General features: G+C 39.8%; 2 pseudogenes; both read right to left on the reverse strand.

The window, feature by feature from the left end:
* Positions 1 to 24,504: 24,504 nt before the first annotated feature.
* Positions 24,505 to 37,348, reverse strand: LOC137959411 (2-oxoisovalerate dehydrogenase subunit alpha 2, mitochondrial-like; annotated as a pseudogene).
* Positions 37,349 to 46,068: 8,720 nt separating this feature from the next.
* LOC137959412 (probable histone-arginine methyltransferase CARM1) lies at positions 46,069 to 48,003 on the reverse strand (annotated as a pseudogene).
* Positions 48,004 to 72,089: the final 24,086 nt, after the last annotated feature.

Raw genomic sequence — 72,089 nt, forward strand, 5'->3', positions numbered from 1 at the left:
GTTCTTTTTGTTTTATGTGTTGAGAAATGTAGATCAGAGGTATTTTAATAATCTGGCTTCAAGGGTATATTGATAAACTACTCTTCTACCGTGTAAGATCTCTTAGTATTAGTTTGTCTTTCTGCATACAGAATAAGTGAATTTAGGGGTAATGTTGTCCATATACATCACTTACGTCATTGTTAAAAGGGGACAAAGGGGGTTGAGCATGACGCTAATCTCTCTCTTTCTGTGGCAAGTCTGTCTCCTCATTCTTCTCTCTTCTCAAAACTCTTGATCAGCGAATTCTATGTTATGAATATATGTGACGTGGGCTGCTTTTGAGGGCCTGAAGATGAAACCAGTGTTTCCATTTTGTATCATGAGGTATTGGGTGCACAAGTGGAAAAGATGTCTGGATGGGCTGAAAAATATTGTGTCTTATTTAAATCTCCTTAATTTGCCATGTTTTAGATCTGTTTTGGCCAACTTGATATGTGGAAGTTAAACCTAGAAGTCTGGTTGATTCCAATGATAAGTTCTTTAAAACTGGAAAAATAATCCCCTGGGTGGTTCAGTAGCCTTTATTCTATTCCCTTATGTTTCTGTAATTTTCTGCCGGTTTGACTTGAATATACTACTCAAGAAGTACTACGGACAATTGAGAATGCTTTTTGCCAAGGTAAATATTTGGATTTCTCAAAAGGTAACTATTTGGATCTGGATAAAGGGATCATTGTCACCAACAAAAAACTGATGCCAGCCCTCTTGAATGCTGTACAAGAAGCATTTAAAGAATCGGAATCCAGTTCATTGTTGTAATTCATTTACGGCAGCTTGTTCCTGAATGTTATTTATGGAAATAAGCTCTGTTAGACTCTCCTTGTGCAAGCCTGGAGCATGGCCCAGCGCATATCTGTCCTAACCTTTTGGATGGTTGTAGTTGGTATCTGTTTTAGAGCAAAACGTTGAGCCATAATAGTGGCACTTTTTGCCTCATTCATCCTGCATGGTAAATGCTCTCTCTCTCTCTCTCTTCCCACTGGTGGATAGCTTTATGTGTCTGTAGTTTTATGTGGGAGGCTATTGATAATTGTTTCTTTAATTTTTTTTCTTTTTCAAACTAAGGCTTTGTTATGGACTCCATAGTATCCCGAGTTATCAACAGACGTAGGAATTAAATTATTTGTAATTCAATTCATTAGGGGTTGATTGTTGTGGTTTATTGTTGTGGACTCAATAGCACACCGAGTCACACAACGAAGGAGGCAACACCAACTCACTCAATAGGATTTATTTATTATATTACTTTGAGTAGGATTTATTTCTTATATTGTTTTAAGTAGGAGTTATTTCTAATTACTTTTATATGTAGGGGCATTATGGGGAATTATTGTAACCCTAACCCTAAAACTCCATGACGTGATCTATTTAAGGGAAATGAATGAATGAAATAGGGAAGCTTTGAGATTTTAGAATAACCTAGTGTAAACAGGCTGAGATCACCTATTGATCCCGAGTTTAGGGTTTACTCCAAAAATCCAACCTATCCTTTACCCTCCATTGCTATCCATCTTCATCCCTAGTTGGAAGAGGAGCTTCCTGCCCCTTTTCCGAGCCCAGAGAGAGGGTCTTCCCTCCTCTTCAACGTCAACAACAAGTAGGGGTTCAATCCCTCTTGACTAGCAGCAAAAAGGAAGAGTTGCTGGTTCTTCCATGTGAAGGACTAGAGAAACTCCTCTTGTTGGGGAAGCATCACGGAAACAGAGCAAGAACAGCCATCAATGTGAGCCAAGGCTGCCCCCCTAAGCTAGGCCTTCAATCCTAGCACGAGCTGCACCAAATCAGGGTTGAAACCCTGGTTTACGTGAGCAAGAATAGGTATTCTTCCAGTATCTTTCCACTTGAATTAATTTCATTCTAGCTATAACTTTAGCACTAGAGTGAGTCCATAAAAAGGGAGACTGATCACTGGTGGAAGATTAGCCAAAGAAGGGATCTTCAACCCTCCTTACCGAGTCCAACAACTTAGTACCAGTGCTGGATTCACAAATCCCATGCCGTGTTACTCGATCCATGACCCGGGACAATAAAAACTTGGTATCAGAGCAGGGTAACATGGGGGATAATATCAACAATGAAGAAATCCAAATCAGGATACAAAAGATAGAAGATAGCCTTGAAACAGCACAACCAGTGTTGGGGAAGGTTTGTGGTTTGGAAGAAGAGATGAGCCGAGTCATTAGCATGCTAACGAAGTTGAGGGCAGAGAGACATCAGAGTCCAGAGGTGAGAGAGGTTACTCAACCATATCACAGAAGAGGGGAGCAGTGGCTTGGGCACACTGCTGTCCAAGGACCCCAGCATGGAGGCACAGTTCCAAGGTACACCAAGTTAGAGTTTCCCTCTTTTAATGGTTCAGTTGATCCCTTAATTTGGTTGCATAGATGTGAAAATTTGCTTTTGAACCAAGGGACTACTAAATGGGATAAGGTGCAACTAGCCTCTTTCCATATGACAGATGAAGCCATGTTATGGGTTACTCAAGTAGAGAAAGAGACACTAGGGATGACCTACGAATAGTTAGATTTGGCCTTCCCGCCAACAGAAACCCCTTGGGAGAGTTATTCCTATTGCGACAAACTGGTTTAGTGGAACAATATAAAAAACTATTCCAGGAAAAGTTGGCTCGTGCTGCTGAGAGGGTATTGGTTGACTAGCAGGTCTCCCTACTCACAACGGGTCTCAATGAGTATTTACGGCTAGAGGTAGAACTCATTATGCCTACGGATTTAGCTCATGCAATGAATATGGCCCGAGCAATGGAACAACGACAACAGTTGCAGTAACGTAAGCCGGGTTGGTCGGGTGAGAGGAACACTTCCTCCATGTGGCAAGGGCGCCGCTATACTTCATCTCAAGGAGCATCTCCAGCAGCCCCATCTAGACACACTCCGACTACGACTCAGGTAGCCGATCCCCGCCCTGGTAATCCCCTACCGAGCTTGATAAAAAAATTAACGAGTGCGGAGATGGCAGAAAGGCGGTCCAAAAATTTATGTTATAACTGCGATGAACAGTATCAGGTAGGACACCAATGTAAACAATTTTTTTGGCTCGAGCTGGAGGATTCAGACGATCCTGAGGAGCCAGAGGATATTATCGAGGAGGAACCACTGGAGATATCCTTGCATGCTATTACTGGGCAGAAATCGCCTAATACAATGCAAGTCCGAGCTCATGTCATCGACTGAGAACTGGTGGGACTAGTCGACTCGGGGAGTACACACGATTTTTTGAGTTTGACAGCCGCACAACATCTCCAGCTCCAAATACACACTCATCCGACTGCTACCGTCTCAGTGGCCAATGGCGAGAAGGTCCCTAGCTATGGGATTAGTAAGGCGGTAACTTTTTCCATTGCCTCTACTTCGTTTAATGCTGAATTTTTTGTTATTCCCCTGACGAGATTTGATATGGTATTAGGCATTAAATGGTTACAAATGTTGGGGCCCATTCTGTGGGACTTTTCGGCTTTAACCATGAGCTTTGATTTGGCCGAGAGTCGGGTGCTCTTACAGGGCTGTTAGGTGGACAGGGCCCACTGCATGCACACTTTGCAGACACAGGAACAGCCTGACAGTACTAGTGACGGTCTGGTTGAGAAGTTATCTGACCTCTTCCAGGAGCCTTCAGGTCTACCTCCCCTGAGGCACTGTGACCACATAATTTGTCCGACACCAGGATCTGAGGTAGTGGTCGCGTGACCGTACCGTTACCCACACCTTAGAGCGTGTAAAATTTAGGATCTCATGAAAGGAACTTTAGATCAACAAGAAAGAAGAAGAAGAAGAAGAGAGAAGGAGAAGAGAAGAAGAAGAACGTGGAAGAAGAGAGTTTGGATTAAGGGAGAAGAGGGTTGCGTCAAAAAGAAAAATGAGGGTTGGACGAATTTGTGGAAAGAGAGGAGAGTGCTTCAATGCCCTACCTCTTAGCCAATGCCTTTATTTATAGTTTTACAATACCCTTAGGGCTACAATTTGATCAAACAAAAGACATAAAAGGAACACATATTTACACTTCTATTCCAACTTTATGGAAAGTACCATATTTTACACATATGCCACTCCTTTGACGTGTGGGCTTCTTGTCTTGAGCTCGTGGGCTTGAGCCCATCTTCCAACACTCCCCCTCAAGCTGGGGGAGAAAAGACATCATAAATACCCAGCTTGCCACATATAAACGATAGGATTTTAGATGTAACGGGTTTAGTGAGAATATCAGGTACTTGCTCTTGAGATGACACATGTTTGAGAGAGATTATTCTTGCTTGAAACTTCTCCTGTATAAAATGGCAATCCACCTCAATATGTTTAGTTCTTTCATGAAAAACTGGATTTGAAGTGATATGAATGGCTGCTTGATTATCACAATGCAGATTCATGGACCCCTTTTTATAAAAACCTAGTTCGGTAAGAAGGGTCCTAATCTATAAAAGTTCACTAACGGTATGGGCCATAGCTCTGTATTCTGCTTCGGCACTAGATCTTGCAACCACATTTTGCTTCTTACTTTTCTATGTAACCAAGTTTCCCCCAACCAGAGTACAATATCATGATGTAGATTTTCTATCATCAGGAGATCCAGCCCAATCTGCATCTGAGAAGCTTTCTATGTTGAAGTGCCCATGTTTTTTATACAACAATCCTCTTCCTGGAGCTTCTTTTAGATAACGTAATATTCTCTCTAAAGCCTGCCAATGGGTAATTTATGGTTTGTGCATGAATTGACTCACCACACTTACAGCATATGATATGTCTGGCCTAGTTACCGTGAGATAAATCAGTTTTCCCACGAGTCTTTGATATTTGCCAATATCAATATCTTCTTCATTTGTGGCACATAATTTTACATTTGTATCCATAGGTGTGTCAACTGGTCTACAACCCTTCATTCCTGTTTCTTCAAGGAGATCCAAGACAAATTTCCTTTGAGACAATATTATCCCATGTTTGGATTGAAGAACTTCTATACCCAAAAAATATTTAAGCATACCAAAGTCTTTAGTCTTGAATTCCTGACATATCATCTGTTTCACCTCTTGTATGCTCAAAGCATCATCACCGGTTAAGATAATATCATCCACGTATACGGCCAATAATATTTTCCCTTTGACCGTATCTTTATAATATACGGAATGATCAACTGAGCACCGATGAAAACCAAACCATAGGAGTGTTTGACTAAATTTATCAAACCAAGCCCGAGGGGACTGCTTAAGCCCATATAAAGACTTTTTTAATCGGCATACTGACTCCCCCTCAACCACATAACTAGGTGGTTGAACCATATAAATTTCCTCATTGATATCACCATTTAAAAAAACATTTTTAACATCCAATTGATAGCCGGGCCATGAGGAGTTAGCAGCAATAGATAAGATGATGCGTACCAAATTCAATTTTGCAACAGGAGAGAAGGTCTCCTCATAATCTATCCCATAGCACTGCGTATAGCCCTTAGCAACCAGTTGAGCTTTAAGATGAGCAACCGATCCATCCGGATTATGTTTCACAGAAAAAACCCATTGACAACCAACCGGTATTTTACCTTTCGGGAGTGATGTTAAGTACCAAGTTTGGTTTTCAAATAAGGTGTGCATTTCTTCATCCATAGCCGCCTTCCATCTTGGATGTCTCAGGGCCTCCTGATATGACTACGGAACGGAACTAGAAGAAAGGGACGTAAGAAACTGAAAACACTCAGAAGACAAGCGATGGTGAGACATAAAATTTGAGATATGATGCAAATTAGTACAGGAGCAACGTTCTTTTCTTAAAGCAATAGGCCGAGTATCAAATTCAGGCCCATACATAGGAGGAGAAGGACTTACCTCGGGTGGATCCGACAACTCCACAGGTGAAGGTACGGTCGGTGCATCAGGGGATGGATCCACTTCAAGATTGAACGGCACAAGCGGACAAGGAGTAGTAGAAAGACAAGTCCATCCTGGAGGAGCATCATGGGAGGAGTAGAAGGGAGTGTCCTCAAAGAAAGTCACATCCCTAGAGATAAACATCCTCCGAAGGGTAGGATTGTAACAGACATAACCTTTCTGGGTGCGAGAGTATCCCAAAAAAATACACTTCATAGACCGAGGATCAAGTTTATTTTTATGTGGAGATGTAACATGAACAAAACACGTACATCCAAACACTTTCAATTGTTGAAGTTAAAAAAAACGAAACTACAAAGGGTAAATGGTTGTTGGCATTTCATCAAACATATAATGGGCATCCAACAACATAACACAAACCCATGAGCAACCTAAAGTAGGAGAAGATACAGCAATATGTGCTGAAATTCTACCTCAAATGAGATGGATCCAAATTACATAAAGGTAATTGAATTTCACCCATCAATCTTAATAAGATGCAAACAGCAAATGGTCTTGATCACTCTTGTAATTGATTTACAAGGAGTCAAGATTATAACATCAATATAGTCATAGAAATAAATATTTACAACATATAAAGATTTATCTTGACTTGATGTGACTCCAAATTCAAGAAGTAAAGAAAACAGTAAAAAGGAGTGTAAATAAGAAAATAAAACAAAAAAAAACGTAAATAAGAAGATGATGAACTTATCTCTTTATGACTGAACTCCTTTTACAACTTCTTGAACAAATTTCATAATAACTCCATGAAGAGATCCTAAACTCCTTGTTCTGATACCATGTAGAATTTAGGATCTCATGAAAGGAACTTTAGATCAACAAGAAAGAAGAAGAAGAAGAAGAGAGAAGGAGAAGAGGGTTTGGATTAAGGGAGAAGAGGGTTGTGTCAAAAAGAAAAATGAGGGCTGGACGAATTTGTGGAAAGAGAGGAGAGTGCTTCAATGCCCTACCTCTTAGCCAATGCCTTTATTTATAGTTTTACAATACCCTTAGGGCTACAACTTGATAAAACAAAAGACATAAAAGGAACACATATTTACACTTCTATGCCATCTTTATGGAAAGTACCATATTTTACACATATGCCACTCCTTTGACCTATGGGCTTCTTGTCGTGAGCTTGTGGGCTTGAGCCCATCTTCCAACAAAGTGTCAGTGCCAAGAGATGTTGAAACAGGGTCTTATTCGTCCCAATCGCTCCCCATTCTCTTTACCCGTCTTACTTGTGAAGAAACATGATGGGACATGGAGGTTCTGTGTGGATTATCGGGAGTTGAACGTGCAGACAGTAAAAGACAAGTTTTCGATTCTGGTAGTGGATGTGCTCTTGGATGAGTTACTTGGGTCGTGGTTATTCGCTAAACTCGACCTCCGTTAGGGATACCATCAGGTCCGGATGCACCCCTTTGATATCAAGAAGACGACGTTCCACACGCACCATGGCCACTTTGAGTTCGTCGTCATGCCGTTCGGGTTATCCAATGCACCCTCCACTTTTCAAGCTCTGATGAACGAGGTATTTAGCCCCTATCTTGGAAAATTTGTTCTTGTATTTTTCGATGATATTTTGATATATAGCAAGTCGGTTGAGGATCACTTGGCACACTTGAGGATTGTTTTCGACTTGTTACGAGCACATCAGCTCTATTTGAAACATTCCAAGTGTTCTTTTGCGGCTTCACATGTGGGGTATCTGGGACACATTATCTCACATGAGGGGGTTACGGTGGATCTCGAGAAGATCCGAGCTATTCACAAGTGGCCGCAGCGACAGTCGTGTTTTGCATTACGGGGTTTTTTGGGTCTTGCGGGCTACTACCACAAATTTATTCAGAACTATGGGCCAGTGGCAGCACCATTGACCAGTTTACTCAAGAAAAAATCCTTTATTTGGAATGAGGAGGCCACCAAGTCGTTTGTGGCACTCAAAGCTGCCCTCGCATCCGCGCTAGTATTACAACTTCTCAACTTTGACGAATTGTTCATGGTAGAGTGCGATGCTTCGGGAGTGGGCATTGGGGCCGTTTTACAGCAGCTGGGCCATCCTATTGCGTATTTTAGCAGACAGTTGGCAGTCCGTCATCACAAGCTGGCAGCCTATGAGCGCTTATTGATTGGGTTGGCCAAGGTGGTCCAACATTGGAGGCCTTATCTCTGGGGCCGAGCTTTTCTCATACGCACGGATCACTACAACATTAAATTCCTACTAGAACAGCGTTTGACGACGTCGCCACAGCAGCACTGGATCAGTAAGTTGTTGGGGTTTGACTTCTCGGTGGAATATTGCACGGGGAAATTAAATAAGGCGGCATACACCTTGTCACGATGTTTAGAGGATCAACAAACGGTCTATTCGATCAGCCAGCCGAGATTTCTCATTCTGGACTTGGTGAGAGACGCACATGCCACAGACCCTGCACTGCAAAAACTACATCAGAAGATTTTGGAAGGGACAATGAATTCAAAGTGGTCCATCTAGGATTCACTTATTTATTACAAGCAACGGCTTTTCCTTCCACCTGAGTTCGAGTTGATTCCAGCTATTCTCTCGGCCTACCATGACAGTACACACGAGGGGATATAGAAGACCTTGCACAAAATTCAAGCTGATTTTTACTGGTAAGCCATGAAACCCTCTATTGAGACTTATGTGGGCGACTGTCAGGTCTTCCAGTACAACAAAGCCGAGCACTTGAGTCCAGCTGGTCTTCTCCAGCCTCTAGCCCTTCCTACGCAGGTTTGGGCCGACATTTCGATGGATTTGTGGAAGGTCTACCCCTGTCCTCTGGAAAATTCGTACTTTTCGTGGTAGTTGATAGATTCTCCAAGTACCGACATTTTATACTACTGGCTCATCCTTATACAGAAACACAGCTTGCTCAGACTTTCCTGGAGCAGATAGTCCGCTTACATGGCATTCCAGAATCTGTTGTAAGCGACAGCGATGCAGTTTTCACGAACACCTTTTGGCGTGAACTTTTTCGCTTGATCGGGACTAAATTGAAGTTCTCCTCCGCCTATCATCCACAGACAAATGGGCAGACAGAGGTGGTGAACCGCACCATCAAGATGTATCTACGGTGCTTGGTGGGTGATCGTCCACGACAATGGGTTCAATGGCTTCCGTGGGCCGAATATTGTTACAACACTTCGTTCCACTCTGCCTTGCAATCCACCTCGCCTTCTCTCGTACAACCCAAGGTCCACCCGCATGGACGCGATTGATCAGGCACTCAGGGACCGGGATCTGCTGCTACAAAATATCACAGAACGGCTACGACACGCCGAATCTCGGATGAAGGGTGTCTACGACAAAGGCCACCGTGAGGTCTCTTTTGAGGTTGGGAGTATGTGGTGGCTACAGCTCCAGCCCTACCGTCAGTAGTCTATTGCGGGACCTCCACATCATAAGCTCTCTCCCCAATTTTTTGAGCCATTTCCCATTCTTCGAAGTGTGGGACCAGTCGCCTATCAACTCAAATTATCGGACACGGCCAAAATTCATGATGTGTTTCATGTCTCTCTTTTGAAGCCACATTCTGGGGCGCAACCTACATCCGCTCCATTCCTACCACCGGTTGTGGCGAGGTTATTCTCAACCCAGCTACGGTGTTACATGCGCGGCTGACCAATGACCATTGGGAGATTCTCGTTCAGTGGATGGACACTGACCCCGACACTGCCACATGGGAACGTGTCGACATCTTCAAACAGGTCTACCCAACTTTTGAGCTTGAGGACAAGCTCTTTCTCCATGGGGAGGCAAATGTTGTGGACTCAATAGCACACCGAGTCACACAACGAAGGAGGCAACAACAACTCACTCAATAGGATTTATTTCTTATATTACTTTGAGTAGAATTTATTTCTTATATTATTTTAAGTAAGAGTTATTTCTAATTACTTTTATATGTAGGGGCATTATGGGGAATTATTGTAACCCTAACCCTAAAACTCCATGACGTGATCTATTTAATGGAAAGGAATGAATGAAATAGGGAAGCTTTGAGATTTTAGAATAACCTAGTGTAAACAGGCTAAGATCACTTCTTGATCCCGAGTTTAGGGTTTACTCCAAAAATCCAACCTATCCTTCACCCTCCATTACCATCCATCTTCATCCAACTTCATCCACCATCATCCCTAGTTGGAAGAGGAGCTTTCTGCCCCTTTTCTGAGCCCAAAGAGAGGGTCTTCTCTCCTCCTCAGCGTCAACAACAAGTAGGGGTTCAATCCCTCTTGACGAGCAGCAAAAAGGAAGAGTTGCTGGTTCTTCCACATGAAGGACTAGAGAAACTCCTCTTGTTGGGGAAGCATCATGGAAACAAAGCAAGAACAGCCATCAACGTGAGCCAAGGCTGCCCCCCTACCCTAGGCCTTCAAGCCTAGCACGAGTTGCACCAAATCAGGGTTGAAACCCTAGTTTATGTGAGCAAGAATAGGTATTCTTCCAGTATCTCTCCACCTGAATTAATTCCATCTAGCTATAACTTTAGCACTAGAGTGAGTCCATAAAAAGGGAGACTAATCACTGGTGGAAGATTTACCAAAGAAGGGATCTTCAACCCTCCTTACCGAGTCCAACAACTCAGTACCAGTGCTGGATTCACAAATCCCACGCCATGTTACTCGATCCATGACCCGGGACCGTATCATTTATTTGTAATTTGTTGAACTTATGGCCTTTGGCATGTTTTTCCTTATTCCCTATATATGGACGTGAGATGAATGAAGGAATGGAAGCATTGAGTAAAGTAATTTTAGCTAGGTCAGATTCTCCTTCAGAGGTCTAGGTCGAATTCTCCCTCAGAGGTCCAGGCGAGCTTCCTTCAAAGCTCAATCCATTCCATTCCGATTCGACTATTACACGTTCAGAGAACAGGGGTTCTCTTCCAGCATCAACAGTCAATCTGGAGGGAAGAGAGGGAAGAAGGGTGACAAGATCCATGGCCTGGGATGATCCCAACATCTTGGTATCAGACAGGTCCACCCTTGGGGATTCCTCTTCCCCGGAGGATTTGCGTCAGCTTATTGATGCAAATTGTCAAAGATCAAATGCAGGTATTGATGATCTTTGCACTTCAATGGAGACCATCTATACGACACTCGAGCTCATTCTCAGGCGACTTGATGAAGGTGGGGTCGGGGACCATTGCCGCCAGCAGCCTATTCTTCGTCGGCCGAGCACCACCAGCCACCACCACCTCCTTCACCACCGTTGCGCCACCCCCATCCACCTATGGCACCTCACGCCCAGGGACCAAATTCGGTTCCCAGGTATGTGAAACTGGACTTTCCAACACTTGATGGGTCTAAGGACCCCTTGATATGGTTACACAAATGTGACCAGTTCTTTTACAATCAAAAAACACCGGCAGATGATCAGGTCCAATTGGCAGCATACCATATGCTCAATGAAGCGCTCCTATGTTCCACCAATTCCGAAATGAACATTTGGTTCAGGATTGGGAGACATTTAGACAATCTTACATGATGAGGTTTGGTCCTCTAGCAAGTAGCAATGCGTTGGGCGAATTGATCAATTTTAAACAGACAAGCCCACTTGATGTGTACCAAAAGTCCTTCCAGAAACGTTTGACTAGAGTTAGTAATTTTGTCAAGCCCTCTGTTGGAAGATGGGCTCAAGCCCACGAGCTCAAGACAAGAAGCCCACATTTCAAAGGAGTGGCATATGTGTAAAATATGGTACTTTCCATAAAGATGGCATAGAAGTGTAAATATGTGTTCCTTTTATGTCTTTTGTTTTATCAAGTTGTAGCCCTAAGGGTATTGTAAAACTATAAATAAAGGCATTGGCTAAGAGGTAGGGCATTGAAGCACTCTCCTCTCTTTCCACAAATTCGTCCAGCCCTCATTTTTCTTTTTGATGCAACCCTCTTCTCCCTTAATCCAAACTCTCTTCTTCCATGTTCTTCTTCTTCTCTTCTCCTTCTCTCTTCTTCTTCTTCTTCTTTCTTGTTGATCTAAAGTTCCTTTCATGAGATCCTAAATTCTACATGGTATCAGAGCAAGGAGTTTAGGATCTCTTCATGGAGTTATTATGAAATCTGTTGAAGAAGTTGTAAAAGGAGTTCAGTCATAAAGAGATAAGTTCATTATCTTCTTATTTACATTTTTTTTGTTTCCTTTTCTTATTTACATACTCCTTTTTACTATTTTTCTTTACTACTTGAATTTTGAGTCACATCAAGTCAAGATAAATCTTTATATGTTGTAAAGATTTATTTCTATGACTAAATTGATGTTATAATCTTGACTCCTTGTAAATCAATTACAAGAGTGATCAAGATCATTTGCTGTTTGAATCTTATTAAGATTGATGGGTGAAATTCAATTACCTTTATGTAATTTGGATCCATCTCATTTGAGGTAGAATTCTAGCACATGTTGTTGTATCTTTTGGTACTTTAGGTTGCTCATGGGTTTATGTTGTGTTGTTGGATGCCCATTACATATTTGATGAAATGCCAACAACCATTTACCCTTTGTAGTTCCGTTTTTTTTAACTTCAACAATTGAATTTTTTTCTTATGTTGAAGTCTCCCATGAGCTGAAGATAAATCTCTTCCAAGTGTCTTGGTTTGTCATTAAATCTTCTCTCAATTTTTGTCTATTGCTCGTTTGTGTTGGAGTTTGGATTAAGGCCTAATCGGTTGCATCTACTTTCTTCTCTTTGTTCTTATGACTAGAAGAGAAGTTGAGTGATGGCTGGATGTTATTATCACTTTCTAAAGGCACAAATTTGTTGATAATTTGGGGGTTGCCCTTGTGAAAGAAATTAGTTCTTGTTCTCTTTTGTTGGTGATTGATTTGGTCTATGGGTTCTTCAAATTACATAGAGTAATTGTTCTTTGAAGAAGGCCTTTTCCCTTGACCTCCATATTTTACTTGCCTCATCATGGAGATTGGATACAATAGTAATAAGAGTGATATACTCCGTATTACTACAATTCCACTTAGAGGTCTCTCCAATTACATGAGCTGGTCACAATCAGTTCGGAGGGTTCTTATTACTCGTGATCTCTTGAGCCACGTTGTTAACTTTCCTCCTCCGATTGATGATGAAGATGCGTCCTACCACAAGTGGGTTAAGGATGATAACATGGTGATAAGTTGGCTCATTAATAACATGGAAGAGCAGGTGACCAACAATGTGGTCCACTTGGAAACCGCCAAGAACATATGGGACACTTGTGCCAAGCTTTACTCAAGCACTACTTCATTACAAAAAATATATGATGTCTTACAAAACATGCTGCATACGAAACATGGAGATAATATTCATGAATTTTTGGCACGATTTCGCGGTCTTCTTCAAGAATGGAAACTAGATAAGCCATATTCTACCGATATTGCCGTTCAAGAACGACAAAGAGAAGCTTTGGCAGCAGCCATTTTCTTATCGAATATTAAACCATACCTTGAGGTGGCCAAAAATCAACTTCTAAGTTCTTCTGCTCTTCCTTCCTTCGATGATATTAGTGCTACATTACTTAGGATACCAGATCCATCCCCTCCTTCTCCTATTGATGCTCCATCGATGATGTTCTCTGGCAATCGGGGAACATCTTTCTCATCCCGAGGACGAGGCAGAAATATGAGAGGGGGTCGAACTATGAGAGGGGTTGAAAATAGAGGTGGTAGAATGGGTCAGAATACTTTTCGTACTGAGCCTCAACTTTGCACTTATTGTGGCCGTCAGAACCACCTTGTGGCATCATGCTAGAAACTTCATGGCAAGCCTGATTGGGCCACAGCTAACCCAGTCTCAATTAACGTTGAGAAAAATGAAGATAAGGCTGAATCATCATGCAGAAATGTGACTCTTACGGCTGAGGACTATGCTACATTTTAGAAAATGAAGTCCTTCGTGGAATCATCTATTCCCTTATCATCTACTGCTGCCACAACTATTGCCTCTGGTATGCTTTCTTCCTCTTCTTCCTCTTCCTCTTGGATCATTGACTCCGGGGCCTTCAAACATCTATCAGGTAACAAACACTTGTTGCAGTCCTTATCTCCTTGTTATCCTCATAAATTTGTTACTATTGCTGATGGTACCCAAACCAAGGTCCTTGGCAAAGGTTCCTCCTCTCTTACTTCATCTATTCCCCTTCAAGATGTTTTGTTTGTTCCTCAATTTCCTTTAAATTTGCTCTCGGTTAGCCAATTGACCAAACAATTAAATTGCTCTATCACCTTCTCACCATCTTCTTGTGTCTTTCAGGATCTCACTACGAAGCGGGTGATTGGTGGCGGCCATGAAAAGGGGGGTTTGTACTACTTCACTCTTTTACCATTAGCTGCATTATCGTCCACTACATCTAAGGCCCAACTTTAGCACAACCGACTTGGTCATCCATCTACCCCTTCACTTTGTTCTTTGGTTCCATCTTTAAAAGGACTTTCTAATATCAATTGTGAGGTTTGTCAATTAAGTAAACATGTCAGGAGTACATATTCTCCTCGTCTTACAACTACAAGTACTGCTCCATTTGAGCTAATACATTCTGATGTATGGGGCCCTTTATGAGTCTCAAATATTTCCCACGTTAAATATTTTGTCATTTTTGTTGATGATTTTACTCGAGTGACCTCGTTATTTCTATTTAAAGAGCGTTCCAAAATTCTTCCTTTGTTTAAAAATTTTCATGCTATGGTCTTGACACAATTTGGGAAGAAAATTTAAACCCTTAGATCTGATAATGCTAAGGAATACATGTCTCATGACTTCAAATCATTTTGTGAGAGTAATGGGCTTATTCATCAAACATCATGTGCCTATACTCCTCAACAAAATGGTGTTGCTGAAAGGAAGAATCGTCATCTTCTTGAAGTTGCTTGGGGCCTCCTCTACTCCATGAAGGTACCCTATTTCTATTGGCCTCATGCTATACTTACAACATGCTTTCTCATTAATAGGTTGCCTTCATCAGTCCTTCATCATAAAACTCCTTACTCTGTGTTAATTAATGGTGAAGATCCTTTTTCTCTTCCTTTGAAAGTGTTTGGATGTACGTGTTTTGTTCATGTTACATCTCCACATAAAAATAAACTTGACCCTCAGTCTATGAAGTGCATTTTTTTGGGATACTCTCGCACCCAGAAAGGTTATGTCTGTTATAATCCTACCCTTCGGAGGATGTATATCTCTAGGGATGTGACTTTTTTTTAGGACACTCCCTTCTATTCCTCCCATGATACTCCTCCAGGATGGACTTGTCCTTCTACTACTCCTTGTCCGCTTGTGCCGTTCAATCTTGAAGTGGATCCATCCCCTGATGCACTGACCGTACCTTCACCTGTGGAGTTGTCAGATCCACCTGAGGTAAGTCCTTCTCCTCCTATGTATGGGCCTGAATTTGATACTCGGCCTATTGCTTTAAGAAAAGAACGTTGCTCTTGTGCCACTTCGCATCCTATCTCAAATTTTATGTCTCACCATCCCTTGTCTTCCGAGTGTTTTCAGTTTCTTGTGTCCCTTTCTTCTTCTTCCGTTCCACAGTCGTATCAGGAGGCCCTGAGACATCCAGGATGGAAGGCGGCTATTGATGAAGAAATGCACGCCTTATATGAAAACCAAACCTGGTACTTAACATCACTCCTTAAAGGTAAAAGACCGGTTGGTTGTCGATGGATTTTTTCGGTGAAACATAATCTGGATGGATCGGTTGCTCGTCTTAAAGCTCGACTGGTTGCAAAGGGCTAAACATATTGAGGTGGATTGTCATTTTATACGGGAGAAGTTTCAAGCAGGAATAATCTCTCTCAAACATCTCAAGAGCAAGTAGCTGATATTCTCACTAAACCCGTTACATCTAAAATCCTATCGTTTATATGTGGCAAGCTGGGTATTTATGATGTATTTTCTCCTCCAGCTTGAGGGGGAGTGTTGGAAGATGGGCTCAAGCCCACGAGCTCCAGACAAGAAGCCCACACTTCAAAGGAGTGGCATATGTGTAAAATATGGTACTTTCCATAAAGATGGCATAGAAGTGTAAATATGTGTTCCTTTTATGTCTTTTGTTTTATCAAGTTTTAGCCCTAAGGGTATTGTAAAACTATAAATAAAGGCATTGGCTAAGAGGTAGGGCATTGAAGCACTCTCCTCTCTTTCCACAAATTCGTCCAGCCCTCATTTTTCTTTTTGACACAACCCTCTTCTCCCTTAATCCAAACTCTCTTCTTCCACGTTCTTCTTCTTCTCTTCTCCTTCTCTCTTCTTCTTCTTCTTCTTTCTTGTTGATCTAAAGTTCCTTTCATGAGATCCTAAATTCTACACCCTCCTAGTATGTTCAAATCTTTACTGCTAGATTAATTGAGGCCCTACGTCTGGAGGTTGAATTACATGGCCCAAGAGATTTGGACCACACTATGAATCTGGCCAGGACAATTGATACTAAACAGAGTGTTCTAAAGGACTCACTGATCAGAAAACCAGCTTGGCCAAGCAGGATAAATACCTCTGTGCCATCACCCTATTCAGGGCCTCCACGTACAGGTCCTACTTGCAGAGAGTTCTTCCTCCACGCCACCAACCCCTTACATAAAAAAATTTAATAGACAGGAGATGGAACAGAGGAGGGCCAAGGGCCTTTGTTTTAATTGTGAGGACCAATATGTCCATGGTCACATATGCAAAAAATTGTTCAGTGTAATTCTCTGTGCGGATTCTGAGGACATCTTACCCGAGGAAGACATTGTCGAGACAGAACAGGAGGGCCCAGCTATTTCAGTCCATGCCATGACTGGCCCGCGCAGTTCCAACACAATGCAAGTTCTGGCACAGTTGCACCTCTACAATTACTCGCCTTAGTTGACTCGGGCAGCACGCATAACTTCATCAGTCAGCCAGTAGCAGAACAACTTGGGTTAGTAATCCAGCAGAACACATGCCTCTCAGTCTCAGTGGCCAATGGGGCCAAAATCGCCAGTGTGGGTATCTCTATAGCCACCCCCTTTTCTATTGAGGGCCACTCCTTTATTGCCTTTTTTTTGGTGATTCCTCTTGCAGGATTTGATTTGGTATTTAGAGTTAAATGGCTCCAACTATTGGGGCCTATTTTATGAGATTTTTAGGACCTAACCATGACTTTCACAGAGGCCCAACGTCAGATAACCTTGCATGGCACACATGCTACTGTGCCCTGCACACTTCAGGCAGTTCAGGTCTAGAGCACCGAGTTCTGTAAGTTATCTCAATTACTTACAGGCTTTGAAGATTTATTTCAGGCACCTTCTACTCTTCTGCCTATTTGCCACTGTGATCACCGCATCAGATTACACATAGGGACTGAACTTGTGGTCGTTAGGCCTTACCGATATCACCACTTATACAAGGATGAAATTGAGAGCCAGTGCCAAACTATGCTTGTCCAGGGAATTATTCAGCCCAGCAGGTCTCCTTTCTCATCCCTGGTGTTACTGGTCAAAAAGCATGACAAATCGTGGAAGTTTTGTGTGGACTACAGGCAGCTCAATGCTCACACAATTAAAGACAAATTTCCCATTCCAGTGGTGGATGAGTTGTTAGATGAGTTACATGGTGCCACTATATTTACCAAGCTGGACTTGAAGTCAGGTTATTATCAAATTCAAGTTCATCCTTCAGATGTGGAGAAGACCGCATTTCACACGCACCATGGCCATTTCGAGTTCCTCGTCATGCCCTTTGGTCTCTCCAATGCGCCATCCACATTCCAGGCCTTCATGAATGAGGTATTTAGCTCTCTCTTGCGGAAATATGTTCTTATTTTTATTGATGATACTGGGACGAGCACCTTTAGCACCTTCAACATGTATTTACTGTTCTCCGCTCCCATTATTTGGTTTTAAACAAGTTTAAATGTTCTATGGGTACTTCTGAGGTGGCATACTTGGGCCACGTTATTTCACCAGTTGGGGTGAAGGTTGACCAATGCAAGATTCAGGCCGTCACTGACTGGCCTCCTCCCACCTCCATCACAGCGTTAAGGGGAGTTTTGGGCCTCGCTGGGTATTATAGAAAATATATCCGCAGCTATGGCCAGATTGTAGCGCCGCTCCACAACCTTCCCAAGAAAAATGCTTTCACCTAGTCCGAGACACCGGATCATTCCTTTCAGCAGTTGAAGGAAGCATTATCTTCAGTGCCGGTTTTGCAGCTCCCAGATTTTGATGAGTTATTTGTAGTGGAATGTGATGCTTTGGGCAGAAGTATAGGTGCAGTGTTACAACAACAAGGCCACCCGATTGCTTATTTCAGCCAACAGCTTTGCCAACACCATCACAAACTAGCAGCTTATGAAAGGGAATTAATTGGTTTAGCTAAAGCAATCCAGCATTGGCGGCCTTATCTCTGGGGGCACCCATTTATTATTCGAACCGATCATTGCAGCCTGAAGTATCTTCTTGAGTAGTGTCTCACCCAACACTGGTTGAGTAAGCTAATGGGGTTTGACTTTACTGTTGAATATAAACCTGGCAGTTTGAATCTGGGGGCCGATGCCTTGTCTCACCGGACGTCCCTGAGCCACACTTACATGCAATCAGTCAGCCCAGAGTTCTTTTGCTAGATTCTATAAGGGAGGACACACGGCAGCATCCGAAACTCATTGCCTTATATCATGATATTCAGCAGGGGACATCAGATATCCATTGGACGATCCAGGATCGTCTTATCTTGTTCAGGAACAGGATTTTTCTGCACCACACCTTGCCACTTCTTCCCAGTTTCTTAGCCTCTTTCCATGATAGTACACATGATGGCAGACAAAAAACATATTTCTGCCTCAGTAGAGATTTTTATTGGAAGGGTATGAAAAGCAGTGTAACAGATTATGTGGCAGCTTGTCAGACTTGTCAACGGAACAAAGCCGAATCATTAAGTTCAGCAGGGTTACTCCAACCACTTCAGCTACCATCACAGGTATGGTAAGATATTTCCATGGACTTCATTGATGGCCTTCCCCCCTCTTCCGTTAAATCCGTTATATTTGTTGTGGTTGACCGTTTCTCCAAGTATGGCCATTTCCTCCCTTTGGCACATCCCTACACTGCTGCTCACGTGGCTCAGATCTTCATGGATAACATTGTCCGGTTACATGGGATGCCTGCGTCCATTACCAGTGACAGGGACGACATATTTACCAATACGTTCTGGAAAGAACTATTCAACCTACAAGGCACGAAATTGGCGTTCTCTTCTGCCTACCATCCGCAGACTAATGGTCAGACCGAGGTAGTTAACAAGACGATTGGGATGTATCTCCGTTGTTTTGTGGGGGACTCACCTAAAAGGTGGGTAAGTGGCTTGCATGGGCAGAGTTATGTTATAATACATCATACCACAACGCCCTCGGCATTACTCTGTTCAAGGTAGTGTGGCAGAGATCCGCCTCGGCTTTTGTCATATGAACTAGGTACATCCAAGGTAGCCACCTTGGACCAGGCTTTAGCAGAAAGGGACGCCATGCTCTGTGAGGTGCGCACTCATCTCCAAGAGGCCCAACATGCTATGAAACTATCTTATGATAAGAAGCACCGGGAAGTGTTCTTCTCTCCTGGGGATTATGCTAGCTATGTCTCCAACATTATAGGCAGATTTCACTAACTGCATCTAAACGTCACAAACTCTCCCCGAAATATTATGGTCCCTTTCAGGTGTTGGACCGCATTGGTACAATCGCCTACCGCTTGCAGCTTCCACTAGAAGCCAAGATCCACAATGGATTTCACGTCTCCCAATTGAAAGCCTTCCAAGGAGACTCCCCATTGCTACACACACCTCTGCCACCGCTACATGAAGGTCGGGCCCTTTCTACTCCAACGCAGGTGTTGCGGGCTCATGTTATGTTAAAGATACATAAGATTGATCATCTAGGTTTGAACCTAGGCCAATCGAATATGGCTACCAATTGACTTTAATAATGTCATTTAAAAAAAAAATTCAAATTATGTGAAGAAGTTTCCCTTATTTTGTGTATGAAAGGGGATGAAGCTTTGCCCCTGCTTCTATTGGCAAGAGTCTTTGCATTCTCTATGATGGGAGGGTGGGGGATCCTGCCCCCATCCTCGTGAATTGGGTTAGTAGGGGCTGTCATTAGAGGTGTTGATTTTCCTTACTAACTCAAATTTTCAGTATGCTTTAATAAAAATGAGACAATCTTTTACATGATTAGATACTTGGGTAATTTTAGGAGATTCTCTGTTTACTATTTATTAAATGAAACAAAAACAAGTAAGCATTATTCCATATTGGTTTATGTTATTACTCTGTTATCTATAATGGTATGCACACGTGAGATATTATGCCACTCTAGTGATATTATTTTAAGAATTTTGTAACATTTTTTTAGTAATTCTAGGCTTTTGTTTATATGATTATATATATATATATATATATATATATATATATATATATATATATATATATATTTGTAATTTTAAAGTTATTCAAGTAGTTTTTCTTTTTATTCTATTTATTTACTTGATTACCCATTTTATTAATAAATAAGGAAATAGATGATAAACAAAATAAGATATAAGTAATTAGGTTAAACATTAAGTGGAAAAAGCCACAAATAATTTTGAATGATATAAGAAACAAGTACTTCACACACCACACCATCATGTGGGTTTAAACCCACATTTTGTGCTTGACATGAAAAAAATAGTTTCGGTAGCTTAGACCCACTAATGGATTTTCACAACAATAAACTAGATTCTCTATCCTGGACCTACAAAGGGAATTTCAACAACAAATTAAACAATTAAACTTAAACCCACACTTGGAATTCAGTAGGTAACTAAGCTTATGACCTAAACCTCACAAGGTTTATCACCAAACTAACAAGGCTCTCCAGGCTACACCCATGCAGTGCTTATCAATAATCAATTAGGCAAATCAATTCAAGTCCAAAAAGGGTTTATCAATGGCTAACTAGATTAAGTCTAGACTCAAATTTGGAATTTCCATCTATTCAATCGTCAGAGTGGTTCCGTCCACTCTTGTAGGCGGTAGCTTTCCACACCTAACAGATTGGTCTTTTGGGTGTATTGGCTAGCCGCTGTCATGGTATCAGAGCTGGGCACGCCACGTCCCGCGTTTGAATCCCGTGAGAGGCGGTCAAGAATGGGCGGGGTGAGTGTCAGAGTGGTTCTATCCACTCTTGTAGGCGGTAGCTTTTTGCACCTAACAGATCGGTCTCTTGGGTTGTATTGGCTAGCCGCTGTCATGGTATCAGAGCGGGCTCCCACGTCGCACGTTCGAATCCCGGAGGGGGTGACCTAGCGGAAGGGGTGACCTAGAGGAGGGGGCGACCTCAGTGTGGAGTAGGCCGTCGCTAGAGTGGGCCGCCGTGGACGTCAGCTCGCGAAGGTGGGGTGTGATGTTATGGTCCTGGGTTAATACCTATGCTTTCTGTTCCTAACAGGCCTGTCTTTTGGCAACATTGATCAAGTCCGATGAACATGGGAATAAAAGTATGTTATAGACCAAATAGTAAGCCGAGTCAGAACACTGTGACTAAGTCAGTTAAGTAGTCATTTAGTTTATTTTCATGTTAAATGCCATAAAAAATGTACAATTGTAATTCTCTAAACTTTGTGGTCGTTAGCCCCAAGGGATGTCTTTAGAATTTAAAAAGAGCCTTTGATGAATTAAAAATTAGTTCAGGTCGGATTCTCCTTCTGTGATGTCCAAGGTCGGATTCTCCCTTCTAGCTCAGGTCCAGGGTCACCCTTCACCGTTTTCACCTCCTTTGCTATGTATCCCTACGGGTTCCAGCGTGTCAGATCCGGGATTACGAGAGCTCTCAGATCCGGAAGAACTCCTTCCCATCTCATTCAACGTATTTCAATCCGGAACTGAGAGATGAGTGTCGGGTGGATCGATCGGGCCATATCAACGTGGTATCAGAGCTGACCACTGGCGACGTTTCTTCTGCTCTCGAGGAGGCTGTTCGTCAATTTGCTCTTCGAATTGATGCACAAATTGATCGGATTTTTGATAAAATTTTTAGTGCCGCAGCGACGGAATCAGGGAACTCAGCAAAGCGCGACATCAGAGAGCCCTCTGTCTCTCATGTGACGGCAAAATCCGACATTGGGGACTCAACGGGTACGAAATCGGTAGGATACCCCCCAGACCCCTCGTCGGCACAAACGGAAGGGGATTTACCGTGAAACCCCTTCGCCCTGGACGCCCTGGAAGTCGCCTGAAATCGTGGCGTTCGCTGTCTCGGAAACACTTTCTGCGCGTCCGAATTCCGACGGCGAGGCGAACAGAGTCGTGGTGGCTGTTCGTATTCCGAACAGAGTCGCCGTGGCCATTCGTATTCCGCACGGAGTCGCCGTGGCCGTTCGTATTCCGAACAGAGCTCGCCGTGGCTGTTTGTATTCCGAACAGAGTCGCCGTGGCCGTTCGTCTTCCGCGCAGCACCTGTTCGTTGTTCCGCATCCGGGTTCAAAATTTCGGACACTCCTTCCGGCGATTATTCCGCCAATGAGGTGTTTCCGCGAGTCCCCTATATCAGACAATCCCCCATCGTCGAAGCCCAAACGGGCTGCTCTTCGCCACCGCACACGGAGGAGGCTCCGTCGGCGCCGTCAGAAACAACTCCGGCGGAATTTGACTCCTGGACACCTCCTCCCACTCGCAATCCCCCTCTCGGCCGAACAAAGGGAACCTAATTTCCAAATTGGTTGGGGTAAGTTTCAACAATCTCTTTGTTCCATTCAATCTTGCGGTCAGATGCCCAAATTCGTGCTGCTGTGTGATGAAGTTTCTGCAATGCAAGAGATTTTTTTTTTTGGGGATTACGGGAAGGAAAATACAAATTGAACGGAGGCTGTTTTATTTTTCTGTTGCCGCTGGATTGCGGTGGTGGGTACCTGAAGTTGCAAAGCAGTGATGTGGATCCAAAGACTTTGGCGAATGACATTAGTAATAATGGCTTCAAAGCAATCTGGGTGTTGGACCCAGGAATAAAACTCGAGGAAGGATGTTGAATGAGATGGGAAGGAGTTCTTCCGGATCTGAGAGCCCTCATAATCCCGGATCTGACTCAGAGGCTTATATGCAGGGTGTTGGAACCCGTAGGGATACATGGCGAAGGAGGTGAAGACGGTGACGATAACTGAGCTTGCGGAGGGAAGTTCGCCCTGGACCTCGGCTAGAGGATAATCCTACTTTGGACCCTGAGAGAGAATCCGACCTGAACTAATTGTTAATTCATCAAAGGGTCCCTTTACATTCTAAACACGTCCCTTAAATAGGGCTAATGACATCAAAGTTTAGAGAATTACAATTATGCCCTTTCTATAGCATTTAACATAAAAATAAACTAAATGGCTACTTAATTGACTCAATCAAGGTAATTCACTCAGCCACAGTGTCCCAGCTTGACTTGACTCACTATTTGGTCCATAACAAAGTAAGGGTTGTTATCCCAAAAAAATAATAATAATGTCAGAGTGGTTTCATCCATTTTTGTAAGCAATAACTTTCCGCACCTAACAGATCGGTCTCTTGGGTTGTATTGGTTAGTTGCTGTCATGGTATCAGAGCTGGGTATGTCACGTCCCGCGTTCGAATCCCGTGAGAGGCGGTCAATAATGGGAGGGGTGGGTGTCAGAATTGTTTCGTCCACTCTTGTAAGCGATAACTTTCTGCACCTAACAAATCGGTCTTTTGGATGTATTGGCTAGCCATTGTCATGGTATCAGAGTTGCGCACGCCACGTCCCACGTTCGAATCCCATGAGAGACGGTCAAGAATGGTTGGGGCAGAGTGGTTCCGTTTACTCTTGTAGGCGGTAACTTTCCGCACCTAGTAGATCGGTCTCTTGGGTTGTATTAGCTAACCGCTATCATCAACAACATCAATTGGTCTTGTCTTATGATTGTGCCTCACATCATATTTGTCCATGTTTCCTTTCAGCTTGGCATGTAAATTTCTAAGTATTCAATATGTTGTTGTTGTCAGAGGTACTTTGGTAGATATTGGGCTGCTCTTATCCTGTTGTTTTCTCTTTCTACTTCATCAATTTCTCTATCATGACGTCATCCAACTAGTCATCTACGCACTTGCTTTGAGAATAGTAAGGGTTGGCCAAGATGAGGCTCTGGGTTGGAAATTTAAGAGGGTTCGGTCAGGGAGTGCATGTGTGGATTGTCAAAGTGGAGACATAGGGTTGTGGAGAAGGTGTTGGGTATTAGGGAAAAGAAGTAGGGTGATAGGTTTATTTGGGCTGAGAATAACTAGTGTAAGGTGAAGGCAATAGTTGTGCGTGGAGGGGGAGTGATGATTGATGAGTGGTTGGCAGCATAGTTTGAAGATGGGCAATAGGTGGATGTAAAGGGGAGTTTTACACATTTATGAATAGAGGGCAACATTTCTTAAAACCATATACACATTTGGCAAAGGCAATTTCAACCTCATCGTTGTCATGATTATTTTTACACTTATGAATTGAATATACAGTTGACATCTTTAGTAACCTTGCTCTTTTGTGAAAGATGATTAAGCTAGGGCAGTCCAAGATCTAGCAAGGGCCAAGGGTAATCTAAAAGGGTATGTCAGGCGGATACTCCTTTTGATGTTTCCTTATAGTCTCCCTGAGTGATTTCTCTTGTTCACGAAGATTAGAGGGAAGTTCATCATAGACATCAGTAAACAAGTTTGCTAATGGAGGCTTCTTTGCTTTCTCCGCAACCTGAATTGCATTTAACAACTGCAGCAGGAGAAAATTAGCACCAGAAGAAATAGAGGGTGAGGTAAAAGAGGGGGAGAGAGGTGGTAGAAACACAGAAACCTGCTTCCTAACATCACTACGTAGCTTTGCTTCTGCCACATCACTCCATCAACCATCAATCCATTTCCTAAATCCTGTGATGGGATTTCAATTCATTCTCCAGTGTTCAATTTCATCTGCAGGGCGATATTTGGTAGAGTCTTCTGACGTAGAGTGATGACCAGCTCGGTATGTGAGAGCCTTATAATGCAACCCAGACAAAGAAATTATGAATAACATATGCTATCCCCAGTGGTGACACAAATGTCCAACAAGAAGTCTGATATTTGAACATTAGGGGGGGTTAGTCAACAAAATGAAAATTTGATCTTCATCTTCATCTTATGCATCTACATGATCTTCATCTTCGAAATGGGTGTTAGTGTGGACAACTTCATCTTCGAAATCTTTAAAATAGGGTATTAGTATGGACAACTTTATCTCCATCTTCATCTTAGAAATTTAAAATCATTGATTTTATTAATTATAAAAATGAGCTAATTAAACCAAGTGTTTGAGTTAACAATATTTTAATTACCACTATTAAATCACTAATACAATAGATTAAATAAAAAAATTATGATTAATGAATAAAAAATATTATATTAATAACATAAGATAGATTTGCATTGTATTAATTAATAATATATTTTGACAAAATTAAAAGTAATTAATTAATCAAATGCATACTTTAATTATATTTTATTTACCAGAGATATAATATGAAGTTTAATATAGTAATAAAATTAAAAAAATAATAAATAAATACATATACAACTTTGAAAATAACCTAAAAAAAATTATTCAAATAATGAGTTTGTGTCTTTAATATTACAATCAACGAGTTACAAGTTTAGTACATATAAATTACGCATGTTCAAAAGTAATAAGAGTAAACCATCATTTATCGTTCCACATGGATGTCGATATGGCATCTCGAAATTGTGCGGCTCTTGCGAATTCTAATGCACTCTGCCTCCGAATGCTTGTTACTTGGCTACCCACATCCTCAAGATCATCGCAATCGTCACTGTCTGTATCATCCATTGCACCTAATTGGACCACATCACCTCCTCCACCGAGCTCGCCACCTGAATCATCATCTTCATCTTCAAATATATCATTATAATCTTCTACATGTATATAATTGTGTAATATGCAACAAGCATGTACAATTTTCACCTGGATCTTAAAAGAAAATGGAGGAGTGCCTCTTAACATTTGAAATCGAGCTTTTAAAGCACCAAAAGTTTGCTCAATAATATTTCGTAAAGATGAATGTCTTCGGTTGAATAATTCTTTTTTATTTCTAGGAATATTATCTCCAAATTCTTGCAGATGATATCGGATATGAAGCCAAAAATCCCGGAAGATTTTCATAACCAGCATCGACTAGATAATATTTTCCTATAATAAAAATTATATACCACATAAAATAATTGAAGATAAAATAGATAAAAAATTACTGCATAAAAATATATTACTTACCTTCAGGTACAAAGGTTTTATCTCGACGAGTCAATGCATCCTTCAGTACACGGGAATCGACTGCTGACCCCTCCCATCTAGCAAGTACATAAGTGAATTGCATATCAAATGAACATGCTGCCATCACATTTTGTGAGAGATAACCTTTTCTATTCCAAAACCTTGGTTGATCTTCAAGTGGAATGTTGGCTTTGATATGAGTTCCATCTATAGCTCCAATACAATCCTAATTATACATTTTCAATTACTATTTACTAACTTTGTATATTAATCTAAAATTATTTAGTTATAGCAAGTGATGTTACCTTGAAGTAGGGATAAAACATTGAATTTGTTAAAATCTTCAAGTGTGTGTGTTCCGAAGGCCGTTTGACATAATCAGAGTGAAGTTTGAGGATTGCATCCAACACCTTGTTGAAATACTTACTTATCATCCAGTTTGATCTATCAAACATCTCTGCTGTGACACTATACACTTGTCCTTGACCAATAGTTAGGAGGAAATATGCAAGTTGTTCTTCAACTGAGATGGTCTTTGTGGCTGATAAAAACCCTTTACTAGTAAGTATATCTGCGAATTTGTGAAATACCAGTTGGTTCATCCTGTACACTTTCCAAAATTTGACTGGAGATTTGTCTAGTGCCTTTTACAAATACAATGGACCATTCATCTCACAAGAACGTGGTACACGTCTGTTGCAATGGTACAAATAGTATCTTTCCATGGCGATCAACAAAGTTGTGAATGCAACCATAGTTGCAACCTTTTCATCGTTTGTCATAGTATCCATGGAAATCCACAAATTCAATCGCCTAAAATTCATAAACACAAGTAAACATCAATCTTCAATCATAACCAATTTGCAATCACACCTATAAATAACCATATTCATCCACATTCCCACATCCTACATTCAATCACATCCTACATTCATCCACATTCCCACATTCTACATTCAATCACATCCTACATTCATCCACATTCCCACATCCTAGATTCATCCACATTCCACATCCTACATTCAATCACATCCTACATTCATCCACATTCCCACATCCTACATTCAATCACATCCTAGATTCATCCACATTCCACATCCTACATTCAATCACATCCTACATTCATCCACATTCCACATCCTACATTCATTCACATCCTACATTCGTCCACATTCCACATCCATACTCAAAACACCATATTCATCTATGCAATATATAAACGCAACAACATATCAAATTTAAATACAAACCATACTAATAAGTCTTGCAACGTCATAATTCAAATATCATGTCTACTACATAATAATATTCAAAAAAATAGTGTATTTATAACACATTACAATTAGTTTTCAAAAAAAAATTTAAGCCACTTGACCAGCTCTTCCACTGTCATTTCCATAAACATGACCTTCTTAGTTGGTGTATCTAACCATGAAGGAGCGCGATACTTCAATTCTATTGGCAAGTTCAGGATTTCCCTGAGGGCTTTGACGCAATCTCTTACAATATCGTCTTTCATCATGAAATTCTCAAATGTCTTAGCAATTCGATCTATTGCATCAAAAATTCTTCTACTAGTGTCATTATCGGGCATTTCGGTTCTCTTTCTACGACGACTTGAAGATGACCGTTTACTTCTTTCAGATTGATTACCTAGAGACTCATCCATGCTTAATAATGGTGATGGAGTATCCCTAACTATATCAACATCCTCTGGCTCATCCATCGGGACATGTTCCGATTCATGGATCACCTCATCGCCTTGATCTACAAAGGTTGCAGCTCCTGACCCTACCGCTATTGTGTTTCCCACCACCACAGCTAATTTGTCGTATAGGGGGCAGCCTTCACGTCTGTACTTCTCAACATCTTTATGCTCCTACAAGAATAAAACATCATTTAGATGTCTTGGAATAGAGTTATACTAACACGGAAAACAAAAAAAAATATTTTATAGTACATCATGTAGTCGAGCCATACAGACCTTTATGTAATCAAGCCATACAGAATTACATGCAGTAACTCGTTGTGTGGTTGCATCCCAACCAAACCCACTAGTGTTGATACAGCTCGTTACCATTTGGTATGTTTTCTTCCATGCTCTTATTCGATTCTTCACCTGCTCAACAGTTTTTTTCATGACCGTGTCTTCATTGAACTTATTTACACAGTCCACGTATACCTCATGCTTCCACACCCCGTTAGGCAACTTGTTCCCTAGATTGACCTGCTCGACCAAGAGATCGAACATTTTGCTATCATCATCGAATGTCCAAATATCATATGTTTGACCACTTGGTTGTCTTCCTACAACCGTGTATAATCTAAATCCGAGACGGTCCTCACGAAAAAAACTTTATCAGACAACCTTTACTCATCACGGAAACACAAACCATAGAAAAAAAAATACCAACACAAACCATAAAAAAATACCATGTGGTGGATATGTATAATACCCGAATCTCCTCACCACATGGCAAAAAATTTTCCATAGCACTTCAAAAATTCTCAACAACATTCTCACACATTTCAAAATTAATTAAATTATTTTCACTAATGCATATGCACTAAACAATGAAAACACACACACATCAAGTCCAAATTCACCGAAGACCCCTGGTAGAGCCCCATATAACTTCGTAGTCACTATGAACTGTACCTCGTCAGTGATGGGGGTCGGGTTTCGTTGGCTAATGGAAGCCCGTGTAGGCGACTCAACCTTGTTTGAATTGGACTAAAAACCCCTAAACACTAATTCCACAACTTAATACCTTAAAAGCCAAAAACCCTAAACACTAATTCCAAACCCTAAACCTAAAACCCTAGAGCTTAAAAACTCAAAACCCCCAAAACCTTAAAAACCATAAACCCCCTAAACCTTGAAAATCCTAATCCCTAAAATACCCTAAACCCTTAACCTAAACCCTAAACCCTTAAGCCTAAACCCGCAACACAAGCCATAAAAAAAAACCTATACCATCAACCCTAAACCCTATCACCTACTAAACTCTAAACCTAAACACTAATTCCAGGACTTAATACATTAAAAGCCCTAAACCCTACACCCTAATTCCAAACCCTAAACCCAAAAAACCTTATAGCTTAAAAACCCTAAACCCCCTAAACCTTAAAAACCCTAATCCCTAAAATACCCTAAATCCTTAACCATAAACCCTAAACCCTAATTACTGGACCCTTAAATACCGAGCAGCAAACCCTAAAAATAATCCATACACGAATCAAGAATTTAAACTATAAACCGTAACCCTAAATCCAAAAATAATGCACAAATAACCCCCAATTACGCACTGAAAATAAATTTAAATAAAATAAAACACTTATTTAATGAAAAAAATTAGGGTTTAGGCATACCTTCTGAAATTTGGGGAAATCCGAAGCCGCAGGGTGAAATCGATGCCTAATCGAAGTAGATATTAAGCAATCGTTGCCCAAATGTCCAAAATCGAAGAAAATCGAAATGGAAATGGGGAAATCGAATGAAATTGGAAGGTATTTTTGGGGGAAAGGAGACTAGCCAGAGAGAGAAGGGAGTGGGAGGCCGAAAGGGAGAAGAGAGGGAGAAGACAAAGAAGAAAGGGAGGTCGGGAGGGAATAGAGAGAGAGAAGCGAGAGAGAGCGAGTCCGAGAGAAGAGAGGGAGTCACGGAGACGAGAGAGGGGGTGCGAGAGAGAGGGCGAGGCCGAGAGAAGGCCGAGAGATGAGGTCGGAGACGAGAGGGAACTGAGACGGTGGCCGGAGACGAAGGACGAGATCAATGTCGGGTGCGCGGGGAGATGAGAGAGGGAAGGGAGTGCAGGAGAGAGGACGAAAAAATGATAAATGATGATGCGCGATGGGGGGGTGCGAGGAGAGAGGGGAAAATACGAACGTCGCCCATCCTTCAATTCAAAGAAGATCAAAAGGGGCCTTCTTCCACATGATCTAAATTAAACCATAGAGATGAAGGACCCCTTCATCCCCTGCATCGAGATGAAGCTTCATCTGCGCTCCACTAACGACTTCAAGTGTTGAAGGGCATTATGCGGTTGAAGATCATCTCGTCCTTCAAGTTGACTAACCCCCCCTTAGTCTAACCTCAATTAAGATGGGTCTTTTTTCATTTATAGACATTTCTCGCACTGCTTTCACTGCATTATATTCAGCAAGAGCATCATTCCCATCCACACGAATACTTCGAATCTCATAGGCTAGACCTTTCACTACTGCACCATCACCTGCTAACACCATAAGTATTGTAATAAATATGATTATTAGAGACTCTGTGCATCAGGAAAATTATTGGAGATATCAACTAATCAGGAAAGCTGCAGCTTTTACTTCAGAACTGCTCTTTTGTAGGCGTGCTAATTGCCCACCTGTAGTTGCGACAGATAAATATAACTAGGGCCTCCATATCTGCAACAAAATTTAAGGATGCATGGAAATCTCCTTAACCAGATGTAAAAAGTCAGAAATCAAAGAAGAAAAATATAATGTTTATTATCTAACTAATTCAGTTAAACAAGTATTACCTCATTGGTGCCGCCATCACCAAAATAAGTTACAGCACATGCCTTCTTGTCATCCATCTTGAGAAAATAAGCAGCTCCAACTGCACGAGGCACCTGGGTACTGATGAAGAAAAACTATATGAGCATGCTCTATTTTTCCTCTCAACTTGGTAAAGAGCTCGTAAACATCTTGTCATACCTATAAACATTTATTGATGACTAAATTCTGGGGAGAAAAAAAGGATTTTACATGTATATTTTCAAGGAAAGGCTGTTAAAACATAAGCGATGGGTGAAGATATAGTGAAGTAATTGAGCTTGTTGGATCCATAATGGATTGGCATTTGCCTTCCTTTCCCATAATCTGCCTCTGTGCTAAAGCACTGGTTTGCAAATTCTTCAAGGGTTAAGCCACGCCATATTAGGACACCAGGTTCTCGGTATCGCAATTCAATCATGAAAATGTCAAGAGGCTGACCAATACAACCTAAAAGACTAGTCGTTTAAATGCAGAAAACCAACCTAATCAAGAGAGATGGACCGGAACCACCTCTGACACCCACCCCGCCCCTTACCACTCCTCGCGGGATTCGAAAGCAGGATGTGTCAGACCTGGCTCTGATACCATGTCAAGAGGCTGGCCAATGCAACTTAAAAGACTAGTCGTTTAAGTGCGGAAAACCAATCTAATCAAGATAGGTGGACCGGAACCATCTCTGACAGATAGCTCATATGCATGAATTCAGTAGATTCGAAATCATGATTTGTAAAGTCACAAGAATTATCAGTCTTTCTTTTCACAAAAAAAGGTTAGACAACCCGGGGAAAAATGACATCATCAATTGTGAGAGCTGCAGTAGATACAATAGTGATGGCTTCTTGCCTGGTTGCGGTGAGGTAGAAGGAAATTCTTCCTGGCTTTTGTGCTTCATAGAAGATGGTGTCCATTGTTTGAAGGGTCACCATGTCACTGTACATTTTTACAGCTATCTCTTTGCTCGGCTAATGAAGTTGGAGAACGAGATTCAATAAACCTTATCTTCCAAAAAAATACTTTTTCAATGTTTTCTAAGAAGGCACTAACTAGGCATTATAATTGTAGAACGTAATTTGTTTCAACAAAAAATTCCTTACCCTAAAATTTTTTGCTAGTTAATACTTTCAGCAAAAAATTTTTTTTTAGGAAATATGAGACACTAATGGTCCCTAGAGATATAATTTTACTAGAAATAATTTTCTAACATTTTGTTAAAAATGCACTAACAAGGCTTGTAGAAAGTGATTTGTTTAAGCAAAAATTGCCTTTCCAAAAAAATTTCTTGGAAAGAAATTTGAACTTGAAAACTATTTCTAGGAAACAAGAGGCAATAATGGTCCCTCGAGATGTATTTTTTCTCTAAATCCTTTAGCCGTGTTTCCTGAAAAAATTCACTAACAAGGCCTTATAGTTGTAGAAAGTAGTTTGTTTTAGAAATAATTGTCTTACCACAATTTTATTGGTAAGAATTTGAAGCAAGAAAAGTGTTTCTAGTAAACATGAGGCACTAATGTTCCCTAGAAATATATTTTTACTAGAAACAATTTCCCTATGTTTCCTAAAAAAAACACTAAAAAGAACTTATAGTTATTGAAAGTAATTTATATCAACAAAAATTGCCTAGTGACAAAATTTTCCTTGTAAGAATTTTCACCTAATAATGTGTTTCCATGAAATAGGATGCACTAATGGTGTCTAGAGAAGTATTTTCACAAGAAATTCTTTCCCACAGTTTCCTAAAAAAATGCACAAGCAAGGCCTTATTGTTGCAGAAAGCAATTTGTTTCAAGAAAAATTGCCATATAACCAAATTTTCCTGTCAATAATTTTTTGCTAGAAAGTGTTTCAGCGAAACATGAGGCACTAATATTCCCTTGATGCGTGTTTTTATTAGAAATTATTTTCCAACATTTCCTTTAAAAATGTACTAACAAAGCCTTATAGTTGAAGAAAGTAATTTGTTTCAGCAAAAAATTGTCTTTCTACAAAATTTTCCTAGTTAGAATTTTTAGAATGAAAATTGTTTCAAGGAAACATGAGTCACTAATTGTCCCTAGAGATGTATTTTTAATAGAAATATGTTTCATACGTTTCCTAAAAAAATTGCTCAAACAAGGCCTTAAAATTGTTGAAAGTAATTTGTTTCTGTAAAAATTGTCTTACCACAAAATTCTCCAGGTTTGAATTTTGTACAAGAAAAGTATATCCAGGAAAGGCAATAATTGGTCCCTCGAGATGTATTTTTACTAGAAATATTTTTCCAATGTTTCCAAAAAAAAGGACTCAGAAGGGCTTATAGTTGTAGAAACTAATTTGTTTCATAAAAAATTATTTTACCTCAAAATTTTCCTAGTAAGAATTTTCAACTATAAAAGTGTTTCCAGGGATCATGAGGCACTAATGGTCCCTGAAGACGTATTTTTACCAGAAATTCTTTTCCAACATTTCTTGAAACAATGCACAAATAAGACCTTGTAGTTGTAGAAAGTAATTTGTTTCATAAAAAATTGCCCTACCATAAAATTTTCCTAGTAAAATATTCAGCTACAAAAGTGTTTCCCTGAAACAATAGGCACTAAGGGTCCCCAAAGACCTATTTTTATGGAAATACTTTTCCAACGGATCCTGAAAAATGGGACTAACAAGGACTTATAGTTCTAGAAAGTTATTTGTTTCAGTAAAACTTGCCTTCCCACAAAATTTTTTTGGTAAGAATTTCCATCAACAAAAGTGTTTCTTGGAAACATGAGGCACTAATGATCCCAAACTTATTATTCAACATTTCCTAAAAAAATTACTAGCAAGGCGATATAGTTGTAAAAAGTAGTTTGTTTAAAAAAAAATTGCCTTTCCACAAAATTTTTCGGGTGAGAATATTTAGCTAGAAAAGTTGTTCTAGGAAACATGTGGCACTAATGGTCCTTGGAGACGCATTTTTAGTAGAAATAAATTTTCAGCGTTTCCTAAAAAAATGCACTACTAAAGTGTTTTAGTTGTAGAAACTAATTTATTTATGCAAAAATTACCTTACCACAAAATTTTCCTAGAAAATAATTTCAACTAGAAAAGTGTTTTTAGGAATCATGAGGCATTAATGGTCTCTGGAGATGTATTTTTACTACAAATACTTTTCCATCATTTCCTGAAATAAATGCACTAACTAGGCCTTTTAGTTGTAGAAACAAATTTGTTTCAACAAAAATTGACTTATCACACAATTTTCTTGGTAAATTTTTATAACTATACAAGTGTTTCCAGGAAACATGAGACACTAATGGTCCCTAGAGATGTATTTTTAATAGAAATTCTTTTCCAAAATTTCCTAAAAAATGCACTAACATGACCTTATAGTTGTAAAAAATAATTTGTTTTAGCAACAATTGTCATACCGCAAAATTTTTTTTGTAAGAAGTTTTTGCTAGAAAAGTGTTTCCTGGAACCATGAGGCACTAATGGTCTTTGGAGACATATTTTTACTAGAAGTACTTCTCCAATGTTTCATGAAAGAAAGGCAGTAACATGGCCTTGTAGTTGTAGAAAATAATTTGTTTCAAAAAAATTGCCATACTGCAAAATTTTCTAGGTAAGAATTTTCTGCAAGAATACTTTTTCCAAGAAACATGTGGCATTAATGGTCCCTAGAGACATTTTTACTACAAATACTTTGCCAACATTTTCTAGAAAAAATGCAATAAAAAGGCCTTATAGTTATATAAAGTAATTTGTTTCAGCAAAATTATGTTGCGACAAAATTTTCCTGGTAAGAATTTTTAGCTAGTAAATTATTTCTAGGAAACATGAGGTACTAATGGTCCCTAGAGACCTTTTTTCACTAGAAATTCTTTTCCACATTTTTTTGAAGAAAACAAATACACAAACAAGGCCTTTATAGTTGTAGAAAATAATTTGTGTTGATTTCAGGACTCTATGGATTTAGCTCATGGTGAAAAATAGAGAGACACCCTGTTACGGTCCCGGGCAATGGATCGAGTAACATGGCGTGGGAGTTGTGAATCCAGCACTGGTACTGAGTTGCTGGACTCGGTAAGGAGGGTTAAAGATCCCTTCTTTGTGTACTCTTCCACCAGTGACCAGTCTCCCTTTTTATGGTCTCATTCTAGTGCTAAAGTTATAGCTAGAATGGAAGTAATTCAGGTGGAGAAGTAATTCAGCCTTGGCTCACGTTGATGGCTGTCCTTGCTCTATTTTTGTGATGAATTCCCAGCAAGAAGATTTGTTCTAACCCTTCACGTGAAAGAACCAGAATTCTTTCTCTTTTGCTGCTCGTCAAGATGGAAATTGATCCCAACTTGTTGTTGACGCTGGTAATGAGAGAAGATCCTCTCTTTGGGCTCGGAAAAGGGGCAAGAAGCTCCTCTTCTTAGTATGGGTGATGAGGGATGAATTTGGGTGAAGATGGATGGCAATGGAGGGTGAAGGATAGGTTGGATTTTTGGAGTAAACCCTAAACTCGAGATCAAGAGGTGATCTCAACCTGTTTAGACTAGGTTATTTTAAAATCTCAAAGCTTACCTATTTCATTCATACCTTTCCCTTAAATAGGTCATGTCAAGGAGTTTTAGGGTTAGGGTTACAATAATTCCCCATAATGCCCTTCCATATAAAGTAATTAGAAATAACTCCTACTTAAAACAATATAAGAAATAAATCTTACTCAATGAAATATAAGAATTAAATCCTATCGAGTGAATTGTTGTTGTCTTCTTCGTTGTGTGACTCGGTGTGCTATTGAGTCCACAACATTTGCCTCCCCATGGAGCAAGAGCTTGTCCTCAAGCTCAAAAGCTGGGTAGACTTGTTTGAAGATGTCCACCCGTTCCCATGTGGCAGCGTTGGGTTTAGTGTCCGTCCACTGAATGAGAATCTCCCAATGGTCATTGGTCAGCCGCGCACGTAACACCGCAGCGGGGTTAATAATAACCTTGCCATTATCAACCAGTGGTAGGAATGGAGTGGATGTAGGCTGTGCTCCGGAATGCGGCTTCAAAAGAGAAACATGAAACACATCGTGAATTATGGCTGTGTCCTGTAATTTCAGTTGATGGGCGACTGGTCCCACGCGTCGAAGAATGGGAAATGGTCCGAAAAATCTGGTCAGAGCTTATGACGTGGAGTTCCCGCAAGAGACTGCTGATGGTAGGGCTGGAGCCGTAGCCACACATATTCCCCAACCTCAAAAGAGACCTCACGGTGGCCTTTGTCGTATACATCCTTCATCCGAGCTTGGGCATGTCGTAGCGTTCTGTGATATTCTGTAGTAGCAGATCCCGATCTATGAGTGCCTGATCAATCGAGTCCACGAGGGTGGACCTGGGTTGTACGAGAGTAGGCGAGGTGGATCCCGACCATATATAACTCGGAAAGGAGTGGATTGCAAGGCAAAGTGGAATGAAGTGTTGTAACAGTATTTGGCCCACGGAAGCCATTGAACCCATTGCCGCGGACGATCCCCCACCAATCACCATTGATACATCTCGATGGTGCGGTTCACCACCTCAGTCTGCCCGTCTGTCTGTGGATGATAGGCGGAGGAGAACTTTAATTTTGTCCCACTCAAGCGAAAAAATTCCCGCCAAAAGGTGCTTGTGAAAACTGCATATCTATCACTCACAATGGATTCTGGAATGCCATGTAAGCAGACTATCTGCTCCAGGAAAGTCTGAGCAACCTATGTTGCTGTATACGGATGAGCCATAGGTATAAAATGTCCGTACTTGGAGAATCTATCAACCACTACAAAAAGTACGGATTTGCCCACAGACAGTGGTAGGCCTTCCACAAAATCCATTGAAATGTCGGCCCAAACCTGTGTAGGAAGGGCCAGAGGCTGGAGAAGACCGGCTGGACTCAAGTGCTCGATTTTGTTGCGCTGGCATACCTGATAGTCGCCCACCTAAGTCGCAATAGAGGGTTTCATGGCTTGCCAGTAAAAATAAGCTCAAATTCTATGCAAGGTCTTCTAGATCCCCTCGTGTGTACTGTCATGGTAGGCCGAGAGAATAGCTAGAATCAACTCGGACTCATGTGGAAGGAAAATCTGCTACTTGTAATAAATAAGTGAATCCTGGATGGACCACTTCAAATTCATTGTCCCTTCCAAGATCTTCTGATGCAGTTCTTGAAGTGCAGGGTTAGTGGCATGTGCGTCTCGCACCAAGTCCAGAATGAGAAGTCTCGGCTGGCTGATAGAATAGACCGACTGCTGATCTTCAAAACACCGTGACAAGGCATCTGTCACCTTATTTAATCTCCCCGCATGATACTCCACTGAGAAGTCAAAACCCAACAACTTACTGATCCAGTGCTGCAGTGGCGACGTCATCAAACGCTGTTCTAGTAGGAATTTAAGGCTGTAGTGATCTGTGCGTATGAGAAAAGCCCGGCCCCAGAGATAAGGCCTCCAATGTTGGACCGCTTTGGCCAACCCAATCAATTCGTGCTCATAGGCTGCCAACTTGTGATGATGGACTGCCAACTGTCTGATAAAATGCGCAAGAGGATGACCCAGCTGTTGTAAAACGGCCCCAATGCCCACGTCCGAAGCGTCGCACTCTACCATGAACAATTCATCAAAGTAGGAAGTTGTAATACGGACGCGGATGTGAGGGCAGCTTTAAGTGCCACAAACCACGTGGTGGCCCCCTCATTCCAAATAAAGGAATTTTTCTTGAGTAGACTCGTCAATGGTGCTGCCAATGGCCCATAGTTCTGAATAAATTTGCGGTAGTAGCTAGCAAGACCCAAAAAACCCTGTAATGCAAAACACGACTATGGCTGCGGCCACTTGTGAATAGCTCGTACCTTCTTTGGATCCACTGTAACCCCCTCATGTGAGATAATGTGTCCCAGATACCCCACATGTGAAGCCGCAAAGGAACACTTGGAATGTTTCAAATAGAGCTGATGTGCTCTTAACAAGTTGAAAACAATCCTCAAGTGTGCCAAGCGCTCCTCAATTGACTTGCTATATATCAAAATATCAACAAAAAATACAAGAACAAATTTTCGAAGATAGGGGCTAAATACCTCGTTCATCAAAGCTTGAAAAGTGGAGGGTGGATTGGATAACCCTAACGGCATGACGACGAACTCAAAGTGGCCATGGTACGTGCAGAACACCGTCTTCTCAATATCAGAGGGGTGCATCCGAACCTAATGGTATCCTGAATGGAGGTCGAGTTTAGTGAATAACCACGACCCATGTAAGTCATCCAGAAGCTCATCCACTACCGGAATCGGGAACTTGTCTTTTACTGTCTACACGTTCAACTCCCGATAATCCACGCAGAACCTCCTTGTCCCATCATGTTTCTTCACAAGTAAGACGGGTGAAGAAAACGGGGAGCGACTGGGATGAATAAGACCCTGTTTCAACATCTCATGGCACTGATGCTCTATCTTGTCTTTCTGAAGGTGTGGGTAACAGTATGGTCGCACGACTACTACCTCAGAGCCTGGTTTCAAACAGATCCTGTGCTCATAGTGCCGTGTGGGAGGCAACCCCGAAGGCTCCTGGAAGAGGTCAGAGAACTCCTCAACTAGACTATCACTAGTACTGTCAGGGTGAACCCGTGTCTACAAAGTGTGCATGCGGTGGGCCCTGTCCACCTGACAGCCCTGTAAGAGCACCCGACTTCCGGCCAAATCAAAGCTCATGGTCAAAGCCGAAAAGTCCCATAGAATGGGCTCCAATGTTTGTAACCATTTAATACCTAATACCATATCAAATCCCGCCAGGGGAATAACAAAAAATTTCGCATTAAATGAATTAAATCCAATGGAAAAAGTTACTGCCTTACTAATCCCATAGCTAGGGACCTTTTCGCCATTGGCCACTAAGTCGATGACTGTCAGATGTATGTGTATCTGGAGTTGGAGATGTTGTGCGGCTGTCAAACTCAAAAATTGTGTGTACTCCCCGAGTCGACTAGTCCTACCAGTTCTCGGTCGACGACATGAGCTTAGACTTGCATTGTAGTAGGCGATTTCTGCCCAGTAATAGCATGCAAGGATATCTCTGGTGGTTCCTCCTCGATAATCTCCTCTGGCTCCTTTGGATCCTCTGAATCCTCCACCTCTAGCCAAAACAATCATTTACATTGGTGTCCAACCCGATACTGCTCATCACAGTTATAACATAGATTTTTGGACCGCCTTTCTGCCATCTCCGCACTCCTCAATTTTTTTTATAAAGCTCGATAGGGAATTACCAGGGCGGGGATCGGCTACCCGAGTCGTAGTCGGAGTGTGTCTGGATGGTGCTACTGTAGATGCTCCCTGAGATGAATTATAGCGGCACCCTTGCCACGTGGAGGAAATGTTCCTCTCACTCGACCAACCCGGCTTATGTTGCTGCAGCTGTTGTCGTTGTTCCATTGCTCTGGCCATATTCATGGCATGAGTTAGATCCGTGGGCATAAGGAGTTCTACCTCTAGCCGTAAATACTCATTAAGACCTGCTGTGAATAAGGAGACTTGCTGGTCAACCAATACCCTCTCACCAGCACGAGCAGACATTTCCTGGAACAGTTTTTGATATTGTTCCACCAAACCCGTTTGTCTCAATAGGACTAACTCTCCTAGGGGGTTGCTGTTGGCGGGAGGCCCAAATCTAACTGTGCATAGATTTTTAAATTCTCCCCCAGTCATTCCTGGTCTCTCTTTCTCTACTTGAGTAACCCATAACATGGCTTCATCTGTCATATGGAAAGAAGCTAGTTGCACCTTATCCCATTCAGTAGTCCCTTGGTTCAATTTTTTTTTTTTCACATCTATTCAACCAAATTAAGGGATCCACATAACCATTGAAAGAGGGAAACTCTAACTTGGTGTACCTTGGGACTGTACCTCCATGTTGAGGTCCTTGGATAGCAGTGCGCCCAGGCCATTGCTCCCCTCTTCTATGATATGGTTGAGCAACCTCTCTCACCTCTGGACTTTGATGTCTCTCTGTACTCAACTCCTGTAGCATGCTGATGATTCGACTCATCTCTTCTTCCAAACCACAAACCCTTCCCAACACTGGTTGTACTGTTTCAAGGCTATCTTCTATCTTTTGTATCCTGATTTGGATTTCTTCATTGCTGGTATTATCCCCCATGTTACCCTGCTCTGATACCAAGTTGTTACGGTCCCGGGTCATGGATCGAGTAACACGGCGTGGGAGTTGTAAATCCATCACTGGTACTGAGTTGCTGGACTCGGTAAGGAGGGTTAAAGATCCCTTCTTTGGGTACTCTTCCACCAGTGATCAATCTCTCTTTTTATGGTCTCATTCTAGTGCTAAAGTTATAGCTAGAATGGAAGTAATTCAGGTGGAGAAAGAATGGAGGAATACCTGTTCTTGCTCACGTAAATCAGGGTTTCAACCCTGATTTGATGCAGCTCATTCTAGGACTTGAAGGCCTAGCTTGGGGGGGGGGGGGGGGGGGGGGGTGGCACGTTGATGGCTGTCCTTGCTCTATTTTCGTGATGAATTCCCAGCAAGAAGATTTGTTCTAACCCTTCACGTGAAAGAACCAGAATTCTTCCTCTTTTGCTGCTCGTCAAGATGGAAATTGATCCCAACTTGTTGTTGACGCTGGTAATGAGAGAAGATCCTCTCTTTGGGCTTGGAAAATGGGCAGGAAGCTCCTCTTCTTAGTATGGATGATAAAGGAAGAATTTAGGTGAAGATGGATGGCAATGGAGGGTGAAGGATAGGTTGAATTTTTGGAGTAAACCCTAAACTCGAGATCAAGAGGTGATCTCAACCTGTTTAGACTAGGTTATTCTAAAATCTCAAAGCTTACCCATTTCATTCATACCTTTCCCTTAAATAGGTCACGTCAAGGAGTTTTAGGGTTAGGGTTACAATAATTCCCCATAATGCCCTTACATAGATTGATAAAAATAAAATATTACAACTAATACCCCTAGAACTTAAACTAATTACATCAATGCCATGTGTATGAGATGACTCTTTATTTACCATCTTCCCATCACTATGTCGGCCTATGGGTCTTCTCCTTTGTTTGTGGGCCTGGATCCTATCTTTCACATCTTGTGGATGTGTGTGCCTTCCTATGTCATGTGGGCTTGGGTCCATCTTCCAACACTCCCCCTCAAGCTGGGGGTGAGAGATCATCATGATCTCTTAGCTTGCAGCAAATGGTGTATAGGATATTCTCGTATAAAATGGTAGTCTACCATATATTCCAATAATCCCCCTCAAGCTGGTGGTCTATTCCAAGGGGCCCAACTAACATAATATAAGTTAGAGTAAAATCACTCCTAGTCGTAAGACACTGCTCCATATTCTAGTCAAATAACTCATGCAAGATGTAGCACACACGCCTTTCTTCTATTGGTATTGGGTCTATAGGCATTGCTCAGAAGTGTAATAAAACTCCTCCATCACGGTGTCCCTCCATAGGGCACATACTCTCGAATGGTAGGAGTAATAAATGTTAATTAAGGGGGGTAACCCGAATGATAATATTCTGGGGCCTTCAAGTGCTTTTTTCTTCATTAGAATAATCAATGTTGACAATAGTCAGCAACTGAGAAGTCTTTCTTCAATAATAATATGTTAGCCAAATAGACACAATAGTAGCAGCTGAAATGGGCTTGGGCCCATTAACATGTACCAAATAAAGAAAATCTTTAAAAAAGGACCCATAAAATAATTTGTGAGTCTGTACACCAAATAATATGCTAATCAAGGAATAAGCTGCCTATATTTCAAAATAATAATCTAGTAAGAGAAAAAGGGACCGAATCAAGTTGAGTCACATATCTGACCAATATAACTGACTCATGGAAGAAATAGGTATAGAAATCGGGACCCATACATATATAACCAAAGCAAAAAAAAAAAACAAGTGGGCTGAATCAGGTTGACCCGAGCTGATTTGATTCAGTCCAAGTTGGCATGAGTTAACTCAACAGACTAGTGCAGCTCAGTCTGAGTCACTCGACACGGGATTTGAGAATCCTTCAAATTGAAGAAAACAATACTTCTTTCTGCTACTGACGCAGCTGAGAGTCAATGAGATAATAACCTGTGCTCCAAGAAAGAGAGAGGAAAGAATGTGAACAGTGGGAAGAAAAAAAAATTCATGTAGAGAATTCGTAGAAAGAAAAAAATAAGGAGACGATGCGTGGCATGCACCCAATATTAAAAACTAAGAAATCTAAAAAAATATAGCTACGAGTCCTAAAAATCAATGCTCCGATACCATATTGATTTTCAGGACTCCATGGATTTAGCTGATGGAGAAAAAGATAAAGACTGTCATTGGGAGAAAGCAAGAGGAAGAAAAGGGTTATGGACTTATGTTTTAACCGTCCCTCAGAAGCTCAATTTAAAGATTGATAAAACTACCCATAAACTAATTACATCAAAGCCATCTCTATGAGAAGACTCTTTATTTACCATCCTGCACTCACTATGTGGGCCTATGGACCTTCTCCTTGGTTTATGGGCCTTGAGCCCATCTTCCACATCTGTTGGATGTCTGGGCCTTCCATGGTCCTGTGGGCTTGGACCATCTTCCTACAGTTCTAACAAAAATTGTCTTACAACAATAATTTTCTTTATTAAAGTTTTAGGTAGAAAAGTGTATTCGGGAAACAAGAGGCGCTAATAGTCTGTGGAAATGTATTTTTACTCAAATTATTTTCCAACATTTTGTGAAAAAAATCCACTAACAAAACCTTATAGTTGTAGAAAGTAATTTACTTTTACAAAAATTGTCTTACCACAAAATTTTCCTCGTTAGAATTTTCAACAAGAAAAGTGTTTCAAGGAAATTTGACGCACTAATGGTCCTTGGAAACATATTATTACTAGAAATTATGGTCCTGAAAAAAAATGCTCTAAAGAGGCCTTATAGTTGTAGAAAGTAATTTGTTTTAGCAAAAATTGCCTTACAACAAAATGTTTCTTGTAAGAATTTTCAGCTCGAAAGTTTTCAGGAAACATAAGGCACTAAGGGTCCCATGGATACTTATTTTTACAAGAAATACTTTTCCAATGTTTCTTGAAAAAAATGACTAACAAGGCCTTTTATTTGTAGAAACTAATTTCATTTAGCAAAAAATGTTTACCTAAAAATTTTCTTGGCAAGAATTTTCAACTATTAAAGTGCTTCTAATAAACATGAGGAACTAATGATTCCGGGAGAAGTATTTTTTGTAGAAATTCTTTTTCAATGTTTCTTTAAAAAATGCACAAACTATGCCTTATAGTTGAAGAAAGTAATTTGTTTCAACAAAAATTGCTCTATCACAAAATTTTCCCTAGTAAAATTTTCAGCTAGAAAAGTATTTATAGGAAACATGAGGCACTAATGGTCCCACAAGACCTATTTTTAGTAGAAATATTTTTCCAATGATTCATAAAAGAAAACACTAATAAGGCCTTATAGTTGTTCAAAGTAATTTCTTTCAGCAAAACTTTACTTACAACAAAATTTTTCTAGTAAGAATTTTCAGAAAAAAGTGTTTCATGAGAACACAACTCACTAATGGTCCCTAGAGATATATTTTCATTGGAAATACTTTTCCAACATGACCTAAAAAATGGCATAACAAAGCCATATAGTAGTAGAAAGTAATTTTTTTCAACAAAAATTGCCTTACCAAAAACTTTTGTGGGTATGAATTTTTTGCTAGAAAATTTGTTCCAGGAAACATGTGGTGGTCCCTAGAGACCTATTTTTAGTAGAAATTATTTTCCATCTTTTTTGAAAAATGCACTAACAAGGTCTTAGAGTTGTAGAAGGTAATTTTTCAGCAAAAATTGCTTTACCACAAAATTTTCCTGGTAAGAATTTTTATTTAGAAAATTGTTTCCAAGAAACATGAGGCACTAGTGATCCCAAGAGTTGTTTTTTTAGTAGAAATTATTTTGCTATTCCTAAAAAAAATTCACTAACAAGGCCTTATAATTGTAGAAACTTATTTATTTCAACAAGAAATGTCTTTCCACAAAATTTTCCTGCTAAGAATTTTTCTACTATAAAAGTGTTTCCAGGAAACATGAGGCAATAATGGTCCCTGGAGAATTATATTTCTAGAAATTTTTTTCCAATGTTTTTCTGAACAAAATGCACTACAAGGCATTATAGTGTTAGAAAATAATTATTTCAGCAAAAATTTCCATACCAAATAATTTTCCTCAAAAGAATTTTAAGATAGAGAACTGTTTCCAAGAAAAATGCTACACTAATGGCCTCTCAAGATATATTTTTTCTAGAAATAGTTTTCCAACATTTCCTGAAAAAAAGGCACTAACAAGACTTTCTTGTTGTAGAAAGTAATTTGTTTAAAAAAAATTGCCTCACCACAAAAATTGTGTGGTAAGAAATTTCATCTATAAAAGTGTTTCCAGGAAACATGAGGCACTAATGGTCCATAGCGACATATTTTTACTAGAATTATTTTTTCAATGTTTACTTAAAAAATGCATAAATGAGGCCTTATATTTGTTGAAACTAATTTGTTTCAACAAAAATTGCCTGACCAAAAAATTTTCCTAGTAAGAATTTTGAAATATAAAAGTTTTTCAGGAGACATGAAGTACTAATGGTCCTCTGAGATGTATTTTTACCAGTAATTATTTTCCACAGTTTGATGAAAAAATGCACTAACATTGCCTTATAGTTGTAGAAACTAATTAGTGTAAAAATAAATTTCCTTACCACAAAACTTTTCTATATGAATTTTCAACAATAAAAGTGTTTCCAGGAAATATGCGGCAATAAAGGTCCCTAGATACATATTTTAAGAGATAATTGTTTAAAACATTTCATGTAAAAATTCACAAAACAAGGTCTTATAGTTGTAGAAAGTAATTTGTTTCAGAAAAAATTATCATGCCGCAAAATTTTTTTAGAGACAATTTTCTGCTAGAAAAGTGTTTCCAGGAAGCATGAGGCACCAATGATCCCTGGAGATATATTTTTACCAAAAATACTTTTTCAACATTTCCTAAAAGAAGGCACAAACAATGCTTTATAGTTGTAGAAAGTAATTTGTTTAAAAAAAAATTGCCTTACCCCAAAATCTTTCTGGTAAAATTTTTTAGCAAAAAAATTGTTTCTAGGAAATATGAGGCACTAATGGTCCCTAGAAATGTATTTTTAATAGAAAATTTTTCCTCACATTTCCTAAATAAGTGCACTAACATGACCTTATTGTTGTAAAAAGTAATTAGTGTAAAAAAAATTCCGTACCGCAAAACTTTCTTGGTAGGAATTTTCAACAATAAAAGTGTTTCCAGGAAACACGAGGCAATAATGGTCCCTGGATACATATTTTTATGCAATAATTTTTTCAAATGTTTCCTGAAAAATTTCAAAAACTAGGTCTTATAGTTGTAGAAAGTAATTTGTTTAAGAAAAAATTGCCATGACGTAAAATTTTCTTGGAGACAATTTCAGCAAGAAAAGTGTTTCTAGGAAGCATGAGGCACCAATGATCCCTAGAGACATATTTTTACTAGAAATACATTTTCAACATTTCCTAAAATAAGGCACAAACAAGGCTTTGTTGTTGTAGAAAGTGATTTGTTAAAAAAAAATTGCCTTACCCCAAATTTTTTCTGGTTGGAGTTTTCAGCAAGAAAATTGTTTCCAAGAAACATGAGGCACTAATGGTCCTAGATGTTATGGTCCCGGATCTGACACATGGATTTGTAGGGAGGAAGAAAAGAAAGACGAAAGTCAAGCCAAAAGGAAGCTTGAAAACCCTAGGTTCTTTGAGGAGAACGCACACCACTGAGCTTGTTGAGGAGAACTCAAAACCCTATTTTACTCTAAATCAATGCTTGCTTTTTCTCATTACTCTTACCCCTTAAATAGGGTTCACCTTTACAAGGTTTAAGATAAATTATTACAAAAATACCCATATAGATAAAATATTACAAAAATGCCCCTATGGCATATTAATTCTTTAACTAAAATAAAATAAAGTAAATTAAGGAAAAATAATTATTAGACTCTTAATAATGTTATTGCATGCATAACATTACACCCCCTGGGAGAAAGAGCTTTTCCTCATGCTCGAAGGTAGGGTCTGCTTGCTAGAGTCTCCACCTATTCCCAAGGAACATCCGCTGTATCTATGGCAGCCCTCTGGACGACAAAACTAGAGCATTCCAATTGAGAATCAATTTTTTTTTTTTTTTTTGACACTGCCTGCATCACTTGTTGTAGCACCCCCCTACTATGGATAAACAACCAAACAACAAGTTGAACTATCACCAGCTCCAAATTGGCAACTTGTGCTTTAACATTAACAACCCTTGTGTGAGCTGCCCCAACGGTTGACTCCTGGGCAAAATGCAGCATGTCCCCAACCAAAGTATGTTGGAGGTCTGACTTGGCAGCAACAATGTTGCTGGAATTGGGTTGAGAAGTTGGTGAGAAGATTACCCAGGGATGTAGATATATGAGTGCTCCATTTGTAGCCCTGTGGTTGAGACATTCGAAAATATGGTACTTTAAGATCGACCTTAGCCGTAGTGCTTTGGATTATGCCTTCATGTTCAGCTTCAGCACCCCACATTTTAGCCGAGAGAGTAAGGTTCATAGTATAGATCTGAGCATGGTGCGCCACCATGTGAAGACGACCTGTAATTTTTTGTCCAGCCATCACATATAAAGGCAGAGAGAGAACACTACGAAGTTGGTACCAATGTGTTATGGAAGCCCCTGGTGCAGTCGTAAGCCACCGATGAACAAATCTCCCATTGAACAAGACATCAAACCAACATGCAAGCCCATGTATCCTAGTCCCAACAGCAGTTTTGAGACTTAAAGGGATGTCAAATTCATATAGCTCCGCTTCCTTCAGTGTCATGAAATCTAATGTATGGGTAACTGCTGGAGCCACCAACAATCTTGGATCAAAAGCATCTACTACATACAAAGAAAAATATCCCTGAAATTCAGGTCCATGTAAAGGGGTAAGATCAACCCCATAGTAATTATGCTGCTGCCAAAAGAGGGACTTGTTAGCAATTTCAACATACAAATATTCATCACTGAAAGGAGCCAAGTGTATCCTTCCAATTGTTGGAAACATTTTACCATTGGGAACAAGAAACCAATCTCTTGCAATTACATATGACTCTAGCATTCTTTGATTGACAAATAAAGTGCCCTTAGGCTCTGAAATGAGTATATCTGCTTTTTCATGCAGCTCGACTTCCTCAACTTTGCCTTTGACAATAGTTATTCGTTGTCCCAATGATGGATTTCCTGCTATCATCAGTCTACGTGCATGTTCAGCCATTTCAGATGCCTCCATAGCATAAACATGCGTTGCACCAGCCTGAGCTGCAAATAATGAAAGAATACCACTTACCAGCACCAACGTCAACAACAACACAATCATGGAAATCTGAACGGTTCTCAATTACTGCCAAACAGTTATCAAGATTTCCAGAATTAACCGCACCATTTTCATTCTGCATTACCACTGTTTTCAGCACTGGTGGCTGGCTGTCTAGCAGTAACTTTTGTTGCACTGCCAGTGTCCTTGGCTGTCTAGCAGCAATGTGTGCTGAACTACGATAGTAGCACTGTGTCCTTGGCTGTCTAGCATCAATGTATTCTGGACTGCCACAACAGCATTGTTTGCTTGGCTGGTTGGCAGCACTGGTTTCAGTAGTGCCACTGTTGTCAGCATTGGTTGCTGCAGTGCCATAGCAGCAGCACAAATAAAAAATGTTGAAGAAACCATGAGTGTCTACACAAGCTGTCCATCTTGATAAGTGCAAGCGTTCCTCAGCACCATCAATTGTGTCCTTAGGTGTATCAGCATCTTGAACTTCTGTAACACCACTCTTCATACCGCTGCTCACAAGATTGGTTAGGTCTCAATGAATCCAGTGAAGTTATACCCCACCATTACCATGTCGATTCCAGCTTGAATTGCAGCAGCAGCAGAGGACGAGTAGTTGGTGTGAGGTGGGTACATGATTCTATCAACTCCTTGCCAAACATCATAGTAAGCATCATAGTAAGCAGGCATGTGAATGCACAGTAGTGAATGGAAGTCGATTATGGTGATATACTTATTGATCCCTTTTTGGGTACCGCCATCACCAAGAAAGTACTTCACATAGGCAGCAACCTTTTTTTGTCCAGCAACATAAGGAGCACGCAGTCGTCCTCCTTGAAGGATTTCTCCCTTGGGCCCACCATGATTACTACAAGCTGGCATCCTTATCACATAAGTTGGAAGATCAAGGACTCACAAAGGCATCTTTATCTTATGGTCACGTCCTAGAAGAGTTTTAGTTTGACTTATGTTTGTCTTTTATCTATATTGAGTTATTTAATTATGCTAGGACTTATCTTTAAGTGTTAGATTTTGGGTGAAATTGGGACAAAGGTAGTTTTATTGTAATTGGACTCTACTACCTTCCTCTATTATAAATAGAGGTTCATGTACTCTGATTATAATAAGTTAATGAAGTCAATGAAGTATTTATCTTTTCCATAAATTCAACATGGTATCAAAGTAAGCCACTCAGTATGTGGGCCTCCACCTAAATTATCCACTTTTAGAGCCATAAAAAAGAGCGGGCCTACATGTGAGGGGGAGTGTTAAGACATAATCCCACAATGGTTGGTGGATACAAAGATTTTGAGTTTATTAGCTGGGAAAAAAGTTTCCTAAGTGGCTAGTCATTTTAGGATAAGGCCTTGGACCCAATTTAACATGGTATTGTTACAATGTGGGACCCATCATGGCCCCATAAGCTGGTGGGACCCACGATGAGCTCGAGAGGTGTCAACAAGTGTCCTTATACAAAGTGGCTCTAGCTAAGAGATAAAGAACATGTGCTGGAATTAAATAGAAGATTTGAAGATCAAGTGAGACCCACAAAGATACCATGAGCTGGTATCTCTATCTATACGAGTTGGAAGATCATGTGGGACCCACAAGATAAGACCAAGAGTTTGCTCACTAGCTTGATTCACGTCCTTAAAGAACGTGTTTGTAGTTGAGTTAAATTAGTCTCTTAAATAGATAATGTAATCTTATCATGATAGGCTTATCTTGGAGAGTTCTATTAGGAATGTAATTAGAAGTCCTAAAATTACTTGTACATGGACTCTATCACCTCCTCAACTATAAATAAAGGTGATTGTAACTCGAAATTCATCAAGCAAGTTTCTTTTTTTTCCTTCTCTCTTGTGTGAAGTGTTCTCTCTCTACTCTCTTTATTTTCCTTCTCTTCTCTCTCTACCTGAGAGCTCTTCTCTTTTTCCTTTTTTTCTTTCTATCTCCCCTTGCTCGAGGTATTATTCATGGAATCCTAAATTCAACACCTGTAAACCAGAGAAGATCTCTGTCATCTCCTCGATAATCTTTGGATCCTCGTTGTAACTCTCCTAGCAACGACCCCATCTGGGGTCTCTGCAAATTGCAATACATGGAACAAAAACATACTAAAATCCCAGTTCACCTGACTTCCAAAGCAGTTGCTTCTCCAATATTGTTGCTCCTAGTCCAACATTATGAGGGAATATGGTGGCTTTATAGACATAGTTGTGCCCATGAACAACATCGATTCCATAAATCATTGGAATCCCAGGACGGCTAGAGAGTGATCCATTCTGGAAAGCATTCACCATATCAATCCATTGTTGGGGAGTGCCATTTGGAGCAAGAATAGTACCTCCACCCCTCAATACACTTCCAATGAAGTACTTGCTCATGATTTTTGGGGAGAGCACAGATCGATCGACTTGTGTCATCTGACCGATCTTTTCAGCCAAATTCATTCTTCTGATAAGATCTTTAACTCTGGTATTTAATGGTAGATTGGTGTCTTTATACTTCATATAGCCTTGTTCATCATCTTTGAACGCTCTCCACAAACACAACAACATTGTTATCCAGAACAGGAGACTAGAAATCTCCATTTTTGAAACAGACACACTGTTGCTGTGTGCATCCACAACAATATAATTCGTCCTAGAAAAATTGATATAATTCCTCCACAAGACCATTCTCGGCACACCCAAAATAATTTCATCTCCAGAATTCACACCTGGTTGAAGAATTTTGACAAACAGTGGTCGATTAGTATACATATCATCCAAAAAATGAAGCACAACGTTTCCAATTTGACCAAGAACGGACGCACAGGTGTTGTACGCATCAACAGAAAAACAATTAACCACCCATAAAATTTTTTCTATCAATCCCAGAGTCCCCCAAAAAAATCCATCTCGTATTTCAGACACACACACCGAAAATCCGTAAAATGTGCTCTTTTTCTCTGCTTCACGGAACAGAAAACTTCCATCTCCAAATTTCGAGCAGCGTTGCTGCTGCTCAGTACCTTGGAACCCCATCAACCCCATGGAAGAATCGTTTTGACCTAAAAATCGATGGCATTTTAGAAGCTTACCCCCAAATTACACCTTCCACTGTGGTTCCCCTTGCTCTCGTTGGCCTTTCTCCCATTTTATCCTCGCCTTGTCGGCTGCTGGGACGACAAACCCTGTCGGAAATGCATTGCGGTTGGTTGCCTGCAGGGCTTTTTCTAACGATGAACATTACCCTTTTGGGGGTTCTCCACTTGGCGATTTTCTGAGACGAAGGTGTCTCGGATTTGTTTGCGTCACCTATGGAAGTCGTATGGCTTCCCGTGAGAAGGGGGTTGTGGAATATCCCTCTGATTTCCAAAAATCGGGGTCCCCGCCGTCTGATTTCTGAAGTTTTGAGTTCGATTTCAGATTTGCAGGGTCACTGTTGTCTGATTTCCATGCTATGAATTTTTTTAATTTTTTCTGGCCTGTGGCCTATCTTTCCGTTTGAGACACCGTCTGCTGCCTTTTGTTATGAAGTTTTTCGTGCTCGGAGAGTTTAGGCCGTATGACCTTCTTTTCTGTGGCAATGAGATGCCTGTCCATTGCAGAAATTTTAATGGAAATTCTACGCATTCCATCCTGCAAAGTTTCTTCCCATACTATAAGTCCTGCAAGTATTTCTTCCAATAAATCGAGCATGGCAATCCATTTTTCTTGGGCCAAAGTATCGCTCATTGTGTTCCCGCTCTGATACCAGTTGTTATGGTCCTGGATCTGACACATGAATTCCTAGGGAGGAAGAAGAGATATAAAAATCAAGCCAACGGGAAGCTTGAAAACCCTAGGGTCTTTGAGGAGAGCGCACACCCCTAAGCTCGGTGAGGAGTACTCAAAACCCTTGTTTACTCTAAATCAATGCTTGCTTTTTCTCATTACTCTTTCCCCTTATATAGGGTTCACCCTTACAAGGTTTAATATAAAATATTACAAAAATACACCTATAGGTAAAATATTAAAAAATGCCCTTGTGGCCTATTAATTCTTTAACTGAAATAAAATAAATTAAATTAAGAAAAAAATGTAATTACACTCTTAATAATGTTATTGCATGCATAACACTAGAAATGTATTTTTAATAGAAACATTTTTCCACATTTCCTAAATAAGTGCACTAACAAGGCCTAATTTTTGTAGAAAGAAATCCTTTCCAAATGTTTCCTAAAAAATTTACTCACAAGGACTTATATTATATAAAGGAATTTGTTCCACCAAATATTGCCTTTGCACAAAATTTCCCTAGTAAAAATTATCAGCTATAAAAGTGTTTCCAAGAAAACAAGAGGCAATAATTGTGTCCTTAGACATATTTTAACTCGAATTTTTTTAACGATTCCTAAAAACATGGACTAACAAGACTTTATAGTTATAGAAATAAATTTGTTTCAGGAAATGTTTTTTTACCATAAAACTTTCTGAGTAAGATTTTTTTGCTAGAAATGTGTTTTTGGGAAGCATGAGGAACTAAATGTCCGCGAAGATGTATTTTTACAAGAAATTATTTTCCATTGTTTCCTAAAAATATACACTAACTAGGCCTTATAGTTTTAGAAAGTAATTTATTTAATAAAAAATAGACTAACCACAAAATTTTCTTGGTATGAATTCTCAGCTAGAAAAGTTTTTCCAAGAAACATGAAGCACTAATTGTCCCTAGAGAAACGTTTTTACTAGAAATCCTTGTTACAATGTGGAACCTACCATGGCCCCACAATCTAATGGGACCCACCATGAGCTTGAGAGGTGTCAACAAGAGTCCTCATACAAAGTGGCTCTAGCTAAGAGATAAAGAACATATGCTGGAATTAAATAGAAGATTTGAAGATCAAGTCAGACCCACAAAGATACCACGAACTGGTATCTCTATCAACATGAGCTGGAAGATCCTGTGAGACCCACAAAGATAAGATCATGAGCTGGATTTCTATCTTGGCTCACGTGATTAAAGAAGATTTAGAAGTTGAGTTAAAGTAGTCTCTTAAATAGATAATGTAATCTTATCATGAGAGGCTTATCTTAGAGAGTTGTAGTTGGAATGTAATTAGGAGTCCTAAGATTACTTGTACATGAACTCTATCACCTCCTCAACTATAAAAAGAGAAGATTGTAACTCAGAAATAATCTAGCTAGTTTCTTGTTTTTTTCTTCTCTCTCCTGTGAAGTGCTTTCTCTCTACTCTCCTTTATTTTCCTTCTCTTCTCTCTCTACCCGAGAACTCTTCTCTTTTTCCTTTTCTCCTTTCTCTCTCCCTTTGCTCAAGGAATATATTATTCATGGGGTCATAAATTCAACATGGTATCAGAGCTACAAATTTAGGATCCCCATTATACTCTATGAAGATATGATTAAAAGCTACTCATAGAAGACTCCTTATAACAAAAGATTAAAGCTCAAGAGATAATTATTTATTTATTATATTATTAATTTTATGCTACTGGTTTTTGGTATTAAGAGGCGGTGTAGAGATGTCCTTATGCTTATTTTCATCTTATGAAATTATGCGATTATATGCATCTTGGATTATTTTTTATTAGAAGAGATTATTAAGAAAGCTTTTGTCGGTTTCCACAATACTTTGATCGAGACCATGCATATTGGATTTTTTTTATAAATCTGTGGGAACAAGATTTCAGGATAAAGAAGGATGATGTTGATCCTTTTATGAGTCAGTATCCATTAAAATTAATTACTTAGAATTTATGCAAAACATCTTCATTAATCGAGTTGGTTAAAGTCGTCCACTTTGTCATATTTTGATTACTTGATTGGAGAAATATTTTACTAAATTTGCCTACTATTGCTGAAGATAATATGAGTCACAAGAGTGACATATTCAGAATTACCACTATACCCTTACAAGGGGGTATCAAATTTTATGACCTTGTCCACATCAGTTCGTTGGTGTCTTATCACAAAGTACCTAGTTGGTCATCTCTCCAACCGTGGACCACATATTGATGAAGATGATATATTCTATAGCTAATGGTTAAAGGAGGATACATTGGTGATTAATTGGCTTATCAACAGTATGGAAGAACATGTCTCCAATAATGTCATTTATCTAGAGAAGGCTAAACAAATTTAGGAGACATGCGCCAAGTTGTATTCAAGCTCTAACAACTTACAAAGGCCATATGATATTTTACAACGGATGCTTACCACCAAACAAGGAGACAATATACATGAATATTTGACCTGCTTTCAAGGCTTTCTTCAAGAATGGAAACTTGCCTAGCCAACCTCTATAGATATCTTTCCAAGATAAACAGAAAGAGGCTTGATAACAACCATATGCGTTGCTAACATTAAATTGTATCTTGAAGTTTCTAAGATTCACCTTCTTAGCTCTTCCGTAGTTCCCACTTTTGATGATGTATGTGCTAAACTTTTCCGTATTCTAGAAGCTTCTCCCTCTACTGCTAAAATACCATCCGCAATGTACTTTGGACATAGGGGACACCCTTATAACCAAGGCCGAGGATGATGCAGATTTTATAGAGGAAGAGGAGGAAGAGGAAGAGTGGAAGGACTGGTTTTGACCGAAAAGATGGGAAGAAATGCACCCATTGTAAGGGATATGACCAAACTAGAGATACATGCTTTCACCTAAAAGAATGCTCTATATGTGGTAGATTGGTTCACTCTCATGAATGATGTTACAAAACTAATGAGAATAAGGCTAACCAAGCCTTAGTGAGTGATACAAAGGTAGAGCACACTACCACAACAACTCCAAAGCATACTTTTACTGATGAAGACTATGAAATATTACAGAAAATTAAGACCATGATGGGGTCCTCCCCAAGTACTTCTTCACCAACTGTTGCCACCACCTCTTTAGGTATGTTTTATGCATCCACTTCATCTTAGAAACTTGACTCAGGAGCTTCCGAGCATCTTACAGGTAACAAACATCTTCTGTACTCAGTTTCTCCATGTCTTTCACATAAATTTTTTCCCATTACTAATGGTTCACAAACTATAGTTCAAGGGAAAGGATCCACTTCTGTTACACCATCACTTCCACTCATTGATATCCTTTTCGTTCCTACTATTCCTTTGAATTTCACCAAAAATTTTAATTACTCTATCACTTTCTAACCCACTTCATGTATGTTCCAGGATCTTATATCAAAGCGGGTGATTGGTGGAGGCCGTGAATAAGGGGGGATCTACTACTAGGATGTGCCACAAATAAATACTGCATCCGCCTGTGACAATAAAACTAGGTTATGGCACAACTGGTTGGGATATCCGTCCACCCAATCTCTTCATCATATTTTCCCTAAAGCGCAGTCGGGCCTTCATTGTGAACCATGTCAAATGAGTAAACATCAGAGGTCTACATACTCACCTTGTCAAAAAATTTAAAGTGTCTCTCTTTTTTCGTTAATTCATACTAATGTATGGGGACCCTTGAGTATCTCCAACATTCCTTAAGTGAAATATTTTATTACATTCATTGATGACTTCACTAGTCCCACTCGGTTATTTTTGTTTAAAGAGAGTTATGAAATACCATTGATATTTAAATCTTTTCATGCAGTGGTACTCAGTCAGTTTGGGTAGAAAATTAAATTCCTTATTTAGGATAATGCCAATGAATACACATCCAAAGATCTTGACTTGTTTTGTCAAGAAAATGACATTATTCATCAGACATCATGTTCCTACACCCATCAACAAAATGGTGTAAGCAAATGGAAGAACCATGATATTCTTGAGGTAGCTCGTGGTTTACTATATGATATGCAAGTTCCATATTTTTATTGGCCGCATGCAGTTCTTACCGCATGTTTTCTTATAAACCGGTTACCCTCTTCCGTTCTTGGTAAAAATATATCCCTACTCTCTATTATTACCTAATGATGATCCTTTTTTGCTGCCCTTGAGAGTCTTCGGCTGTCAATGTTTTATCCATATTTCCTCCCCAAAACATAGTAAACTTGATCCCAAATCTTTGAAGTGTATCTTCTTAGGATACTCTCGCACACAAAAGGGTTGTGTTTGCTATAATCCCTCTCTTCAACATTTACTTGTTTAGAGGGTTGACAAATTTTTTGAAGACTCTCCATATTATTCTGATAATGCTCCTCTAGGTTTATCGTCAGTACCAGGTTCTCTTCGACCGGTTGTGCCCCGTGCTATAGAAACTACTTGGCCCCCAGAAACATTGGCTAACCACACCTACTGAGTCATCAGATCCTACCGAGGTAAGTCCATCTTCTCTGATTATTTTTGGCCTAGAATATGATACTCGTCCTATTGCTGTTAGGAAAGAGACCAGATCATACACCATGCCTTCTACTTCTCATCCCATAACAAACTTCGTGTCTCATCATCGTCTATCCCCTGTTTGTTGTCAATTTCTATCGGATGTTTCCTCCATACCTATACCATAGCCCTATCAGGAGGCTCTCAAGCATCTAGGGTGGAAGGCGGCTATGGATGAAAAAATGCATGCCCTTTATGAAAATTATACATGGGATCTAGTCCCACATCCTTCAGATAAGAAACTCGTCGGTTGAAAATGGGTATTTACGGTGAAACACAATCTGGATGGGTCCGTGGCTCAGTTGAAAGATCACCTTGTTGATAAAGGCTATACACAATGTTTTGGCATTGATTATGAAGAAAACTTCTCTCCAGTGGCTAAATTAAACTCGGTATATTTGTAATCTATGGCAACTAACTCTTCCTGGCAGGTTTATCAACTTGATGTTAAAAATGCTTTTCTAAATGGGGATATAAAGGAGGACATTTATATGTAGCAACCACTTGGGTATGTCATTGAGGGGTAGTCCGTATGTTGACTACAAAAATCTATTTATGGTCTCAAACTGTCGCCTCGTGCATGGTTTGAAAAATTTAGCCAAGCCCTCATACGGGCTGGATTTAACAGATGATCTGGAGATCACTCTCTCTTTATTAAAGACACTCCGAAGGGCAAAGTAATTCTAGCCATATATGTTGATGACGTTATTATAACTGGAAGTGATCCCAAGGGTATCCAAAAGATAAAAGAAATGATATGTATTGAATTCAAGACAAAGGATCTCAGACTGCTCAAATATTTTTTGGGTATTGAAGTACTACAATCCAGACATGAAATTATATTATCTACTAGGAAGCATGTCCTTGACCTACTGGAGGAGACCAAAATGCTAGGATGTAGACTAGTAGAAACACCTATGGACTTGAATACAAAATTATGTGCAGGTATTGGAGAAGAAGTAGATGCCAGAAAATATCCAAGCTTGGTGGGAAGACTTATTTATCTCTGCATAACGAGGCCAAATATTTCATATGCAGTCAGTGTGGTAAGTCAATATATGCACAAACCACAACTCAGTCATTGAAAAACACTAGAATGGATATTACGATATCTAAAAGGAGCACCAAGAAGAAGGCTCCTCTATAAAAATCATGGACACTTCAACATCGAAGGATTCTCAGATGCAGACTGGGTCGGATCCCTGGATGATAGAAAATCTACTTCAGGATATTGTACGATGGTTGGAGCAAACTTGGTTACATGGAGGAGCAAGAAACAGAATGTAGTTGCAAGGTCTAGTGTAGAAGCAGAGTTCAGAGCCATGGCACACACATTCAGATAACTCTGATGGATAAGATCTCTCCTTACTTAACTGGGTTTTTACAAAGAAGTCCTATGAATCTATATTGTGATAATCAGGCTGCAATTCACATCACATCAAATCTAGTCTTCCATGAGAGAACAAAGCATATAGAAATAGAATGCCACTTCATATGAGAAAAATTCACTGCCTGCATCTTATCTCTCCAACATGTATCTTCACAGAACTACGTTGGAAACATTCTCACGAAACCAGTCACTCACAAAATTGTGTCCAACATTTGCAGCAAACTGGGCATCTACGATGTTTTCACACCCCTAACTTGAGGGGGAGTGTCACAATGTGGGACCCACCATAGCCCCACATGCTGGTGGGACCCACCATGAGCTCGAGAGGTGTCCACAAGAGTCCTCATACAAAGTGGCTCTTGCTAAGAGATAAGGAACAAGTGCTAGAATTAAATAGAAGATTTGAAGATCAAGTGGGACCCACAAAGCAACCACGAGCTGGTATCTATATTTACATGAGCTAGAAGATCATGTGGGACCCACAAGATAGTACCAAGAGCTGGATCTCTCGCTTGATTAAGGTCCTTAAAGAAGGTGTTTGTAGTTGAGTTAAGCTAGTGTCTTAAATATATAATATAATCTTATCATAATAGGCTTATCTTAGAGAGTTCTAGTTGGAATGTAATTAGGAGTCCTAAGGTTAGTTGTACATGGACTCTATCGCCTCCTCAACTATAAATAGGGATGATTGTAACTCATAGATATCAAGCAAGTTTCTTATTTTTTTTTCTTTCTCTCTCGTGTGAAGTGCTGTTTCTCCACTCTCCTTTATTTTTCTTTTCTTCTCTCTATACCTGGGAGTTTTTATCTTTTTCCTTGTTTCCTTTCTCTCCCTTTGCTTGAGGTATTATTCTTGGGGTCCTAAATTCTGCAATCCCTTTCAAAACTTTCTTGAAAAAAATGCACTAAAAAAGTGTTACAATGTGGGGCCCACCATGGTGCTCGAGTTGGTGGGATCCACCATGAGGACGTAGGTCATCAAGTAGAATCCTAGAGGATTTGGGGGACACCAAGAAGAGTCCTCTCCCAAAGCAAGCTCGAGTAAAGGAATCAAGAAGCACAAGCTGAGTTGATTTAGAAGACTTGAAGATCAAGTGGGGCTCACAAGATCTCACAAGCTGGCACAATTATCAAGGTGCATTGGAGAATCATGAGGGGCCCACTAGGATAAGGCCACGAGCTGGCTTATCCTTTATATTCACATGGATAATAAAGAAATCCTAGTTCTACTCCAATTAGTCTTCTAGGAGTTCTAGTTTGAATAAACTTACTGATTCTTTACTCATACTTATGCCAGGAAACTGATTCCATGGCTCTGATACCATTTAGAACAGACGCCTCTAATAGACTTTAACACAGACACACAATGGATTATGGTACCGAAAGCACTTGCCTGATACCAATAAACACACATAAAGAGTCTCTAGCAAACTCAACAGCGAAATATAGGGTGAACCTAGGATGAGGGCAGCAGAACTAGAATACGCTTGGTTGGCCAGACTACTTATTGAGCCCGTGAATATGCCTGGTTGGCCAGCCTACTTCTGGGCATGGCTTGGCTTTTGGAATATGTCTGTGATCATATTCCATCTTCGCGTCACCTTCTTTTATGCCTTCAAGAGTCATGACAGAAATGCTCGGAAACATCTTTGTCTCAGTAACAATTTCAGCAATACAGGCAATGAAATGAAGTTGTATTCCTTTACTTTTTGTTATGGAGATGAAAATTTGGCAAGCCTCCATAATCTCTTTTGGCATTTTCTCCAAAACGAATAAGTCGGTGGAGTGAAGTACCATCTGTTTTATGAATCCATATGAATAAAGCATGGATGCATATTTTGAGTCTATTTCATGACTCAGCTTCACTTGATTCCAACTGTTGCTAGACTCAGTGATGAAGAAGGGAGTGCTCATCCCTTGTCCAATTTGTTCATTCTATCTCTGGAATTGAACAGTATGATCGGGTTCGATCTTTGAACGAACTCTGTCCACCTCTTGAGGGCGTAGCGAGGGTTCCTCGTCCGAAAGTTTTAAAGGTTTAAATTTCTTTAAAAACTCAAACTCATTAAAACTTGTTTTATCTGGTTTATTTAGGCTTTTCAACCTTGTAAACTCAGACGGGGTAACCAATTTTGTCTTGAATGACAAGTCTATTTCCATCAGGGATGGATCTGTTAAGACTTCCTTTTCTGCTCGAGAGTGACAGGTAGAAGTCCCTAATTTCGATTTCATCAAAATCGTTAAGGTTTCCTTTCCAGTTCTAGACTGGCAGGTAGAAATACCTGATTCCCCTATCTTCAAAAAAGTCTGGGTTGTGATTTCCTTTTCATGCCTGGCATGATCGGTAGAAATCCCGGGTCGACCTGTGTTTATCAAAACACTAAAGTCATCCATCTGCTGATTAGCTGACGTTGTGGCTTTCTTTTCTCACGATGGAGATCCGATAGAAGTTCCTGAGGAGCTTGGCATATCATGCCGTTTGGTGAGTTCTTTTAACTCTTCGGTTAATTCCTTAACCTTGAGTTGTAAGAGTTCTCCACTTAACCCGTATCGGGCACAATTCTCATGTATGTCTCCTCATTCTGGGAGAACTAAAAGACTGTCAAATAGTGACTGTAGGGTTGAGAGCAATACCGTGAGTGTGGCAATTGTTACTGCTAGGTCCGTCAGGGTGTTGCTGAGGGGATCCATTTTACCTATCTATAACACAAGAAAAATCTTCGAGTAACAGACGAAGCCTCTAATAGACTTTAACATAGACACAGAGCGGATTATGGTACTGAAAGCACTACTGCCTGATACCAATAAATACGCACAACGAGTCTCTAGCAGACTCAACAATGGAATATAGGGTGAACCAAGGGTGAGGGCAGTGGAACTAGATCCTAGGGATCACAACTACACACTGACTACAGGCAGCGGAAAACAATGATGACTCACACAATACTATTCATACAGTGACACTTCATACATCCTATCATTTCGCTATCATATTACTCCTGCTTCCTACCACATGTCACTGCTATATACAAGTTTGTGTCTAATTTCATAGCTATCTAATAGGCCCAACATGACTTCTGGTGCTACTTAGAACTTCTTCAGGGTTTGACCCTATTCCTGCCAGCTTACCACCATGTGCGCAATCCGTCAATGCGGTCCTCATGGTCTCCAGAGGGCCCCAAGCCGTTCCTATTAACCGTTGCGGCTCCATGGCTGCTTCAACAGAGTAGAGCACAACTCCGTTTCGTTTTCTACCTCAGAGCGTAGCCGAATAATTCCAAGTCTCTAGCTTCTGTCCTATTTGGCACTATTTTGATACTATTTCTTTTTGACAAGTGAACAGTAAACATGAATAGTAACTATGAATAGTAACCATGAATAGTAAAAATGAACAATACTTTTGAATAGTAACTTTGGAACAGTAAAAAACAAACACTGTGGAGATCATAGATATAGATGTGGAACATGAATAGTAAAACAAATACTATACGAATCACAATATTACAAACATAAGAAAAATATAAAAACATTGTTCAAACAAAATAAAACAAACTAAATACGTACCCTTAAAAAAGGGAAAGAAAACTACTTATCTACATAACTCCTGAGGTTACTGACCGTGCCACTGGTTGGTTCCCTCTTTTCTACTTAGCCAATACGGGTGTTAAGCACATACCGTGCTTTAAGGAACTTGCTGGAGGAAGCTCACCGGAAATCGCCTTCTTCTTCTTGAATGTTCGTCGGTTTTCGAATCAGCTAATGCTTCTCCGTTTTTCGAATGTCTAAACCTCTGGAGGAGCTTCGAATTTATAGTTGAAGATCTTTCATGTCTTCCTCATTTACCCTTAATTGAAAGGTGTGTGTTTAAAGACAAAAGGTAACTTTTGTCTTTTTGGGTTATCATTTTTGCCCTTGCATTATTACCTTTCGGCACTGAAAGCATGGGTAGAAATGTCTTTTTCTCTTGTAACGTCATGATGCTGATGTGCAGGAATATTTTGTAGCCACTATTGTTGACTTGGTGTAGCCACCTTTGATGACTTTTGTAGCCACCTTTGTGGACATTTTTAGCCGCCTTTGCTAAATTTGAATTCATCTTGGGCCTTAATGGCTTCTGACTTGTTTGTTGAGATGGCTGCTGACTGCTCATTCGGACAACTGCCTTTCTGTGCACAATCTACAGGTGTGCTCCTTTGGAAAGTCTTCTAGGCCATCTGGCAGAAGCTTTCCTTGGTTGCTTTGCTGAAGGGGATATTTCCTCTGAGGATTTTCTTCAGCGTTGCTTCGAGACTGGTCTGGATAGGTGTCAGAGTCTCTTTATAGCTTTTCGAGACGATCGTCAGTGGGACGAAGGTCTTATAAACAAAGCTTTTCCTTTTCTATATCAGCTATTGTAGGAGCTGTATCAGGTTCTTGAGCCCGTGAATACGCCTAGATGGCCAGACTACTTCTGGGCATGGCTTGGCTTTTGGAACATGTCTGGGATCATATTCCATCTTCGCGTTACCTTCTTTTATGCCTTAAAGAGTCATGACAGAAATACTCGGAAACACCTTTGTGTCAGTAACAATTTCAGCAATACAGGAAATGAAATGAAGTCGAATTCCTTTACTCTTTGTTATGGAGATGAAACTTTTGCAAGCCTCCATAATTTCTTTTGGAATTTTCTCAAAAATGGATAAGTCAGTGGAGTGAAGTACCATCAGTTTTATGAATCCATATGAATAAAGCATGGATGTATATTTTGAGTCTATTTCATGACTCAGCTTCACTTGATTCCAGCTGTTGCTAGACTCAGTGGTGAAGAAGGGAGTGTTCATCCCTTGTCCAATTTATTCATTCCATCTCTGGAATTGAACAGTATGATCGGATTTGATCTTTGAATGAACACTGTCCACCTTTTGAGGGCGTAGCAAGGGTTCCTCAGACATAATGTCCGAAAGTTTTAAAGGTTTAAATTTGTTTAAAAACTCAAATTCATTAAAACTTGTTTTATCTAGTTTATTTAGGCTTTTCAACCTTGTAAACTCACATGGGGTAACCAATTTTGTCTTGAATGATTTATCATTACTAGAAAAGTCCGTTTCCATCAGGGATGGATCCGTTAAGACCTCCTTTTCAGCTCGAGACTGACAGGTAGAAGTCCTTGATTTCGTTTTCATCGAAATCGTTAAGGTTTCCTTTCTAGCTCTATACTGGCAGGTAGAAATCTCTTATTCCCCTATCTTCAGAGAAAACTTGGTTGTGATTTCCTTTTCATGCCTGGCATGATCGATAGAAATCTCGGGTCGACCTGTGTTTATCAAAACACTAAAGTCATCCATCTTCTGATGAGCTGATGTTGTGACTTCCTTTTCTCACGATGGAGGAGCTTGGCATATCATGCCGTTTGGTGAGTTCTTTTAACTCTTTGGTTAATTCCTTAACCTTGAGTTGTAAGAGTTCTCCACTTAACCCGTATCGGGCACAATTCTCATGTATGTCTCCTCATTCCGAGAGAACTAAAAGACTGTCGAATAGTGACTGTAGGGTTGAGAGAAACACCGTGAGTGTGGTAATTGCTCCTGCTAGGCCCGTCAGGGTGCTGCTGAGGGGATCCATTTTACCTGTCTGTAACACAAGAAAATTCTCGAGTAAGAGTATCAGGTAAACAATTTTTATCTCCTTTAATGTGTTCAACAGTAAAAGAGAATTGGAAGAACAATTGCTGCCAACGGAGTAATCTACCACGACAAAGTGAATCTTCTAAATTTCTTGTCATAAAATCGACAAAATTTTTATAGTCAGTTCATACCAGAAATTCTTTGGGAGCAAGATAAATATAAAACTTTTTTATCCCATTTTTTACTGCTAAAATTTATTTTTCAGAAGAATGATAGATTGTTTTAGCAGATGAAAATGTTCCTAATGTATATTTGCATATTCTCTGAGAATCATTGATTTTGTATTTTAGGACTGCTGTCCAAGTATGATCCGAGGCGTCAGTTTCTAAAATCAGTTTTGCATCTGGATCTAGTAGAGTTAACACCAGGAGGTGTTTCATCATTTGTTTGATCCTGAGTACTTCTAGACTATCAGTGGGTTTCCATTCCCATTTGATGTATTTCTTTAGTTTATTTTGAAAGGGTTTCCTAATTTCTGCTAAATTCTTTATGAATTGTTCAGCATATGTTAGGCATCCTAAGAAATGTTGAAGTTGTTTTATATCTTCAATTTCATTTGGAAAAGCTGTTAGTTTTTCCATAATATGATTTTGGAGGATGATTTCTCCTTATGAGATGTTTAGACCTAAGAAATCTATCTTGATTTTAAATAACTCTGATTTCTTTTTGCTGAGTGCTATCCCAACATTTTTTAAGGCATTTAATACCTTAAGTAATTGCTCTTTATGTTGATCCTTGGTTTCTGAAAAGACTAGGATGTAATCTACATAAACTAAGCAAAATTTAAAGAATGGTATGAGGATATTGTCCATTCTTCTTTGAAGTATGTTGGGTGCTTGTTTTAACCTGAAGGCATTACAAGCCACTCATAATGTCCTGAAGGACAACTGAATGCAGTCAAGGGCATAGCTCTTTCGGTTAGACGAATTTGCCAAAACCCGGATTTGCAATCAAATTTAGAAAACCATTGTTTTCCTCTGATGGCCACTATTAATCTTTCTTTGTTAGGAAGATAGTAGCCATCCATTTTTGTGGCTTCAATAACCTTTTTATAGTTAATGACTATTCTAGCTATTCCACGTTTTATCTCTACATGATTCCGAACCAAGAAAGCAGGAGATGTATGTGGAGAATAACTTGCATGAATTAAACCTTGATTTAGCAAGTCATTTATCTGTGTTGAGAATTCTTCAACATTAGAAGGAGTGTAAACCATAGGGTTTTCTCGGATTTCTTTGTCAGGATCAAGAAGTTCGAGGTCGGCATATGGTTTTTTTTTATTCCACCATTCTAAGGGTTTCTCAGAACAAGTGGATTCTAGAAGCTGCTGAACTTCATCTGATTCGCAGGATTCAGCAAGGAGTAGAGTTTATAAGGGAGGAATCTCATCACCACACATGCTGCATTTTTTGAAGACTTGATGGAGAACATCTCCATTGCCAGAAATGGCAAAGGCTTCAGTGGGTTTTACTGCGTAGACAAATACAGCAGAATGATCAATTTCGCGTCGAGTGCGACATCGAAGTTTATAGTAGGATAGTGTTTGCTTTATAAGGGCATGAAACATGAGCCATTCAATTTTGAGGACTAAATCTGGTCCTGAGTTTATGTTTGGTCTTAAACTAATGAGTTTTGGGATCATAAACTTTTAACCTCCAATGTCGAGATGAATGTTTTGGGCTTCTGCAGGAAGTGAAATATTTTCTCCTGAGCTGACTGTTACTTGAAGGGGTACTTCAAGTGATTTCCATAGATCCGTGGGAAGTAGATTTTGTCTGGCTTGGCAATATGATCTTCTTGTATCTACGAGAGCTTGTATATGGAATTTGATATATCGGGGTAGTTTAAGCATGACCGTGATATAAGAATTTTCAGAAGCAACATGCTCTGCGTTTATGCGGATACTCATTCAGAGAAGGAGCCTGAGGAGTCCGACATGTTCTCTCAGTTTTTCGGAGAGGAGGACTCAGTTTCTAGATGAAGTTCATATACTTCATCATCTGACTGGATGTCATCATAATGGATGATTTCCAATCCATTTTCTTCGGCTAGTAACATATAAGTACTGTACCACCGTTGTTGTTTATCATTTGAACAATCTTTTGCAAAATGTCCTTCTTTTTGGCATATCCAGCATTAACATTTGCTTGGGGTTTTCCCTTTTGGGCAATATGCATTTGACCCTTTACTGGATGTGGTAGGGCCAAAATTTGTTCTTTTTCTAAAGTATCTCTTTTTAGGAGTATACCTAGTTGTAGAGCTTTTTTGTATCCTAAATTTGTTCCATTGAAAATTCTTAGGATATTTTCTTTGCTTATGGGAGGTGGTTTTACAACCATAAGCTCCTACATTTTTGTTTTGGTTTGAACAACATAATGTTTGTTTATTTTCCTTACTACTTTTCTTTTGTAGTTTTTGGGCTTCACAAATATTTGCCAACATGTCTTGTACAAATCTGTGGCTTCTTCCTAACGTGTCAAAGTTTAGGAAATTATCCATGGTTAGCTACCAAGTTCTGGATTATTTTGCCAATATTTTGTAATGTAGTCTTTTTCAGATACATGTGCAAAAGGTTCTGGCAATTTTGCATAAAAGATTAACAGATAAGGTTTCTAATCTTCTTTTTACAGTTTATAGAAGTAGCTTGCAAATTCGTAATAATACTTCTCATAGAAACAATTGTTACATATTTGTAACTTGTTTAATTTCTGAAGAGTTTCTAAACATTTTCTTTGTTTAGTACTCTCATTGTAAGCTTCTAGGGTTGGATGTATTCCTTGAAATTCCTTTGATATCTTAGCCACTAATCCTTTCAAGATATTGGCTATCGATATTGAGGTATTAGCTCGTTTTTGGTCTTCGGGAAGGTTGTCCCACCAATGAGCTACATTACCCTGTAAAGCATGGGTAAAGAAATTAAATGCTGACTCTTTGTTCCAAGATTCATGCATATTTGCAGCATTGCTCATGCTTCTTTCCCATTCTTTAAGGACTTTTTCTCCATCCTTGGGGCAATCCAAGTTGAGATAAAATCCAAAAGGGTTTATGCTATATATAGACGAGTGTCCCTTAGTAGCATTTGAAGGATCGACATTTGTGTATTTTGTCGAATACCTTTGTCCGCCCAGGGATATTTTGGAGTGGGAGAAACTTTCTCATTCTTGCAGGTGAACCGCAGTACGATTTCAAAAGTTATCTTGAGAGCTATCTTCCATGTGGGTGTCTCGTACCCTTGATGTTTCTACTTCAAAATGGTTGTTACCACGAAGCATTCAAAATCTTTTACCAAGATCATCTGCCTTTTTGTCTTCACCACCTGTCTTTGTTTTCTTGGTATTTTCTTCTGCAACTTCATCAGATTCCCAGGCCTCTGGTTCACTGTCGTGTTGCTCTTGTTGTTTACTAGAGGAAGGTTTTTCCTCTTGAACATAATAAATTGGTTGGCTACCAAAATATTATATTCTGCTTAAACTTCATCATCGGTGGAGGATGATGCTTTGGAAACGATCCTAAAAACAGGTGGTGCTGGATCCTTTTTTCTAGGTGTTATGCATGGTGTTGCTAGGTACACTAGGTTTTTAAGCATCCGGTGATGTCAGGAAGGCCTAATGGTAATGGAGTTTCCATATCCATTAAATAGAAAAAAATCATCCATTTGAACAAAGCCAAGATGTTTAACTTTTGTTTAATTTTTTTGATCTTGCATCGTTGTCTATGGATGCGATTCGTATATCTTTCCCAATGGAAATAGTACATTTCCATGGAATAGATTGTATCATCTTTAGGTTGAAGCATGTTTCTTAGTAAGAGAGTGAAGGCAAGGCCATCTCTCTTTCTTTGTAAATGATCTAAAAGTGTTTGCCTATAGATCATCTATTTCGGGATGCTGTCCATGCTTGTTCAGCATCTTCCTTTGTCTGGATTTTTCTGTGAGAATTTCCGGGAAATCCTATGACTTGTGCTTGGGCTTCTTCCCAACTGTCATATATTCCTGTTTCTCTTCCTATGAAGACAACATACCAGTATTTTGTTTTTTCTGATTTTCTGTATGTAGTTGTAGAGGCTTCTCCTGTTGAAGCGATGTCTACAGGTTGAGATACGGTTTCTTCTTGGGTCATTTTGTAGATCTCTCTTTGCAAAATGATAACCAAATCTTCTAAGAATTGCTTAGATAGCATATTCTTGAAGTTCAAGTTGTTTAATCCTGATTTGATGTTTCAGGTCTTTGATAACTCGTTTTAATCCTTCTGGACCGAGTCCTAAGAATCATCCATCTCGGATTATCCTTCTTCCTTCATTGTTATAATCTACAACTAAAGGATTTTCTTCTAACTCTTTGAGTTTGGCTTGAACTCGTAAGAGTCGATCTTTTAATTGTCGAATCCAAACCTTCTGGAATTCGATTTGATTATCATACCTTCTGGTTATGATATATTCTCGCAGTCGCGAATATTTTATAAGTCTTATCGCTGGATTAGACCTATTTTGTTCCATATTGGAAGTTTTGGATTTTTGTACATTTGTTCCTTACAAATGTTACATGGGATGTGACTGGTTTGGGTTGTAACTGTTTGGGAGTATGTATACCTAAACAGAAAGAAGTCAAAGCTAATCTTTGATTCTTTACTCATACTTATGCCAGGAAACTGATTTCATGGCTCTGATACCATTTAGAACCGACGAAGCCTCTAATAGGCTTCGTCAGAGACTCGTTGTGCATGTTTATTGGTATCAGACAATAGTGCTTTCGGTACCATAATCCGCTGTGTGTCTGTGGAGTTAGAAGGAAATTAGGATTGAATGTAAACTGGTACGAGAACTCTACCTCCTCCTCTCCTATAAATAGAGAGGTTGTAATTCGGAATTGATAAAGTCACACATTCAATCCCGAGTTGGTTCTCTCTCTACCTCTCCTAACTTGACGCAGCTCACACTTTTCCTTTTTATTTTTTCTCTTCTCTACCGAGAGCATTCCTTCCCTTTTCTCATTTTTATTTATTTTTTCTCTTGTTCATGATCATGGAAAAAAGATCCTAAATTCAACATGGTATCAGGGCAACATATTTAGGATCCCTCGACAAAGGCATGCTCTAGAGAAGTGATGATCAACACCACTCAAAGAAGGCTCTTGTATAAAGGAAGAACACTAGCCAAGAGATAAGTGTGCAATTTTTTTTTTTTATGCTACTGGTTTTCATTTTTAGATGATGATTCAAGGAGGAATATGTGAATGCTTTTATCTTATTATGTTATGAATATGCATACCCCTCTATCTAGAAGGGGCTATCAAAACAATTTTATCGGTTTGGAAATTCTATTTGCTGAGACCAATCCATACTCAGATTATTGAATTTTTTTTCATGGGATAAGATTTTCATGATAATAGAAGATTTATATTGAGACTCTTATGAGTGGTTTTTTGTAAAAAAAATATTTAGCATTGATACTATATTTACATATACCGAGTTGATTGAACAAGTGCTACTTGGTGATATTATTTGATGTTTTTTGAAGAAGAAGAGCCTATCATGGCTGATGAGAATATGAATATCAAAGGTGATTTACCGAGAATCACCACCATACCCTTACGTAGGGTATCAAATTTTATGAGTTGGTCAACCTCAGTTAGGAGGTTTCTCATAATCAAAAACCTACTTGGTCACCTCACTACCCGAGGACCACCTATTGATGAAGATGATATTTTTTATATGAAATGGCTGAAGAAGGATACTTTTGGTAATTGGTTGGCTGATAAATAGCATGGAAGCACATGTCTCTAGTAATTTTATTCATCTTGAGACTGCTAAACATATTTGGGAGACATGTACTAAACTATATTCAAGCCCTGATACACTGCATAGACCCTATAGTGCTGGTAGAACAGATGATATTAAATGCACTCATTGTAAATTTTGGGGCCACACTATAGACCAGTGTCGTTATAGGGCATGCACTTACTATGGTAGATATGGCCACTATAAATAAATATGTACAAGGCTAATGACAATTCAGAATCAACAAGGGCTAATCAAGCCCTCATTAGTGATGCGCAAGCAGACCATGCCTCAATACCAGCAGCACAACAAATTATTACTGATGAAGAGTATGAATTATTTTAGAAAATAAAGACCATGCTAGGGTCTTCTCCTAGCCCCTCTGCCACTACTACTGCCACTACTGCTGCCACTACTACTTTAGGTATGCTATATGTCTCCTCTTCATCCTGGATAATTGATCCAGGAGCCTCCGAGCATCTTACAGGTAACAAAAATTTATTACATTCTTTATCTCTAAGTCTGTCACACAAATTTGTTACCATAGCTGACTGTTCTCAAACCAAAGTCCAAGGAAAAGGTTCCACTTCTGTCACCCCATCATTTCCGCTCAATGATATTCTTTTTGTTCATTCCTTTCCTTTAAACTTGCTCTCTGTGAGTCAGCTTACAAAATATTTTAATTGCTCGGTTACCTTCTCACCTACTTCATGTATTTTTCAAGATCTTATAACGAAGCAGGTGATTGGTGGAGGCCATGAACAAGGGAGGCTCTACTACTGAGAATGAGACACAATTATGGCACAATCGGTTGGGACATCCTTCCATACAATCTCTTCATCATATGTTTCCATCTCTTAAGATAAGGTCAGAATTTAGTTGTGAGGTGTGTCAGTTCAGTAAACATCAAAGGAGTACATACTCTCCTTGTGCAGAAGTCAAAAGTAACATTTCTTTTTCATTGATTCATACTGAGGTTTGGGGGCCTTTGAGTGTCTCTAATATTTCTCATGCCAAAATTTTATCACTTTTATTGATGATTTCAATCGTACAACTTGGTTGTTTATCTTTAAAGAGCGTTTTGAGATACCATCTATTTTTAAATTTTTTTATACGATAGTACTCACACAATTTGGTCAGAAGAAAAAATCCTCTAGTCTGATAATGCCAAAGAGTATATTTCAAAAGACCTTGACTCCTTTTGTCAAGAGAAGGACATTATCCATCAGACATCATATGCCTACACTCCTCAACAAAATGGTGTAGCCGAAAAGAAAAATTGTCATATTCTTGAGGTAGCTCGAGGTCTATTATATGCCATGAAAGTTCCATATTTTTATTGGCCCCATGCTGTCCTTACAACATGTTTTCTTATAAATCGTCTAGCGTCTACTGTTCTTGGGAATAAATCCCCCTACTCTAAACTTTTTCCACATGATGATCCATTTGCATTACCAATGAAAGTCTTCGGTTGTCAATGTTTTGTTCATAATACTTTACCTAGACACAACAAACTTGACCCTAAGTCTATAAAGTGTATCTTTTTGGGATATTCTCGAACACAAAAGGGTTATGTTTGTTATAGTCCCTCTTTGCAAAGTTTATTTGTGTCCAGGGATGTAACTTTCTTTGAAGACTCCTCGTATTATTCTGATAGCACTCCACCTGGTATGTCCTTAGTACCAAGTTCTCCTCGACCGGTTGTGCCTCGTGATATAGAGACCGTTCAGTCCTTAGAGATAGTGGCTGATACCACACATGTCGAGTTGTCGGATCCACCAGAGGTAAGTCCTTCATCACCATTCATTTTTGGTCTTGAATTTGATACTCGTCCAATTTCTATAAGAAAAGAACCTCGTTCATGCACTCAACCTTCTACTTCTCAACCTATCTCCAATTTTGTGTCTCATCATCGCCTCTCACCTCTATGTTGTCAATTTATTTATTCTATTTCCTCCATATCTATTCCATAGTCATATCAGGAGGCTCTACAACATCCAGGGTGGAAGGCAGCAATGGATGAAGAGATGAAGGCCCTTAATGATAATCACACATGGTCACTGGTTCCTCTACCTATAGACAAAAAACCCGTTGGTTGCCAGTGGGTTTATACAATTAAATATAATCTAGATGAGACTATTGCACGACTGAAAGCTCGACTGGTTGCTAAAGGATACACTCAATGCTATGGCATTGATTATGATGAGACATTTTCTCCAGTGGCAAAAATGACCTCGGTACGTATATTATTATCCTTGGTAGCTAATTCATTATGGCCAATATATCAACTGGATGTCAAAAATGCCTTTCTCAATGGCAATATAAAAGAAGAAATTTATATGCAACAACCACCTGGATATGTGGTTAAGGAGGAGTCCGTATGTCTCCTTAAAAAATCTCTATATGGGCTAATGCAATCTCCACGGGAATGGTTTGAAAATTTTAGTCAAGCCATCAAACGGGAAGGTTTTTATGGATGCTCTGCTGACCACTCAATATTTATTGAGAACATAGCAAGAGGTAAGGTGATTCTAACTATTTATGTTGATGATATCATTTTAACTGGAGGTGACTTTGAGGACATTCAAAAGATAAAAGAAAAAATATGTGCTGAATTCAAGACAAAGGATCTTGGATTACTGAAATACTTTTTGGGTATTGAGGTCTTACAATCCAGATATGGGATTATTCTATCCCAAAGAAAATATGCCCTTGATCTACTAGAAGAAACTGGTATGTTGGGATGCAAACCGGTAGACACTCCTATGGATGCAAATAAAAAGTTATGTGGAGGCATTGGAGAAGACGTGGATATTGGCAAGTATCAAAGGTTAGTAGAGCATCTTATTTACCTATGTGTAACGAGGCCAGATATTTCATATGCAGTAAGTGTGGTAAATCAGTACATGCACAAGCCACAACTTAGTCATTGGCAAGCACTTGAGAGGATACTATGTTATTTGAAAGGGGCTCCTGGAAGGGGGCTCCTCTATAAAAAACATGGACACTTCAACATTGAGGGATTCGCAGATGTAGACTGGGTAGGATCCCCGGATGATAGAAAATTTACTTTTGGGTTTTGCACAATGGTTGGAGGAAACCTGGTTACATGGAAAAGCAAAAAACAGAATGTGGTAGCATGGTCTAGTGCCGAAGCAGAATACAGAGCCATGACACACACTGTAAGTGAACTTTTATGAATAAGGTCCCTTCTCACTGAATTGGGATTTTATAAAGAAGCTCCAATGGATCTATATTGTGACAACCAAGCAGCAATACATATTGCATCGAATCCAGTCTTCCATGAGAGGACAAAGCATATTGAAGTTGATTGCCACTTTATACGAGAAAAATTCCAAGCTGGTCTCTTATCCCTGAAGCACATCTCACAAAATCAAGTTGCAGACATCCTCACCAAACTAATCACTCACAAGATCATGTCTAACATATGCATCAAACTGGGTGTTTATGACGTCTTCACACCCCCAGCTTGAGGGGGAGTGTTACAATGTGGGGCCCACCATGGTGCTCGAGCTGTTGGGACCCACCATGAGGACGTAGGTCATCAAGAAGAATCCTAGAGGACTTGGGACACCAAGAAGAGTCCTCTCCCAAAAGCAAGCTTGAGTAAAGGAATCAAGAAGCACAAGCTGAGTTGATTTAGAAGAGTTGAAGATCAAGTGGGGCCCACAAGATCTCACGAGCTGGCACAATTATCAAGGTGCATTGGAGAATCATGAGGGGCCCACTAGGATAAGGCCATGAGCTGGCTTATCCCTTATATTCACGTGGATAATAAAGAACTCCTAGTTCTACTCCAATT

Source organism: Aristolochia californica, unplaced genomic scaffold (assembly GCF_029961685.1).
Source record: "Aristolochia californica isolate CCGP_79_NKW_82.1479 unplaced genomic scaffold, dmAriCali1.0.hap1 SCAF_3, whole genome shotgun sequence".
Classification (NCBI taxonomy): domain Eukaryota; kingdom Viridiplantae; phylum Streptophyta; class Magnoliopsida; order Piperales; family Aristolochiaceae; genus Aristolochia; species Aristolochia californica.